Source organism: Benincasa hispida, chromosome 7, assembly GCF_027475165.1.
Source record: "Benincasa hispida cultivar pf3 chromosome 7, pf3_genome.v1.1, whole genome shotgun sequence".
In the NCBI taxonomy this organism is placed as follows: Eukaryota; Viridiplantae; Streptophyta; class Magnoliopsida; order Cucurbitales; family Cucurbitaceae; genus Benincasa; species Benincasa hispida.
In genome coordinates this window covers 23,190,007-23,262,095 of record NC_143484.1, presented here as the reverse complement: position 1 = coordinate 23,262,095, position 72,089 = coordinate 23,190,007, and the positions used below count along the sequence as shown (strand labels likewise).

Below are 72,089 nucleotides of genomic sequence, written 5' to 3'. Positions count from 1 at the left end.
TGGATCGAGTTAATGCAAACTAAATATAAAATGAAATGACACTTTATTTTATTAAATAAATATTTCGTATACAAAACTTACAAACTATGAAACGCACGAGATTTGAGGCCAACACCAATAGGTTCATCAAAATCCAGTAACTAAAAAAAAAAAATATAATAATCAAGATTACATACGTTCAAGAAGTAATCAAGGCTTGAAAACATCAAGCCATTTACAATCCCAAAGATTCAGCCTAAAACTAAAAAGATAAAGAAAACTAAAGAGAACCTTCATAGCTCATGGATGGATCTTCCTCTCCTCCTTGCATGTTAAAAACCCTAAAAATCGACTCATATTTATAGTGGGCCATAGAGGTGTGGCCCTTATCCACCGCGTTGCGGAAAGTGCATCAGAGATGTCATGGCACTGCCCCTCGTCATCGACTTATTTTGGTGTAGTTTGCTTTGTTTTACTTGTTTTGCATTCGTAACATCTCGATGACCTCCTATGCTCGATTCGCCGTCTAAGAACACAATTAATCATTAATATCTGATGACCTCTTTTTTACATTTTACTTTTTTGCATTTTAGTTTATCATGTGAAAATCCCCTCTTTTTTATTGCTTTCCAAGAATAAATTTACCTTAGAGACATTTTATCTTAGGCTCCATGTGCTTCAATTTGGTCTTACTACTCATAGTACCAAGTAGTGAAAGTTCATGATAAAAAATTATAAATGCTATTTGATTGATTGAAGGTCTCTCCATTCATTGATATACCAAATATAAAGTATGTCATTGATTGAAGGTCTTGCCATTCATTGATATACCAAATATAAAGTATGTCACTTAAATTATACTATAACAAAAAGTATATCAAATATACTACTGATATATATGTTGATACATCAAAGAGGGTGAAATTGAAATAATAAAAAACAAAAATGAAATCTAGTATTTTTTTTTTGCTATATTTGTAAATTGAAAAAAACTATTGCTAAATTTACCATTTTAATATTCCTTTTTCACATTATTGTAAATGGCCTGTTTTTAATTTTGTCTCATCATGTCACTATCACTTTGAAAATAAAGTTTCAAGACTCACACCATCCATAACTATGAATTATTAATACCAAATCTTCACGATTTTTCAATTCTAATTACCCATTAACATCATTTCAAAATAATTATATAATATAATTTTTAGAAATCATTTGTTAACAAGTTTAATTTTTTAAATACGCGACCACAGTGGGAGTCAAACCCACGACCTTTTGATCCGAAGTCAAACGCGCTAATCCACTGCGCTATGCGATCATTGGATGAGGTAATAATTGTATTTTTTTAGTTTTCTATTTATGTTTCTTTCCTACTTTCTCATATTTCTAGAAGAAGCACTTGAATTATTAATTAAGTTCTTAAAACAAAATAAGTTTTCAAAAACTACTTTTTCTTACTTTTCAAAATTGGTTTAGTTTCTGAAAACTTTAGTAGAAAGTAATTAACAAAACAAAGAAACTTAAATGTGGAAGTAGTGTTCATATACCTCATATTCAAAAAATAAAAATAAAAAATCAAATGGTTACCAGACAGAATCTTAGTTTATCATAATGAATATATGCAAATTAAAACAAATAGTAAAAAAATTATGCCAATCTGAACATAGCTCAACTTGTTTAAATATATACTCAAGACCTAGATTATAAATGTTATAGTATAAGGGTGTATGGAAGCATGTATACTTAGTTCATTGCCAAATATATAAGAGTTGTATATAGTAATGAATGGACATTGTATGAAGCATGAAACATAGGTTAAATTTATAAGAGTTATAGATATCTAGTTTTGCTTAGCAATGGAAATGGTTTTGGTTGTTTCTTTTATAAGAGTTATCATAGAAATTAGAACTAAAATCAATAAGAAAGACATGTATGCGATCTTAGGCTTGAATCATGTTTAAAAGAGTTTTAAATTTTGATGGAGATAAACCTAAGATCATGGTTCTAATGAGATTAGAAACCTAAGGTTTAACTTTTAATCAGTTTAATAGGATTAAATTGACTAATAAAAGATTAAATATGTAGCAAATCTATCTATAATGGACCTTTTATCTAAGGTAGGTTTTGTCTAGGCTGGGGTACTTAAGCTGATAGAAACGAAACACCCCTACCTGGGAACCTACCTGGAAAAGTGAATTAGATAGATTTGATGCATGCATGGAAATTTAAGGATAGTCCGTTAAAGAGTTTAATGGACTTGACTTGAACTTGTTTAATATCAAAGACAAGAGTTGTTTTTTATCAAATTAAACACACTTAAATAAAATCAGTAGTTGGGTTGTCTAAGTTAATGAACCCCTAAGTAGAACATTCAGTGGGAGGTACTTGGGGTATATAATACTTCATTTAAACTTCTTCACGTTTCTCCCTTTATGTTCACACTGTGAGATCTATCGTCGGCCTCGAAGGACCCTGGTGGTGTCCTTCTAAAGGATGGTGTTTGGGTAGATCAATACCATGGTGAAGGGAGAAAATGTTCATAGTAAGTAGGAGCAGGACGTGTGACAACATATCCCACATTCTCTCTCATTTGGTTGGATAACGTTTCTGTGCATCGTTTCAAGGTACCTTCAGAGTGTCCCCCTATAAGATGGTAGTTTTGCACGACTATTTATCTGATCTCTTGTATAGGATAAAGTCGCTTTAGTCTCTTATCCTAATATGCTTTTTCCCTACGGCGGGTGCATTAGGGCGGGACTCTATGACCGAAGATGAAGGGTTACACTTATGCGGAATTGTTAAAAATTCATAATTATGGACCGAAAAATGATGAATGTTAGAGTCAGTTACAAGAGTTGTTTCTGTCTAATGGTCGAGAATGTCTCATTGTACTGAAAGGGAATTTGATCACCCCACCAGTGACTTTTGTCCTACCTCACTAGGGCATCATTGCGAAATAGATATCTTTTCATTTCGGGTACATGGAAACTATTTTTCTAAAACTAAAATTGGTGTTAAAAGTGGTAATGCATAGACGCATTAAGTCTGTTCATGTTTTTTCAGTAACATAAAAATGGCTATAGCCACATTAGCTCTTTTAAGTGTTGATAAGTTGACTGGCGAGAATTACGCTAGTTGGAAAAACACGATAACTACAATTTTAATCATCGATGTCTTAAGATTCGTCCTTACGGAGAAGTGTCCTCATATGCCGTCTTGGAACACCACTCGAAATGTTTGGGAGGCTTATGAGAGATGGACACGGGCAAACGAGAAGGCCCGAGCTTACATATTGGCCAGTATAAACAACGTTTTGGCCAAAAATCATGAGCTTATGGTCTCGGCGCCTGAGATCATGGAGTCCCTGCAGGGAATGTTTGGACAACCGTTTGGATAGCTCAAGCATGAAGCTCTCAAATGCATCTTCAACTCTAAAATGGAGGAGGGTACATCTGTTCGTGAACACGTTCTGAACATGATGGTCCACTTTAACGTGGCGGAGATGAAAGAGTCGCGCATCGATGAGGGCAGCCAAGTTAGCATCATTCTACACTCGTTGCCAGATAGCTTCCTGCACTTTGTCAATAATGCTATACTGAACAAAATTGACTATATCCTTACCGCTCTCCTCAACGAGTTGCAGACATTCCAATCCTTGCTGAAAAGTAAGGAGAAGATTGTTTGTGAGGTAAATGTTGCTTCATCATCAAAGAAGTTCCATCGAGGTTCGACCTCAGGAACAAAGTCTACACTTTCCACTTGTAACACATTCAAGTGGAATAAGAAGAAGGGTGGTAAGGGGAAGGGGAAAGTGCCTGCTAACTCACATCCTGTCGTTCAGCGGGGAAGGCAACCCGTGTTGGTTGACAAAGTAAAGTGTTTTTGTTGCAACCAGGATAGGCACTGGAAGCGGAACTGTCCTTGCTAGTTGAAGGAGAAGAAGAAGTCTAAGGCCAAGGCAAAACAAAGTAAATATGATTTATTAGTTTTGAAAACTTGTTAATGGAGAATGATGATTCTACCTAGATTATTGACTCTAGGACCACTAATCATGTTTGTTCTTATTTTTAGGGGGATTAGATCCTGGTGGTAACTTGAGGCTGAAGAGATGATGATGCGAGTAGGCACCAGACACGTTATCTTCATTGTGGCGGTGGGAGGACTCCAGTTTATTTTACAGAAGAAAATTATCCTTTTGAATGATGTCTATGTTGTTCCCGAGTTAAAGCTGAACTTAATTTCTGTAAAGTGTCTGATTGAATGTAAATATACTCTTCACTTTTCATTGAATAAAGTGTTTATTTTGAAAGTTGGTGTAGAGATTTGTTCAGCAAAACTGGAAAATAATTAGTATGTGCTAAGGTCATTAGCAACAAATTACCTCCATAACATAGAGATGTTAAAAACTGTCATAACTCAACATGAATGACTTAAGGTTTCTCCTAAGGAAAATGCCCACCTTTGGCACATTCGATTATGACACATCAATCTCAATAGGATTAAGTGGTTGGTGAAGAATGGACTTCTAAGTGAGTTAGAGGAAAATTCTTTACCTATGTGCAAGTCATGCCTTGAAGCCAAAATGACTAAAAGACCTTTTACTAGAAAAGGTTATCAAGCTAAAGAGCCTGAGTTAGTGCATTCCGACCTTTGTGGTCTGATGAATGTGCGAGCTAGGGGAGGCTATGAGTATTTCACTTTTATTGATGATTACTCCCGGTATGGGTATGTTCATTTGAGACAACGAAAGTCAAGATCCTTTGAAAAGTTCAAAGAGTTCAAGACTGAAGTTTAACGCATTCGATAGACGGATTAAAACATTTCGATCAGATCGGGATGGAGAGTTTTTTTATTCTGAGTTCCAGAACTGTAGGATAGAACATGGAATCATTTCCCAACTCTCAGTGCCTGGTACACCTTAGTAAAATGGTGTATAGGAGATGATGAGTTACGCTTCCTTATCGGACTCATTTTGGAGTTTTGCAGTAGAGACTCCAGCTTATATCGTCAACTGCGTTCCTTCCAAGAGTGTTGCCAAAACACCTTTGGAGTTTTGGAACGAGCGTAAAGTTAGTTTGCGTCACTTCCGCATATGGGGTTGCCTAGCACATGTGCTTGTGGCTAATCCAAAGATACTGGAAGCACTTCGAGGTTGTGCCTATTTATAGGCTACCCCAAAGGTACACGAGGGGGTTTATTTTATTATCCTAAGGAAAACAAGGTGTTTATGTCGATAAACGCTACTTTCCTGGAGGAGAATCATGTGAGGGAGCATAGTCCTCGTAGTAAGATCGTGCTGCGTGAACTTTCCAACGAAACTACTGAAACTTCAACATGAGTTGTTAAAAGGCCTACTCCATCAGCAAGAGTTGTTGATGGAACTTCATCCGTAGGTCCGATCCACCTCAAGAGTTGGGGGAAATTTGACGTAGTGGGAGGGTTGCGAACCCGCTTATACGCTATATGGATTTCCCTGAAATCCTGGCTATGGTAGCCGATGGCGAGGTTGAGGATCTGTTATCTTATCAGAAGGAAATGGAGGATGTTGATCGGAATGAATGGGTCAAAGCCATGGATCTCAAGATGAAGTCTATGTATTCCAACTCAATATGGGATCTTGTAGATCATCTTGATGGGGTAAAACCTATCAGTTGTAAATGGATCTACAAGAGGAAACGAGGTGCTGATGGGAATGTACAAACCTTCAAGGCTAGACTTGTAGCAAAGGATTATACCTAGGTGAAGGAAGTCGACTATGAGGAGACTTTCTCGCCTGTTGCCATGTTGAAGTCTATCCGCATCCTCCTGTCCATTGCCTCATATTATGACTATGAGATATGGCAAATGGATGTCAAGACTACCTTTCTTAATAGTAATCTTGAGGAGACCATTTATATGGTGCAGCCTGAGGGATTCATAGCCCAATGTCAAGAACAAAGAGTTTGCAAACTGAACTGTTCCATTTATGGGCTGAAATAGGCATCTCAATCTTGGAACATTCGGTTTGATACTGCGATCAAATGGTACAGCTTTGACCAAAACGTTAATGATCCTTGTGTCTACAAGAAAATCATCAACAGTTCAGTAGTTTTCCTAGTGTTGTATGTAGACGATATCCTACTCATAGGGAATGATGTAGGTTTATTGACTTCAGTTAAGAACTGGCTAGCGACCCAATTCCAAATGAAAGATTTGGTAGAGGCTCAGTTTGTTCTTGGTATTCAGATCTTTAAGGATCGAAAGAACAAAGTGCTCGCGCTGTCTCAAGCATCGTACATTAACAAGATGTTGCTCAAGTAATCGATGCAGAACTCCAAAAAGGGCCTACTGTCTTTTTGGCATGGAGTTACATTGTCTAAGAAAATATGTCCTAAGACACCTCAAGAGGTTGAGAAAATGAGACGAGTCACCTATGCATCTGTCGTTGACAGTTTGATGTATGCGATGATGTGTACTCGACTGGACATCTGCTACGCTGTAGGGATAGTCAGTAGATATCAGTCTAATCTAGGACAGGGTCACTAGACCACCGTCAAGAACATCTTTAAGTATCTTCGAAGACCGAGGGACTACATGCTCGTGTATGGATCTAAGGATTTGATCCTTACTAGATACACGAAGTCTGACTTTCAGATTGATAAGGATTCTCAGAAATCCACTTCCGGCTCAGTGTTCACTCTTAATGGAGGAGCTTTAGTATAGCGAAGCACTAAGCAGGAGTACATCACAGACTCGATGATGGAGGCCGAGTATGTAGCGGCTTGTGAAGCTGTTAAAGAGGTCGTTTGGCTCAGGAAGTTCCTGAGTGATCAGGAAATTGTTCCAGACATGTCAGGCCCATCACTTTTTATTGTGATAATGGTAGTACTGTGGCGAACTCTAGGGAGCGTAGGAGTCACAAGCACGACAAATATGTTGAGCAAAAGTATCATCTCATCTGCGAGATAGTGCATCGAGAGGACATGATAGTCAGAAGATCGCTTTAGAGCACAACGTTGCTCACTCGTTTACGAAGGCTCTCACGGCTATAGTTTTTTAAGGTCACCTTCAAAGCTTGGGTTTATAGGATCGCCCGCAGCTGGGCTAGGGCAAGTGGGAGATTTTTTTGTACTGGGTCTTAGTGACCTAGTTTATTGTTTTTTACTTGTTTTTATCTTGTACACCCACTCACTTTAGGACAAGTGGGAGATTTTTGGGGTTGATGCCCTAAACTCTCGTAGGATCCTGTAGCTTGTAAACACCTGTATGAACAAATGCTTGCGATATAATAATATGAGATATTTTATTCACTGTTATCTATGAAATATGAGATATTTTATTTGCATTTACCACAAACAAATAAACTAAGATCCCTGGTTTTCATTGTAACTTAAGCGTGTATGTGGAGACATACAAGTGGATCATGCCTTAAGTGATAACCTAAATGGTCTGTAGTATATGGATAAAGGAACGAAACCTTATCCTGGTGAAACTATGGATACGGCTTGCTTTGTAAATGTTACAAATCTTAAAAAGTACTATAGATGGTCTGATCCTGATCATTCATGTGGAGACATGCGAGCAGAGGTGTTCTATACAAAAGAGTTTGTATAAGACCGGACCACGAAGTGTTTAGTCTCGTTATATAACACCATTCATGACAGAGATTTTCATTTCACTAGGATGACCATAAGTAACATGACCTTAATCCTGAGTGAGTTGAGAACTCTTACCTATGAGGGCGATCCTTTGATTTGAATGGGTGTGAGTAGCTAGATTGCCGACTCAAGCCTACTATTTTGGGGTTTCGTCTAATTGGGGAGCTGGGAACTCAATTACATAAGATGAAATTTACTCATTCTTGAAGCAGGGGTAAATAGCTAGATTGCTCCCTTAAGGGCTGATTCCGAGGCTTGAACGACGTGGCGCCACACACCTTCTCATGGCCCGAGAGGTGTCCACTCATAGTAAGACTATGATGTATTGTTTATTAGAGAAATCAGTGGTACTTAAGGAGATAGATGTAATTACAAGGACAAAAAGGTAAATTGGCCCAACTATACTTACGAGCGATCTGTGAAGGGCTATCGTACTATTGATTGGTTATATTCGATGGACACAGAAATATATCTGTAGTAAGAAGAGTGCAGCTGTAGATCTTTAGTGGAGTGCCCGATAGTTAACAGATGGTGGATCTCGTGATTAAAGAGTTTAGTCAGCTATTCATGTACCGTTGGAGCTTCAAGCTACAAGTCCATAAGATCCTCTTGGTAGCTCAATGGACTCAAATTGAGAACCAATTTTTGGGTCAGTTTCAAGTGTTCAAATTGACAAGAGGGAGTTTGATTATATATGATATAATTAAACAGGTTCAATTATATGTGATATAATTGATATGATGTATGAGATACATTAGTTGGAGGATTGTAATATAAATATGATTTATATTGAATAAAGGAGAAAAGAACTATGGTTTAAATGTTACATATGATGTGATATTAAAACTATAGGTTATAAATATATTATGATAAGTTAGTTATTATTATATGATAATTGTGGGTAATTTTCTCTTTTAACCGTGCATGAAAATGGGAGGTTATGATCAATTTTCATAACAGAAGGATAAAATGAAATATGTTTTTCATTTTGTGAATAATCGCTTCATTAGTAATCTATTTGATCGTTTACTCATGAGAGCGTATACGATACGCCTCACGAGAGACTAAACGACAACGACAGATTTACTAACCGATTGTGTATAGCGAGATTTCTAAACGATTGTGTATAGCGAGAGACTAAATGACAACGAGAGATTTATTAAACAATCGTTTAGAGTGAGATTTACTAAACGATCATGTAAACAATCTGAGCGAGAGACTAAGCGATCATGTAGATGATTCTCAGGAGAGCAAGATTTACTGAACGATCAAGTATCTTCTGTGTCTATATGATAGACCTTCTCCTACTTACTTAATCATTTAGTTCGGTTGTTGCCTTCTTCCATCCCACTACCAAATCTAATAGAGCCCATATCTCCTGGATTCTCACTTCGAGAATACCAAGGTTGTCGAGTGGTTATGTCGAAAGGATCGTGTTCGAGGAGAAATTTTTTCGTGATCTAAGTGACAACGAAAGATTGGCTAGATGATCTGAGCGACAGTGAGAGGTTGTTGTTCCAGTGATCACGAGAGCGAGAGATTCACAGACAAAGGTTGCTTCAAAGGTATATCTCTCGTTCCTTTTGTTTTTAACGAAGAAAGCATGTTGTAATTATTCTAAGGTACATAACTATTCTGTATGTTTGTGAATGCTTTTAATTCTGTCACAATAGACTTGGAAAGATCTTGTTTCCGCTCATGGGTTCTCTTTGTTTAGAGTTCCTTCGCTCCTTTCTACATTTTAATTTTATGCATTTTAGTTTATCAGGTCAAAATCCCTTCTTTTTTATTGCTTTCCAAAAATAAATTTGCCTTAGAGAGATTTTATCTTAGGCTCTGTGTGCTTCAATTTGGTCTTACTACTGATACTATATAGTAGTGAAAGTTCATGATAAAAAATTATGAATGCTTTTTGATCGATTGAAGATCTCTCCATTCACTGATATACAAAATAAAAAGTATGTTACTTAAATTATACTCTAAGCAAAAAGTATATCAAATATACTACTGATATATATGCTAATATATCAAAGAGGGTAAAATTGAAATAATAAAAAACAAAAATAAAATGTAGTATTTTTTTTGCTATATTTGTAAATTGAAAAAAAAAAACTATTGGTAATTTTACCATTTTAATATTCTTTTTTTAGATTATTGCAAATGGCCCATTCTTAATTTTGTCTCATCATGTCATTATCACTTTGAAAATAATGTTTTGAGATTACGTATAAATAATTCATAATTAGAGGAAATACAATCGATAGTGCCTTAACTATGAAGGGAAGTCGTGTGAACTGACTCTCTCCGTTGGCACCCAAGAGCGTTATATATCTTGAGCACAAACTGTGAGATCATCTTTGTTTAGTTGGAGTTCAATGCATTAAAAAATAAAAAGAAAAAAACATAATTATGGGAAAAAAAAATGTCACGAGATTTGGTATAAGCAAATGACAGAGTCGTATTTTCATTGTCCCCTCTGTCCTTGACCAAATATTAATTGCAATTTTAATTCACTTGGTTATGACTTATCAATAATAGACCTATGAATTATTAATACAAGTATTCATGATTTTTCAAGTCTAATTACCCATTAACATCAATTCAAAATTATATAATATAGTTTTTTAGTCCTCATTTTTAACAATTTTAACTTTTTAATAAGCGACTACAGTGGAAGTGGAATCCACGACCTATTGATTTGAAGTCAAACGTGCTAATCTAATGCACTATGCGGTCATTTGATGAGGTAATAATTTTATTTTTTTATTTTTTATTTATCTTTATTTTCTTCTTTCATGATTCTCATATTTCTTGAAAAAACACTTGAATTATTAATTAAGTTCTTAAAACAGAAAAAGTTTTCGAAAACTACTTTTTCTTAATTTTCAAAATTGGTTAGTTTTTGAAAACTTTAGTAGAAATTAATTAACAAAACAAATAAACTTATATATAGAAGTAGTATTTATACACGTTACTTTAAAAAAACAAAAAATAAAATAAAATGACTACCGGATAGAATCTTAATTTATCATAATGACTATACTCAAATGAGAACAAATAATAAAAACAATTGTGCCAATCTGAACATAATTCAACTTGTTTAAACATATACTCAAGACCAAGATATTAGGGTTATGAATCCACTGCGATGGTTTGTTGATCTAAATTGGCACCCATTTTGATACTCCACATTTAATAAAAGTCCTATGTGGTAATTGAAGTATAAGAACTTATATTATCTTTCTTGAAGTATAAGAACTTATATTTCAAACCAAGACAATGTCTCTCCATGATTTGAGCTTGGTTGGTCCACGGGTCCGGTCCTTGGGTCTGATTAGTTGGACTTGGACTTGGTTAGTTCATAGCCTGACCTTTGGGCCCAATTAGTTGGATTTGGGCTTGATTTGACATCCGGGTCAAACCCATTTCTGGGCTTAGTTGGACTTTAACCCAAATAATTATATAAATTGGGTCAAATTAATCTTATTTGATTCAATTGTCATGATGAAACTACGTGGCGTCATTGGAATTTATCTTCACCTTCAATTTGGGACACATATCAACTCCTAATTGGTCCAAAATTTGAAGATTTGAAATTTCGTCATTAATTTAGTAAACGACGTGGCAATTTTTTATTGGTCTAAAATTTCTTATTCAACAAATGCCCAATTTTCGAGATTTATGCACATATATGAGTGGATGAATCTTAAAAAATATAAAGTTGGAATCAAAATTAAAAAATATTTGTTCTTGAATTTGATCTCAACTTATTTTGTCAAACTATGAATTTAGTGCATAAGCTTAACTCGAATTTAGGATAAAATTTGGAATATGGCCAAATTTTAATATGAGATTTTACCCCAATTTGATTTGAAAATAGTGATAAGAACCTAAAATCGGATGAATTTGATATAAAATTTGGAAGATGCCAAAATTTAAATTTTACATCAATTTGAGAATTTATCCTTAATTTACATTGACTTGAGGAAAAAAGTCTAAATTTTGATGATTTAGATTTGGGATAAAATTTGGAATTTGTCCGAATTTTAATTTGAGATTTTATATACAATTTAATCTCAAAGTTGAACAATTTGTTTTTTTTAATAAAATTTGGAATATGACCAAATTTTAATTTAGGATTTTATCACAATTTGATTTGGAAATAGGATAAAAGTTAAACTTGATTTGAATTTGCAATAAAACTTGGAATATGAAAAAAAATTTGCTTCAAGGATAAAAGACTAAATTTGAATGATTTGAACTTGGGACAAAATTTGGAATATGATCAAATTTTAACTTGACATTTTATTCGAAATTTAATATAAAATTTAAACAACTTCAATTTGGATAAAATTTGGAATATGACCAAATTTTAATTTAAAATAAATTTGAGATTTTACCCTCAATTTAATTTGGATTGAGGATAAAAGCTAAATTTGATTTGAATATGAGATAAAATTTGGAATATGCTCAAATTTAAAATTGATGTAAATGGATTTTGATATCATTTGATGTTAGGCTAATATATTCAAACCCATCAAGAATCTTAAATTCAAATTTAAAAGATAAGATATTTTGATTCAAATCTTATGAAAATCTTTTAGAAAGATAAGATTTTTGTAGGAAACCCAACTTATATTAGGAATTTGAGCCCATCTTGATCTCTAAAAATAGGGCTCACCACATACATCTTTCTTTTTTCCCCTTCTTTTTGTTGCTTTTTTTTTTTTTCCTGCTTTCTTTTCCTTTTCTTGTTTTTTCTTGTTTTTTTCCTCATATACTTTCCCCACCCCCCCGATTTCCTTTTTTGGTTTATAGGAGCTACACTTACTCAATCGAGGGAGTAATCCTTTTCTTTTTTGCCATTCATCAGTATTTTTTTTTGCAAAAGATGAGTTTTTTTATCACTATTATTTATTTTTGTTTACAGCAATGGCCCATTGCATGACCATCTCCTTGACACACATAGGGATGACCCCGAAAATGTCTAGATAACCCTATTATACAACCACTTCTTGATCAACCTGGAGATGACCTCAGAAAAGTCTAACAACCCCCATTTGATCAACATAAGGATGACCTTGGAAAGGTCTGCTGTATTATATCGCCCCTTCTCGATCAACATGCGAATGACCTCAGAAAGGTTTAACAACCCTCATTTGATCAACATAGGGATGACTTCGAAAAGGCCTGCCCTATTATATCTCGATCAACATGGAGATGACCCCAGAAAGGTCTAACAATCCCCATTTAATTCACATAGGGATGACCCTGGAAAGGTATACCCTATTATATTGTCATTTCTTGATCAACATAAGGAAGAGCCCAGAACGGTCTGAACAACCCTATTACATCGTGCTTCTTGATCAACATAGAGATGACTTCGAAAAGGTCTAAACAACCCTACATCACTTCTCGATCAACATAGGGATGGCCCTAAAAAGATCTAAAAAATCCTATTACATCATCACTTCTCGATCAACATATGGATGACCTCAGAAAGGCCTAACAACCCTATTTGATCAACATAAAGATGACCTCGAAAAGGTCTAAACAACCCTATTACATCACTTCTTGCTTAAAATAGGAATGACCCCAAAAAGGTTTAACGACCCTATTTAATCAACATAGGGATGACCCCGGAAAAGTCTAAACAACTTTAATCGTCATTTCTTGACCAACATAGGGATGAACCTGGAAAGGTCTAACAACCCTATTTGATCAATATAGGGATGACCCTGAAAAGGTCTAAACAACCCTATTACATCACTTCTTCATCCGACAGTGAAGATAAGGCAAATATGCCATTGAGCTTTGAAGAAGAGGTTGATATGCCATCAAGCTTTGAAGATGGGGAGAATATGCCATCAAGCTTTTGAGTGGAGTCGAGTGGACCAGATCGTATATGAGGCGAAGCTAGGAGGATTAGAGTTTTTCTAGCATATGAGGCAGAGCCATACCAACATTTTTTAAGAGGAGGTGAAGCTGCACCAACATTTTGTAGAAGAAGTGAAGTTACACTAACATTTTTAGGGAGGAAGCAAAATCGCACCAATATTTTGGAGAATGAGAAAAGTTGCACCAACATTTTGGAGAAGGAAAAAAGTTGCACTAATTTTTTGAAGAAGGAGTGAAGCATCCAAACCTAACTTCGAAGAGGAAATGGTGAAGCCTTCGGACTTGAAGATGGGAGAGCATCGACGAGGCCTCTGAACTTGAAGATGGAAGAGCATCGATGAAGCCTCTAAACTTGAAGATAGAGGATCATCAACAAAGCCTTCGAACTTGAAAATGGAAGAGTGTCGATGAAACCACTGAAATTGAAGATGAAAAGCATTGACGAAGCCTCTAAACTTGAAAATGGAGGAGTATCGACGAAGCCTCTGAATTTGAAGATAGAGGAGCACCGAAGAAGCTATTGAACTTGAAGATTGAGAAGTATCGATGAAGCCTTTGAACTTGAAGATGGAGGGGCATCGAAGAAACCTCTGAACGTTAACATGGAAAAGCATCGATGAAGCCTCTAAACTTGAAAATGGAGAAGCATCGATGAAGCCTCTGAGCTTGAAGATAGAGAAGCATCGACGGAGCCTCTAAACTTGAAGATGGAGAAGCATCAACGGAGCCTCTAAACTTGAAGATGGGGAAGCATCAGATGAAGCCTCTTAACTAGAAGATGGAGAAGCATCGGCGAAGCCTCTGAACTTAAAGATTGAAGAGCACGGACAAAGCCTCTGAACTTGAAGATGGAGAAGCACCAACGAAGCCTCTGAACTTAAAGATAGAGGGCACCGATAAAACCTCTGAACTTGAAGAAGAAACACCAACAAAGCCTCTGAACTTAAAGATGGAGGGCACCGATAAAACCTCTGAACTTGAAGATAGAGAAGCACCAATGAAGCCTCTGAGCTTTAAATTTGATGAAGCATTGAAAAATCCTTAAAACTTGAATTTGAAGAAGCATTGGTCAAGCATTCGAACTTGAATTTAAAGAAACATCATAATAACTTCTAAACTTGATATTGAAGAACATCTATAGCTAAAGATAAAGAGTCTAACACTGCTTCTTTGTTTAAGTGAGCGAAAAGATGATTGAATTTTCTAGCATAACCTTATTATACACATCCAACCACTGTAGTATCATGCAAACAACATACATCTTCAATTTGTTGTGTTATCCCTAGTAGGGATGAACATCTTCAATTTGTTGTGTTGTCCCCAGTAGGGATGAACATCTTCAAGTTGTTGTGTTTTCCCAGTGGAGATGAACAACATCAATTTTTTCCCTTTTATATCGCCACACATAGGGTGATTATGCCACTTCTTCATGGATTGAACTTAAATTTCTTTAAGTTGCCTATGTACCCTTGAAGAAAGAGATCAAGCCATAAAGTTGGGGAGGGATATTTTTTTTGCTTTTTCTTCTTTTTGTCTGAACAGAACTCAAAGTTTCCTTCAAGTTGCCTATGTATCCTTTAAAATGATAGGGATCAAGTCATAGCATAGTTAAATAACTTTTTTGGTCGTTCACCTTTTAAACTCACGCGAGCTAGAAGCAACATGCAGTTTAGCCCCTTGCGATGAGAACCTTCTACATTTAAACTTCAGAAGCTCTTATTTTATCATGGCTTTGATCATCTTCTTCATTTGTAGGATTCGACAATATGATGAGCTTTGGTTTCTCCACTAATGAACCTTTTGTATTTATATCAATAGACAACTTCCTCTTCATGTGTGAAATGACACGACTGTGAATTTTCTCTTCGTTGTTTTTTTTTCATGAAATGATCTTACCTTCAAGGTTTCATCTTTCTTTTATGTTGATCGCTTGTCATCTTAAGACGATCAAATGCAGATGTTGAAGGTTGATCTTTATTTGATGTGAAGATACTTAGCCTCTTGAAAGCTAAAGTTCGAGTTGCAATAGACATTGCGCATTGACTTTCTTCTTCTATCGTGGCCATACTCAATCTTTGGAAGACTGAAGATCGAGTAGTTGAAGGCTTGATATGATTAAAGACAGAAATTCTTTGCTCAATTTCTTTTGAATCATCGACTTCTTTTGTAGTTATACGATTGTTGTCAACTTCCACTATACTGATAGCATGACATGCAATAACTTCTGATACTTCATCTGGATGATTATCGAGGAAGTTTCTTTTGAGAAATTCTGTCAAAGTTACTGGCCATTGAAGTTTAGAGAAGCCATTGTCTTCTTCTTTAGTAGGCTTAGGCTTCCATGAGATTTTTTTGCCTTTCTTTTGATGAGTCTTGTTCCTCCTTCTATAGCTTGAATAGAAGCACAAATATTTTTTAGTGGAATTTGGCTGTCTTCTCTTTCGATGAGTCATGAGAATCCATTTTTTGTCGTTATATTCAACAGGCTCATCTTTCTTTTAAGAGCCCGTCGTTTCAATCTCTTGCTAGAATGAAAAAACTATAGGCTCGAAGGTTCCAAACTGGCATGATTTGTTTGAGCTACTTCATCCATATCTAGCTCAATATTCTTTTCACGAGCCAATGAGCCAACACGAAGTACAATTCCACTAGGTGGTTAATGACCCGATGATACTTGTAGTAGTTAGGATCATCTACTTTTTCTATCTGTTTCGATCGCTTGCATTTCGATAGCCGAATAAGTTTATTCTCTAGCCGTTGCTCTAGCATGTCCGCAATATCAAAATCAGAGAATGGATAAACCTTCTTCTATCTTTCTTTAAGAGTTGGGTGACGCTTCTTGCCCTAATTGTGTTTTCTTTCAAATTTTGTTTGTTTTCCTTTAGAGGAAAATTTCATTGGGGTTTCATGAATAACCATATATTCTTTAGTGGCATTATCCACGATCTTTTCAGTGCCTTTGGTTTCATTTTTGTGCTTTCACCCATCACATACTAGAAAATCTTTAGCTCCCCTATTGGCGATGCTCAGCTCTATGTCACGAGTACATGTTGCCAACTTCTCAAACGTATGAAGTTTTATCTTTATAGGATGTAGAGAAGCTCCCTGTGCATGCCTTGGGTGCACATCTCCACTACGAATAACTCTGTAAGCCTATCTTTGCAAACCAGACTTAGAGCTCTCCATCGGTTGATGTAGTCGATGATTGAATCTTCCTTTCATTGTTTGTTGCTTGTCAGCTTCATCATGCTGACGATACGCCTAGTGCTATAAAAGCAGTTGAGGAAGTCTCTTTCCAATTGTTCCCAACTGTCAATCGCTTCCGGCTTTAGATAAGTTTACTAATCGAAAGCATTTCCTTTCAAGGTACGAATGAACTGCATGACTAGCAGATCTCCTCTGGTTCCTCCATTTGTACAGGTTTCGATGAAGTGAGCAATATTTTGTTTTGGATTACCTTTTCCATTAAACTGTTGGAACTTTGGAGGTTGGTACCTAACAGGCATTCTCAGGTTATCGATTCTCTTAGTGTACGACTTAGTACATAGAAGAAGTCTGAGACAGGCCTCTATACTGAGCTCTGATGGAGTTGGTGATTGATAACTGGCAGAAATGCCATTATTATAAGCCTTTTATTTAGAATTATGAGGGCTAATAAGTAGAAAATGCAGTGATAATACTTAGAATTTGCGAAAAATTGAGCCTTGCATCGATCAGCACCTAAATCCTCACTGACCCCAATATTATGCATTACTCCATGCCAAAGTGTCTATTTTTGTAGCTATCGCAAGAATTAAACGCATGCGTTGGAAATAAGCAATCGCAGACAAACGCATACGCTGAAGCTAGGCGACCGCAAAGACAAACGCATGGCTAAAAACCGAGCTATCGTATGTGCCCATCGCATGGAAGTTACGGTGATCGCGTGTGCCCATCGCATGGAAGTTGCGGTGGTCGCATGTGCCCATCGCATGGAAGTTACGGTAATTGAATACGTCCATCGCATGGAAGTTGCAGTGATCAAGTGAATGCGATCATCAATTAGAGATTGCGGCCACGGAATGACAACCATAATAGAAGGACGATCGCAAGATGGGTAGAACACATTGATACTTCAGCTGAATCAAGCTCGGACCCATACCTTAGGAGTATCAACAAGATAAGACGATGTGACATTGCCCATACCGAGACAAAGCCAGCAATGAAACATAACGCAATCATGATAGTTGTCGGCGTTTAAACCCTATAAATAGCAGCTTGGACCTTCATTTCAAAGCATCTGAACATCTGCCTCAAGGCAGAGGTTTGCGATCACAGGAGAGCTTGAGCAAGATTTTCAGTGAGAATTCTTCACCTCCACAAACCAGACGGAGCGACGACCGGAGCTTTCGCTGACAATAAAGCTTGAGAGAGACATCTCCACAATTCATCCATGGCAACACTGGCAGCCTTGACGCAGAGTCCTTCATTTCTCTTCTAACCTCTATATTGTAATACATTTTAGCTTAAGATATTAAGACATTTTGTAATCAATGTATCTCTTGATTCCTTCAATGCCATATTCTTCATCATCTATATCTTTATCATCATTTACCTTCATCGTTTATTTATCAAAGACGATCGCATAATTAATCGTGTAGCCTAGAGAAAGGACGCATGTAGCAATCCACCGAGAGGTGTCTGTTGTGCGAGTATAGTGAGCTAATCCTCTTTGCTTGGTGAAAGGCTATAGCAATGCTTGTCTATGGGTTGTTGCATTGCTTGTCTATAAGTTAAAAAGTCACGTCTAACTGCCTGAGAAGGTAAGAGATGGAACGCACTAAAGCAAAGTATGCATTGTTCTTAGAGATAAGCACAATCTTATGCTCGACGCAACTATGCACTATAGAGATATAGTCATGCGGCTGACCACCGAGAGGTGTGTGATGCATTAGTATGACGAGCTGGGATTACTCAAGCGATTTAAGATAATAAACATTACTATGCGTTAATGGTTGTTGTGTATCTATCTATTCTCATCGTAAGTCTTCTATTGCTCAATTTGAGTTAGGAGGAGGAGTAGTGTGTAAATCCATTAGATTTTTTTTTTAATTTTTTTTTTCATCGCCTCAAACGCATTGCTTCACAAGCATTATTGAGTGACAAGTCTCTGTGTTCGACCTTGGATTACTTGAGAAACTTTCGTTTGCGTTATACTTGGCGCGAGCGTAAGGAAACTTGTGATAGGAACGCGTGGTCATTGCATACTAGATTAAAGCATTTTCATTCCAACATATGACCTTAGACGCATGGGCATAAACGCATAGCTTAAGCCATGTCTAATGCATAATTTCGTGCACAACCCCATCCCTAATTTCCTTCCAACGGTGATCATATCCTACAGTTGCTGGACCGAAAAGGAGGTAACAAAAGTTGATTGTTGCTATTTGTTTTCTTGCAACCCATTTTCCCTTTGTTATTGGCTTTATAGTAGTAGTTTGACTGGACTAAGCAGCTTCATGATCCTGCATCTATTCTTTTAAGGCAGTGATTTCACGATATCGTTTTTCTATAGCTTTCATAGGAATTTTATCTACCTCTTCATCTCTGTCATGACCGACTCAGTCGTTACATCAGTCATCATGATAGACACTATATGAAAGTGTGATTCTTTCTCTGATCAATTAGAAACAGGAGTAGAGTTGTCAAACAAGGGATTTTCTCTAATGGCAATCCCACCTTTAGGAAATTCCATCAACTGTTCCCAAATTTTCTCTGTGGTGACAAAGCGTTATTCTTGCTCATGTAGAATCTTCTTTAAGTGACTGTGGGTGATAGGCCCTCATGTAAGAGTCACTTGTATCAGTAGCTTTGGATTGTGCCTTTGTTGATTTGTTGACTTGGATGATGAGAGAGAGATTATAGGTAGAGATACCCCACTGGACGTGCCAATTTGTTCACACTAGGTTTTCAGAGAAACTTATCTTGTGGCATGTGAACTTTGTATTTGTATTAATTTTAGTATAGCAAGTACAATATCTAAAACAATAATTCTATGATGCGTTGAAAATAAACTTTAATATTTAAACTAGCTGATTTTCTTACATGATTGACTTTTGGGCTTGTTGACCTTCTTAGATGATCGACTTTTGAGCTTGTTGATCTTCTTGGATGATTGACTTGAGCTTATTGATCTTCTTGGATGATCTACCTTTGGGCTTGTTGATCTTTTTGGATGATCAACCTTTGAATTATTGATCTTCTTAGATGATTGGCCTTGAAGTTGATGATCTTCTTGGAGGATTAGTGTTCAAACGAGTCTTCTGGAGAAACTTGTTTTGTGGAGTTGAACTTGAGTTGGTGTTGATGTTTATGTTGATGCTATGTTGTTCGATCTCTAGTACTTGATCCTCTTATTCTCTCTCGGTTGAATTTGTACGCTGGACGTACAAAAGTGGAGTGTGTGGAGGTTATTGAACTTGGAGTCTTGGAAGAATGCTTGTATCTTTAAAGGACTTTAGTTTTCAAGTGCGATCAGCTTTAGGACTTGGGGCGTCTTTTGATTGTTAGGAGAATTCTCTCTAGGTCCTCTATAATGTAGAGTTGCTAACCTAACAAATGAGGAGAGCTCCTCTATTTATAGAGTTGTCTGGTGAACCTCAAGGGCCTTGGCTTGGTTGGTCCATGGCCCGACCCTTGGGGCTGATTAGTTGGACTTGGGTTTTGTTGGTCCATGGGTCTGGCCTTTAGAACCAATTAGTTTAATTTGGGCTTGATTTGACATCTGGGTCAAATTCAACCCATTTTTGGGCTTTGTTACCCAAATAATAATATCAAATTGGGTCAAATTAATCTTATCTAATTCAATAGTCATGATGAAACCATGTGGTGTCATCGAAAATTGTCTATAATTTCAATTTCGGACACATGTCAACTTCTAATTGGTCCCAAATTTGATGATTTGGAATTTTGTCATTAATTTAGTAAATGACGAGACAATTTGTGATTGTTCAAAAAATTTCTCATTCAACAACTACCATTTATGAAAAATTTAAAACAAAACTTTGAACAAATCTAAAGTAAACAAATTGACTAAACTAAATAATCACCAATAAAATAAATATCCAAAATAAGATAAAACCTACTAAAAATATACTAAAATAAATAATCACCAACAAATTTTCATATTGAAATCTACTTAAAATTCTTATGTTTAACATATTAAATGACTAGCACAATTCATGAAACTTAGTTGAAGCTTTCAATCTGGTCTCATGACACTATCATAGATCCCCTTGTCACGCGCCAATGCATTACTAACTTTGTCTAAAAACGAATTAAGAAAAGGGTGAGTAGTTAAAAAAAAAACTTAGTAACTAACCCTACTATGGAGCAGGCCACACACATGAAAATATGAACTGAAAACTCGATGCTAGTTGGACCTTGAATTTCTCATTCCAAACTCATTTTTTTTTCCTTTCCTTTAACGTGCATCAATGTCATACATATCATTTCCAATGTATATCACTTTCATATATATAGGACCCTTTGGGCATGCATATAGTCTATTAGTGATACCCCATATCACAGATAGAGTCTATTAGTGATGCCTCATATCACTGATAGAGTATATCATTTTGAAACCTCCTACCACTCGTAGAGTCTAGGCATAATAGAGTGCCAATAATACACGCTATCGTTGATACAAGTTTATCAATGATATACTTCTATCAGTGATAGATATTGAGTTTTTCACTGTTAGATTTTGGAACCTGTGATAGAAGTCTATCATTGATATGAATTTATCATTGATAGAAGTCTATTATTATCGATAGTAAAATATATCATTGATAGAATCTATTGATAGAATCTATCGCCTATAGATTTATGTTACCTATACACTCTATCACTAGTAGACTCTGGGAGAAAGATCTAAATTTTATTATATTTACAAATTCTTTTAGATGATGCTATATATGTTAATACTTTAGGCTGATTACTACGTTTGCAACTACCCCTAAATTTTACGAAGTCGAAACAATATTTATATATTAAAAATTTAATATAATTAGTAACAATTAACTAATATTAATTTGTGAATTAATTAAGTTATATTTTTCTTATTCATGTCCCAGTTATAAAATCTCACCAATATATGGAGGCTATCACAAAAATCATGTTGGATAGATTTTTATTTTCCTTGGATAATAAAATCTTTGATTTTAAGAAGGAAAATCTTGAAATTAAGGTTATTTTTGTATAACGATGTCACACAATGTACTAGCAATTGTAAGAACAAACAGAAAAACAAATAGATAAATTTTGAAAGACAAGACATAAAGTTTAGTAACTCAATTTAACAATTCCACCTATGTCTGGGAGATAGTATGCTCATGAAAGATACTTTTACTAATATGAAGTCAAACAATTAAAGCATTGTACATATCTGTAAATAGACGGAAAATATAATAATACACGAAAAGCTCAACTCAATGAATGATCACTTTAGGCTCCTCTAAGTGTGAGACCTTCTCTCAAGTAAACTTAGGTTCCTCTAAGTATGAGACTTTCTCTCAAGTAAACTTAGGTTCCCCCTAATATGTGAACATTAGTAAGTAATTACTTAGGTTCCCCCTCAATATAAGACTCCCTTTCAACCGTAATATTTCCATCTTTGAGTGAAAATCACTTTACTTGATGAACTTAACCGCTCCCTAAATTTGAAGATCCCTTCTCACTACAACAAATATAAGTTGTAATAGATTTTGGATATGTCCTTTTGAAAATTGGCTATGGATTCTCACCCCAAAAAAAGGTTAAAAAATGTTAAAATTGAAATTTGGGGACGTGCAAAAAATTTTTAGAAGTATCCACGTGTGCCACTAGCCTCATCCCATCCAAAACGTGCAAAAAACGTAAATTTCTTTTTTCTCTGTCTTTTATTTCCTTTTCTTCGTCCCTGCACGCCAAAAAACCCAAATATTCTCTCTCGTATCTCAGCCCTCATTTCTCTCAAATCCTAACTTTCAAAAATTGAAACCCACTCATCTTCTTTTAGAACCTACCCACTCATCTTCTCTTAGAACCTAACCTTAAACATTGATGAGAAGGTTAGGTTCTCATGAGTTCTGTTCGCCGCGATGTGCTCATGAGGGGAATGAAAGTGAAAGGCAATGCGGCAGCGAGGATGGGAATCATTGATCAGCACAGGACAACAAGGACGACATCATGGAGGCTACCACATCTTTTCTATTTAATAAGGCTCCACAAATTTTTGTTCAACAAGCCCCACTTTCCTCTTCCCTCCCTATTTCCCATTTCTAGGTCTATGCTTCTCTCCCATGGCTATTCTGTTGAAACGTTTGTCATTATTAAACTTTATTTGTGGTATTTAGTGTGACTTTTGGGTTTTGTAACTTTTAGTTTTTTCTAACCAATAGTGATTTTTAAATTATAGGAGTTATGTGAGTTATGAGCATTTGATGACATTTTTAAGTTATAGGAATTATGTGAGTTATGAGGTTTTTGTCATTGGCATTCCTATGCTTATGTTTGTAAACCTATATAAAGGCATGCTTAGTTAAATGGAAAATATATCTCTTATTTTTCATATTTGTCCTCCACGTTTTTTTTTCATATTTGTCCTCCACGTTTTTTTTCTGACATAGTGGTATCAGAGCTAGTAGAAAATATTGAGAGAAAAATGGCCAACGGTGGGATAGTTTCACTTCAACTACCAATGCTTACCAAACTCAACTATGACAATTGGACCATCAAGATAAAAGCGTTACTAGGAGCACAAGACGTGTTGGAGATCGTGGAGAACGGTTTCCAAGAGGCAGAAGCTGGAGCCAATCAAGCGCAAAGAGATACGTTAAAGGAGACAAGAAAGAAGGACAAGAAGGCCCTTTATATCTTGTATCAATTGGTGGACGAAGATACGTTTGAGACCATCGCTAATGCGGAGACGTCCAATGCGGCATGGGACAAGCTCCAATCGACTCATAGAGGAGCTGATTGTGTGAAAAGGTACGGTTGCAAACCTTACGTGGTGAGTTTGAATCTTTACAAATGAAGGAGACGGAGGTGATAGCGGAATATCATACAAAAGTAATGGCTGTCGTCAACCAATTGAGACGAAATGGTGAAGAAATCACCGATGTTCGTGTAATGGAGAAGGTTCTACGAAGTCTAAATATAAAGTTCGAGATTACCATCACGACGATCGAGGAGACACAGGATCTCGAGAACATGACAATTGAACAATTTATAGGCTCATTACAAGCCTATGAGGAGAAAAAGAAAAGAAGGATGGAGCAAACAGAGATTGTTGAACAACTTCTCCAACTCAAAGTCAAGGAGGAGAATAGTCGTGGACGTGGAACAGGTCGTGGTGGTCGAGGCCATGGTGAAAGAGGTGAAGCCAACACCGATGTTTCTCAAAACTCGTCTGAATTCTCAAGAGGAAGAGGAGGTCGAGGTCGTAGAAGACGTGGTGGAAGGACCGGGAGAGATAAATCTTAGGTAAAATGTTATAATTGTAACAAATATGGACATTATGCGAATGAGTGTTACTCATCTCAAACAGAGTCGATTGATCGAAAGCATCAGGACCGATCAACCGCTAGCACATCAAAAGTCCATCAAGGGCAATCCAATTATATCGAGGAGAATGGAACCTTATTTATGGTTTCAAAGGGAGAAGAAGAGAGTCAAGATAGTATGTGGTATCTTGACATAGGAGCCTCAAATCATATGTGTGGAAAACGCGAGATATTTGTAGAATTGAACGAGATGGAGAAAGGTAATATTGCCTTTGGAGACAATTCTTTGGCCACCATCAAAGGAATAGGTAAAATTCTCATTCGGTTAAAAAATGGAGAAAATCAATATATCACAAATGTTTATTACATTCCCAATGTAAAAAATAATATATTGAGTGTAGGACAATTGTTTGTATTTGAGGGATAATCATGAGAGACTTATTACTAAAGTATCATGATGTTCCAAATTGCTTGAAGACGTGTTATGAAGATCTCTCTTGGTTATGGCATCTACGATTCAGGTACCTCAATTTTGGAAGTCTAGAAGATTTGTCGAAGAAGAAGATGCTGCGAGGTTTACCACACATTCACAAGCTAAACCAAGTGTGTGAAGGGTGTTTGCTTGGCAAACATCATCGAAGTAGTTTTCCGAGTCTATGACAAGAGTAAAGAAGCCTTTAGAACTCATCCATGCCTATGTGTGTGGAATGATCAAACCAGAGTCTCATGGTAAAAGTAAATATTTCTTTCTCTTTATTGATGATTTTTCTAGAAAAACATGGATGTATTTTTTGAAGGAAAAATCAGAAGTATTTGAAATCTTCAAGAGATTTAAGGCACGTGTGGAGAATGAAAGCAACCTTACAGTCAAGGTCATGAGAACCGATCGAGGTGGTGAATTCACATCAAACGAGTTCAAACAATTTTGTGATGAAAAAGGCATCCAACGTCCGTTAACAGTCCCAAGGACGCCGCAACAAAATGGCGTGGTGGGGAGAAAGAATCGGACAATCTTGAACATGGTAAGAAGCATGCTAAAGACAAAGAAGATGCCGAGGGAATTTTGGGCGGAGGCCGTAGCTTGTTTGGTTTATTTGACAAATCGAGCACCAACCAAAAATGTGCTTGACAAGATGCCTTAAGAAGCATGGAATGGAAGAAAGCCCGGGATTGGTCACTTCAAGGTGTTTGGGAGTATTGCATGTGCTCATGTGTCAGAAGAAAAAAGGACCAAGCTCGATGATCGAAGCAAGAAACTCATCTTCATCGGCTATGATGCAAGTTCAAAGGGTTATCGTCTTTACAATCCTTTGAATGGTAAGGTAATTATTAGTCGTGATGTTGTTTTTGATGAGGAAGCCTCTTGAGATTGGAATATACAAGAGGAGGAGTATGATTTCCTTCCATATTTTGAAGAAGACGATGAAAAAGAGCCGACCAGGGATGAAATGGGTGAAGATTTGCCCATTCCAGTGCCACCTCATTCAACCGATCGATCATCATCTAAAGGTTCATCCAACGATTCGGAGAACGAAATTGGCCCAAGAGGAACTCAAAGTCTACGGGAACTTAATGGGGTAAATGAAAATCAAAATGACATAATTCTCTATTGTCTTTTTGGTGATAGTGAGCCCATTAGTTTCCAAGAAACCATTACAAGCAAGAAATGGAAGGATACAATAGATGAAGAAATTCGAGCGATAGAGAAAAATGACACATGGGAGTTGACCAAGCTTCCAAAAGGGCACAAACCGATCGGAGTGAAGTGGGTATACAAGACAAAGAGAAAAGTCAATGGCGATGTTGAGAGGCACAAGGCGAGACTAGTGGTGAAAGGGTATAGCCAACGACATGGCATCGACTATGTTGAGGTATTTGCCCCTGTTGTTCGCCTTGAAACTATTCGTTTGATTATTGCTTTGGCAGCCCATAATCATTGGAAGATACATCAAATAGATGTCAAATCGGAATTCTTGAACGGAATTCTTGAGGGAGAGGTCTATGTGGAACAACCATTGGGTTATGAAGTCAAGGGTGAAGAAGATAAAGTGCTTCGATTGAAGAAGGCATTTTATGGTTTAAAGCAAGCACCAAGAGCATGGAATTCAAAGATTGACAAGTACTTTCAAGAGAAGAAGTATATGAAGTGTCCTTATGAGCATACCCTCTACATCAAAATGCAAGGTGAAAGCATACTAATCATTTGTTTATATGTTGATGATTTAGTATTTACTGGAAACAATCCTAGCATGTTTGATGAGTTCAAAAGAGAGGTGGCAAAGGAGTTTGAAATGACGGACATTGGTCTCATGAGTTACTATCTTGGGATCGACGTCAAATAAGGTGAAGATAGGATTTTTATATCCCAAGAGGGCTATGCTAAAGAAGTGCTCAAGAAGTTTAATATGAATGATGCTAATCCAGTTGGAACACTGATGGAATGTGGAGTTAAAATCACCAAGCAAGATGGAGGAGAGAAGGTAAATTCTACATATTTCAAAAGCTTGATTGGAAGTTTGAGATACTTGACATGTACAAGACCAAATATTCTTTATTCGGTTAGAATTCTTAGTCGATTTATGGAGCAACCGACAGCAACACATTGCAAAATGGCAAAAAGGATACTTCGTATCAAAAGGACGATTGGGTATGGTCTTTCCTTTGTCTCTTCTAGCAATTTTGATATTGTTGGTTATTGTGATCGTGATTGGAGTAGTGATTTGGATGATTGAAAGAGCACTACGGGGTTTGTATTTTTTATTGGTGAAACGGCGTTCACATGGATGTCAAAAAGCAACCCATAGTCACATTATCAACATGCGAGACAGAGTACGTCGCAGCAACTTCATGTGTATGTCATGCAATTTGGCTAAGAAACTTAGTGAAGGAGCTGAAGTTTCAAATGGAAGGTCCAATGAAGATTTTTGTTGACAACAAATCGGCCACTGCCATAGCCAAAAATCCGGTATTTCATGGGAGGAGCAAGCACATTGATATTCGATTTCACTACATTCGGAATTGCATTACGAAGAAAGAAGTGGAACTCAAATATGTCAAGTCACAAGACCAAGCGGCGGACATTTTCACAAAGCCCCTCAAGTTGGAGACTTTTATCAAAATGAGGAGTTTACTTGGTGTAACAAATCAAGTTTTAGGAGGAGTGTTGAAACGTTTGTCATTATTAAACTTTATTTGTGGTAGTGTGACTTTTGAGTTTTGTAACTTTAGTTTTTTGTAACCAATAGTGATTTTTAAGTTATAGGAGTTATGTGAGTTATGAGCATTTGATGATATTTTTAAGTTATAGGAGTTATGTGAATTATGAGATTTTTGTAACCATTGGCATTCCTATAGTTACGTTTGTAAGCCTATATAAAGACATGCTTAGTTGAATGGAAAATATATCTCTCATTTTTCATATTTGTCCTCCACGTTTTTTTCTAATATATTCAACCCATTTTTTTCAGTTCCAGATAGATTCCTTTTGGTTAAATTGATTACATAGTCATCCTTGACCAAAGATTCATTTTTTTCAGCTTCCCATTTTTTTAAATCCATTTGGATTAAGAGAACATAAATTCATAGACGTAGGTTTTCATCTTTCAACCTAGCGAGGTTCGAGAGGTTGACTACCTTTTATGTTTTGGTTCATAACCATGAAATTGATTGAGGTAAATCTTCCAATCTCTTTACCCTGTATTTTCCAATTTTCTGCTTTATTTATTTTCTTGTAGATTCTTCCTCTCTTCTCCTCTACTGCTAACAATATTCAAGTCCGAGCTTCTCTATTTTTCTTCTCCATTTGTATTATTCGTTCATGGTTTAAGGGCTTTTCTTATTCCTTCTTATTTTTCTCCTTCTATTGTTGTCAATCCGCCATGAAATCACATTTCTCCATTTAGGGCTTTTATTTTGGCCAAAGGATTTCACCATCAATTTATCCCTAACCCCTCTCTTTATCATCTTCTCTGTGTTGCGAGATGGTTGTGCAATGATACTTTAGATATCTCTATGGCACTCAAGGAAGACTAGTCAAAAAGATAGATGTATGTTTGTACTTCTATGATGCTTTTAGATGTTTTTATTATGTGATATGTTTTCTCTTTCGGGTTTTATATCTTAAAATAAGAAATTTGGAAGTGGGATATTTGCATAATTTTATTTCTTTTAGCAGTGGTGGTTTTGTTTTCTATATGTTCATCCAAATGCTCAACATTCCATTTAGATCCAAGATAAGCTTGCATCCAGTATGACCATAAAAATTCTCAATAATGCATATAGAAATCATGTGTTCAATATGCTTGTGCTTGGTGCCTGTAGAATTTTTTCTGTTGGATTAAACATTATGAATGTTATCTAATGGAATAAATACATACAATATGACCAACTAGTTTTGTATTATTTGGCGAATTCGTTTGACCATATATAACTTGTTTTTTAGGTTTAAACGAGATCATTTTGTAAGATTATGTATCAAATATTTAATTATACATTAGAATTTTCTTAAAGGGTTTCAAACCTACATTCCACATGTTTCTTTTAACTGAAAAAAATAGTTGCAGTTAATTGCAATTATTCTTCTAGGTCTAGGTGTAATATATTTTAACTGGAGACCTTGAAGTTAGATATTGTATTAGTATCACATTCTTGCCCACTATCAAAACTTGTCTCAATCTCCTTAGACCTTTTAATTCCTAAAGTTTAGATATATCATCCAAGAACCTACTTGGAATATTTGTTATCTGGGAATAGTTCTTTAGTGTTCGTATTTGAATATCAAAGTTTATGTAAGCCATACCTTCGTTTTGTGTGACAAGTGTGCAACCTGGCGGGTTCTCCCAAAACCATGTTCTCCTAAAACCAAATAATAGTCTGAATATATCCAACTATGTCTAAGGTTCGATGATTTTCTGTCCCCTCTCTCAACCATGATCATATTATTCCATTTCTCCCCGTCTAATTTAATATATGCTCTTATGCACTTGACAACATTGACTGTTTAGTAATTAATCTTCTCTCTTTTGGTTATATTTAAAATTTTAATGGTGAATGTTGATTTTCCAAAGGTTACTCTCGTTTGACTTGTATTGTATCTTATCTGAAATAATCTTGAGTTGGTTCCTAATCTAGAGTGAGTTGGCTATTAATTTGGAGTTGGTTGTTGATTCACGATCGAACTATTTATGCTTTAATACTTTCTGATTAATCTAGAGTGAGTTGGCTTTTACTTCACAACTGAAATATTTGACTTGAATTAGTAATCATGTGTTTTTACTCTGCTTGCTAACAGTATATTTCCTTACCAAAATAACATTAGGTTAAAAACCTTTTCAAGATACTTTTGGTGTGCTTTTTCACTCCTTTAAGATTGTGGTTTTAATTTTTATTAATGCCATTTCTATCCTAATTAATGAGAATAGATTGAAGCTAACTGATGCAAAAACACTTTCCACTACAAGTAGTTACTAGTCAACTTTGCAACATCATTCAAACGAATTCTTATTCTGCAATTTCCTTCTATCCACAAAATTCTTGTTCCACTGCTGCTTTTGTACAAGTTAATATACAATTATTATTAATGTCCCTTGCTTCTGTATTTTTTTGTGGTATAATCTTTTTGTTGCCTTGCTTTCCTCTTCTTGATTACAATGGATTGTAATCTGGTCTTCACCAATTTTTTTTTAGTATTCGGTTCTTTTGATTAAGTTGATATTTAATCGAATGCCCTTGCTTTTGAGAACTTTCCAAGAAAGGCATATTTGTCACACTTTTCTTCATTCTCGACTTATTCATGTTGAACTGAAACAAGAAGGTTGTTGATAGTGCATAGAGAGGAATGACAAATATCCAAGTGGATGGAAATTGTGCACAAGAATATGGAAAATAGCACATGTACATTCATAACCACCACTTATGAGATTGATCGTAGTGTTATAGGTACCTGAGATTGATCATAGTGTTATAGGTACCAACATTAAGGTTCATAATTTGTGAGAATGATTCCATCTTTTTTTTTTTTTTTTTCCTTTTTCCTTAATTGAATTGGAGAGATTTTTTTTGTGCATTGTGAGATATATGATTTTTTTGTTTGTTTATTAGGAAGAAATGTACATATGTTTCACTTTGCATCATGAAAGTGCAATTATGTATTAATATCTTTAACTAAACTACTAATTAGTAGGTTTCTTTTTACGATCATGATATATAATTCTAGTTGTACTATTATATCTTTTTGTATATCACTACTAGAGTGCCATTCAAATGGGATAATATATCTAGTGTTCTGTCTTGGGAATAAGGAAAACAAATCTTGTCTAAGGTACCTATTTCTTCATGCCAATTTTGCTTTGAATTACAGTTAATGGTCATTTCATTTCTCTAAGTTATATTACACTTATGAGGTTTCGAGAGTGAAAATGTCATTTAGGCATTGCTTAGGATCTATGTGATATTGATTGTAATTTAAGAAATTTAAGTTTTTCAATGGTTTTAGGTGATCTACATCCCCCTCTCTCACATCTCTAGTTGAAAGTGTTATGTTATATTGAATCATGCCTTCTGATTGGGGATATATATGTATAGCTCTTTGCCTTTATGTACTTGTAGCTAGTGAAGCAAGTTGTGTGCATTTGAACTCTTATACTTCATTGGATATTATCATGTTGGTTTATGAATGATGTTTTATTTTCAATTGAAAGTTTATGTGTTTTCTTATACTATTGAGATCTTATAAATTAGAGAGGTTACTATGTTATTTTTTCTATTAGGTGGAGTTTGAATGAAATGAGTGAGAACTTATCTTAAGATTGTGCATTGTTGTGTAAACAATAGGTGGATTAGTTTGTGAACGAAATTGGTGTCAACTTACTTGAAGTGTGTAGGTGCGCTCTTTAAAATTTGGTCATTTCATTGTTTTATTTAGAAGGTTTTGGTTTGCCTCGGAAGAGTTGTGTATCTGTGTATCATTTAGGTACTTTTTTAGGAACTTTTTACATGGTTTCCAAGGTAAAAATGAGGTTAAAATTATTTTAAAGAACATTTTAGATGGTTTATTCATGGCTTTCTTTCGTTGTTTTAGATACAAATTAAATGTACATTTAATTTGTGTCTAAGGTAAGCAAGATACACAATGACAAATATCTTGGATGCTAATTTTTAGGTCTTTTTTTTTTTTTTTTATTTCTTCTTTTCATATGGGTTAAATTTAATTGTTTGTTATGTTTCATTTTCAAAAAAGACACTATTAAAGAAGACCAAATTATTTTCTTTTCAAGCAGTAAGAAGTTACACTTGCAAAAAAAAATGATGCATTTTATGGAGGCCAAACTTAGAAATGAAGATGCAATTGGTGAAGGACTCAATAATGCAGGTATTGTCTAGACTACTAATACAACTAAGTTGGAGTTATTTGGAATTTTGATATCAATATATTTTGTAATTTATAGAGTATGTTTGGTTTCATTTCCAAATATTTGATACTCAAACTATATCTCTTTTTTGTTGGTCAATATGAATCTTGTATGAATGCTTGTTTAAATATATACATTTTGATTATGTGGATTATACATATATTTTTATTTGACTTTTTGTGTATAGCGAAGTATAAAACACAATAATATTAATATGAACATATGTATGATAAGCTATAAAAGATGAAAGTTTAATTGTTCATTAAAGCTATAAAATTTTATAAAAACTATGAAAAGAAAAAAAAAATTAACATTTGACACGAATAATTTTATAGCTTTTTCAAAATGCCATCTTTCTTTTTACAAAGATCAAATTAGCTATTTAAAACTTGTCTTTATAGCTTCTACAAAATGCTATAAAAAGTCTAGCATTTCATAGAACTAATCAAGCTCTATAAAAGAATAATTTTTATAGCATTTAACAAAATGCTAAAAAAAGGTTGGACTTTTTATAGCAATTAAAAAATGCTATAAAAAGCCCAAGACTTTTATTAACATGGGTTGTTACGACTTCGCATGAAATGATATCAAGACCTATGATAGAATTTTTTCGAAGCTATCGTAGGCCTTTTTTCCTATAGTGTCTCAAGTAGTTATGTATTAGGCTTCCCAAAGATCAACTTAACCTTCTCATGAAGCAAGCATTGACGTTGATTGATAGCTTGTAGAAATACAAGCTATTGTAGTCTTACTTATAATTATAAGGGTTGATGAGCAAAATATGCGTCAATATGATTAAAGATTCATGTGGAAAAATGAGCTTGCACTGTCAGCACTGAAAATTCCCGTTAACATCTTATCATGCATTATCTTGCGTCAAAATGTCTATTTTGTTGTTATCGCAGAGTCGATCGAATGCGCTGATTCCATTTCAAGGGTAGGACCGGGTAGATAGCTGGGGACATAGGGTGCAAGAAGGAATTCACTCTTACCCGCTTTTAGGAATAGTAGAGAGGTTATTCTCTTAAGTGCTGACTCCGGGTCTTGAACAAGGGGTCCCACTCTCTCATTTGCCCGAGAGGGACTCGATTTGTTGATCGGATAACAAATCAATTGTTCATTATAGGATCAGTGGGACTTAAGGAATAAGAGGTTATCTCGGGAGTAAAACAGACATTTGATCCAACCATTATTACGAACAACCTATGAAGGGTTAATTTACTAATCATGGTTATATCGAGGGGACATAATATATCTATAGTGATGGCAGTGCAACTATGAGCTTTAGTGTAGTGACCCATTAGTTAACTAATGGGGGTTAATTCGGTGTAATGAGTTTAGCCAATTAATCTCGGATCGTTGGAGCCCATGATCTATAGGTTCGCGAGGTCCCTCTACTAGCTCGTACATGGATTAATTTTAGAGTGTCGTGATAAGTTAAATCGAAACATTCAAATTAGAATTAAGGGAATTAGTAATTATATGTGTTATAATTACACGTTTAATTTTAGAATTAAACGAAATTGGAAAATTAATTAATATTTAAATATGATTTAAATATTAAATTCATGAATATGGAATTTGTGTAAAATTAATCTAATATTAGATATTAAATTAATTAGAATTAATTAAATTATTTATTGATTTTTTTCAGAAAAATTAACTCATGAAATTAATTTTTGTAAAATTAATAAAGTTTTCAGTTCTCAAATTAAAATGAATTTTGGAAATCAATTTGATATTGGAACATTTGGAAACAACACAAATTTGAAAAATGGGATTTCTCCACTATCATGAACTAGCTCACACTAAACCCACTTAAGTTTGGCCTCAATATTCCAAGCATGAAAGTTCTAGAATAAATAGAGAAGATGGAAGTTGAATTAAGGCATGGATCAATAGAGTTTTTGCTGAAAAATTCGAGTCGAAGAAGTTGTTCTTCAAGTGGGTTGCTGCAATTAGTTCTTCTTCAAGTTCCTTCATTCAAGCCTATTTTGATTCCCACAACTCAATTTAATGCTACAAGAGAATAGTAGGGAAGATCTTGAGGTGGTTTACAACGAGATTTGGAGAAGTTGCAGCTGAGTATCGAGATTCTAAAGGTTCTACAAAGGTATTTCTTCAAACCCTCTTGTTATTGTATGAGCATACTTTAGTTATAGCCAAAATGAATGAATTAGAATGTTTTTTAATCATTGTTGCTTCCACTGTATACTGATATACTCCTAAAAAAACATCTCCAAATCTTCTCCTTTAGGAATAGGAAAGCAAATTCTTCTTACACGTACAGTGAAGCCTCGAAATGCTCTACATGTCTATTCCCTTGGTAAGAATCGACTTGGGAGAGCCTTTTCTTTTGAAAGAGTAGAAAGAGGAGGGAGTTTTGGGAGAAGATGGTTTTTTTTTTTTTTTTTTTTTTTTACAAATAAGATTTTTTCTAAGGAAATTCATGAGAGTTTTTTCTGTCTTATAGAGAGCAACCAACAAAATTAATTAGTTATAGAGTTTTAATAACTTCCCCTTTCCTTCTCTCTCACCCCCCGGTAGGGAGTTTATCAATTTAATTTAATTAAAGTAAATTAATTAAATTAAATTTAAATTAAATATCATATATTTAATGAAACATTTGAATCATATCCAAATGCACATTTTCCTCATAACCCATAGTTTTAATACGAATATAATTTATTTTAACTCTTAACCTATAGTTTTAGTACACATCCTACTTATATTAATCTAATATTTGAATCAAATTCAAATATATTGGTTCTCCCATAATATATCGTTTTTCATTATAAATCATATTTATAGTTACTATATTTTAAAATGTATCGATATACATTATACTTTATATCAATATAATTCATATACAATTAATACATGTTTCCTTAAATTAATTTAAACAATACAAATTATTCTTTAAAATTTTTTGTCTTTGTTAATCAGTTGTGAGCTAGCAATGAGATCTTATGGACATACAGATTATAAGCTCCAATGATAAGAGATTAATTAATTAAAGTTTAACTAAACTAATCATTATTCATTAACTATGCAGCACACCACTACAGACCCATAATTGCACTCTTATGCTCTGTAGAACATGTTGCGTGCATAGATATAACCATCACACATAATCCAATCCTTCACGAGTTGTTCATAATTATAGGTGGGTCAAATGTCCATTTTACCCTATAATTACCTCTTTATCCTTAAGTATCTTTAATCCTCTATTGAACAATTTGTTTATGATCCAATCATAAACTAAGTCCCTATTGGGTTAGTGAGAAGGTGAGACCCCATTGTTCAAGACCTAGAGTCAGCACTTAAGGGAACTTACTCATTTACTTACTCATTAATGTTTTTTTTATACATTTACATCCAAAAGTAATAAAATCGTAGGACATTCCAGACAAGAAAAAAAATATAATATAGAGGATTAGCATTTTGAGATACATCTTGTAAGATAATTTTTGAGACACCCAATAAGACGACTCTTACAACAAAGACCAAATAAACTCAAATAAATATAGCCAATTCCAAACTTCTAACAAATATTTTAAAAGCGATCAAGATATTCAATGACTATCTAAAAATTTATGACAAAAGTAATGAAACTTATTATATTCATGAATTTACATGCTTAATTTTCTTTACATTCAATTAGTTGATTATGTATATTTCAAAGTATGTATCTACAAAGAACTGTACAGGAATATAAATATTGTATTAACAGCCTAAGAATAGAGCCTACAAAATCTCTAACCATATTCTAAAGACTCTCCAAATAAGACTAATTACAAGAAGACCTAATTTACATCCACACCCTCCTCAAACTCAAGGTGGTAAGGATGGAATCAACTTGAATTTGTTAAGTAGTTGGAGAAAACGACCAGGAGACAAAGCTTTGGTGAAAATGTCGGCGAGTTGCTCAGCGGTAGAAACAGAGCATAAAAGTAGAGTTTTGCTCAGGAGATGATGACGAACAAAGTGACAATTATTCTCAATATGTTTGGTGCGTTCATGAAAAATATCATTGTGAGCAATATTGATGGCACTACAATTGTCATATTGAAGTACGGTGACAGACGACTGAGGGACTCCAATATCAACAAGAATCCAACGAAGCCATAAGAGTTCTAACGTAGCATCAGCCAGAGCACGATATTCAGACTCCATACTAGAAACAGAAACAATACTCTATTTCTTACTGTGCCAAGAAATGAAAGAATCACCGAGGTAGAAACAATAATTGGAGGTAGAACGCCGGTCAGTAGGATCACCAGCAGAATCAGCATTAGAATAGCCTGATAAAACCAGGGAAGATTGGGAATAAAACTAAAGTCCATGTCCCAAAGTACTTTTGACATAACGAAGGATATGAAGAACAAAAGTAAAATGAATGGTCCGAGAGGAAGCCATGAACTGACTAACAATGTGAACAACATAAGTGATGTCACGACGACTGACTGCCAGATAAATAAGACTGCCAATAAGTTAACAATAGTGTGGCATTGAAGTTGTTGCAGAGTCAATAATATCGGAGCGCATCAAAAGATCTGAGGCATACTTTACTTGAGACAACGAATAACTAGCAGAGCTCAACAATACTTTAATGCCAAAAAAGTAACTAAGTGAACCCAAGTCCATCTCAAAATGTTCGCCAAGATAGTGTTGTACATAAGAAATAGTATGAGGATCATCACCAGTAGTAATCATATCATCAATATACAGGAGAAGAAGAACAATACCATGAGTTGTCTTGTGCGTAAATAGTGTCATGTCATGAGAATCAAGCGTATATCCAAGTTGAATGATAGTGCAATTAAAAGATGCAAACCAAGATGGAGGGACTTGCTTCAAACCATACAATGCTCGTAGGAGGTGGCATACCTTATGGGATGGAAAAGAGACACTTGGGGGCAGTTGCATGTATACTTCCTAGATAAGCCCCCATTAAGGAAGACATTCTTGACATCCATTTGAAAAAGTGGCCACTGTTTGGCTGTAGCAACTGCTAAGAGACACCGAACAAATGTCATTCGTGCCACAGGTGCAAAGATCTTTTCGTAATCGATTCCATACTCTTGAGAATATCCTTTTGCTACCAACCGAGCTTTATAATGCTCAATAGAACTGTTAGAATGAGTATTGATCTTGTAGACCCATTTTCAACCAATGGGTTTCTTTTTAGGGGGTAAGTCAACGTAGTCCCATGTGTGAAATGTAGTCCCAGCTCGTAGCTTGCTGCCATAGAGAATTAGTATTCGCCTCACGAAAAGAGGTAGGTTCAACCAAGGAACTGATAGTAGAAAAGAAATGAAAATCTCGAAGGTGAGTAGAAGTTGCCCTTACCCTAGCGGAGCGTCAAACAAAAGAAGCAGGGTCATGAACAGGTCCAGATTCCATAGGTGAGACAGAAGTCTGATCAAGGTCAATAGAGAAAGGCACAGACTCTTCAAGCTCAGAATCGTCAGAAGATGCAGAAGAAGGAAAATGATAAAAAGAATTGTTAGAAACATAGGGAAGAGGCTTAAGAGAGAATCATGAAATATCGAGAGACTAGAGAACATAGTATGCTTCCAAAAAGTGACATGGTAGGAGATGCATAATCTATTAGAAAGAGGGTCCCAACAACGAAAACCTTTGTGTTTAGTTCTATAGCCAAGAAAGCTACAGAGACGCGCACGTGGTTCTAATTTGGTATGTTCATAAGGGTAATGAAGTACAAAACATGCACAACCAAAGACCTTGAGGTTAGAGTAATCAAGAGAAGTACCATATAAGCATTGTAATGGAAGGCGATTGATTGTGTAGAAAAAGGTAAAAGCGACTTCACCTCAAAACTTTGCAGGGCAAAAGGCAGACAGAAGTTGAGCCCGTATGGAGTCTAGGATGTGAGATGTGTACGCTCCGTTCACCCATTATGTTGAGAGGTATGAGGACAAGAGCGCTGAACAAGAGTGCCTTGTTCGTTGAGAAAGTAAAGGAGCCTGAAGTCCTTATATTTCAAGGCGTTATCTGTATCCAAAACCTTGATTGTGCGAGAAAACTGAGTGTAAACCATGACTGGGAAGAGCAGTGTTTAAGAAAATATATCCGAAGGAACTCTAAATGAGGAGAAATTCGTGAGGAAAGTAAGATCGACCCAAATTTCCATTTTTTTTATGGAATATAAGTTTTACAATAAAATAAGAATAAGATATGCATTTACATAAATTATAGTATGCAATAAATAAAGAAAAACATAGGGTTTTAGAAGCCCTTACCTTTGAAGTCTACTCTTCAAGAATCCCTCGAACAAGTCACGAACAGATCTCCTTCTCCAAAAGGGACACCACCACTTGAGAACCCTCCATTTTCGCTTGGGACAAAAGATTCAAGCAAGAGTTGTGGGCTTTGCTTGAATCCTTAGAAAATGGAAGGAGATGTAGAGGAAGAGAAGGCTGAGAAGAACTTTTCTTGGCTGAGAAGAACTTTTCTTCTCTATGCCTTTCTTTCAAAGAGAACCTTTCTCTTAGTAATCCAAGGAGGAAGATGAATCCAACACCTTCATTTCACTAACTCCCTCATCACGTATTTGGCTTAGAGAAAAAATAGGGGAAGAAAGTTGTAACTCCCACCATTTAATTAATTAATATTAATTTAATAAAATAAAATGAATAATACTTATACATATAATAAAAACCATATTATATGTATATAAAATATATGTTATATCCCATATAACACATAATCTATAGTTACATATTGTATCAAATACAATATAAGCTATAGATGTATTTTCTCTCAACCATACATGGCATTTAATATAAATCACATTTACATTAAATTCACTTATATGAATCTCATTCATATAAATAATATTTGAATCATATTCAAATATTTGATTCTTCTCAACTTATTTATGGTATTTAATATAAATCATATTTATATTAAAATTAGGGCTATTTTTAAATATAGAAAAATAAACCAAAATATTTACAAAATATGGCAAAATTTGAGAACTATCAATGATAAACACTGATAGACACTGATAGACTTCTATCAATGTCTATCACTGATATTGATAGACACTGATAGAAGTCTATGAGTGTCTATCAGCATCTATCATTGATAATTCGAAAAATTTGCTATATTTTGTGAATATTTCAACAGTCTTACTATTTAAAATAATTTCCCTTAAAATTAATTACATGAATGTCATTCATATAATTAGTATTTGAATTATATTCAAATTCCTCTCATATTACCTTATAATATAATGTATAAAATACATTATATTAATTATATCATATATAATTAATTCCCTCAATTAATTTAAACACTTCAAATTAATCTAAAATTAATTCTCAGTTAAATCCCTGTTGAACTACAAAGGAGACCTTATGGACCTGTATATTAAAGCTTCAACGAAACTCAGATTAATAATTAAACTCTTTAATTAAATTACCCAATATTCGTTAACTGCCGGTCATTCCACTAAAGACCGACAGTTGCACTCTTTGCACTATAGATAAATTTATGTGTTCATTGGATATAACCAATCGACAAAGCGATGACCCTTCACAAATTGCTCATAAGTACAACTGGGCCAAAATATCGTTTTTCCCATGTAGTTACATCTAACTCCTTAAGTACCATTGATCTCTCTAATGAACAATAAGTCATAGTCCAACTATGATCAAGTCCCTCTCAGGCTAGGAGAGGATATAGTCACTATGTTCAAGACTCGGAATCAACCCTTATGGGAGTAATTTATCTACTTGCTCATGCACTGGGGAAGAAGTGAATTCCGTTTCGTGTAGTTGTGTTCCCAGCTCCCTAGTCAAATAAAACACCAAAATGGCAGGCTTGTTGAGTTGGCAATCTAGTCACTCTCACTCATACAAATCAAAGGATCGCCTTCATGAGCAGAAGTTTACAATTCACTTAGGATTCAGATCTTGTCACCTATGGTCATCATAGTGAAATCATCATAGTGAAATGTAAGACTCTATTATTAATGACATTATATAAAGAGACTAATCATTTCGTGGTCTGGTCTTATACAAACCCTTTGTATAGGATACCCCCGCTCACATGCCTCCACATGAATAATCAGGATCAGATTATTTGTAGCACTTTATAGCACTTGTAACACCTACAAAGCTGGTCGTATCCATAGTGTCATAAGAATAAGGTACCCAGTCTTATCTATCTACTACAGACCGTTTAGGTTATTATTTAAACAAGATCCACTTATATGTCTCTATATACTTGTTTAAATTCCAGAAAATAACCTCATATCTTAGTTTATTGGATTGAGTATATACTTATAAAATAACATTTATTTTATTGTTAATATTTTTATAAAAAGTTTACAAAACTACGAGATTAAAGATATTTAGGACACCAATCCCAACAATATCCTGGTAAACCGAGAGTAATCATCACTGAATAAAACAAAGTAGTGATACCCATTGACAGTGGAAATAGGAGTGGGTCCCAAATATCAGAATGAAATAAGTCAAAAGGACTATTGTTAGATCTGAACTAGGAAAAAGACAATGCAGGTTGCTTCGCAAGTTTTCAATTCAAACAGTTAAAAGACACAAACTTGGAGGAATTATTCAAATTATGACTAGAGATTAAATGACGAGGGTTTTCAGAATAAGAATGAACGAGATGAAGATGCCACTGATAGATAGCAAAGTCGATGACAGGGTAGAGAGAATAAACAGGAAGCTGATAGGATATGAGCTCAAACAATCTTCCAACTTTGTGGCCCGTATCAACCACCTGTCCCGTCCGTGGATCTTGAACCTAACATCCAGTAGAAGAAAAAGATATAGTTAAACAAAGTCAGACAATTGTCCGACGAAGACATGACTAAAGGATAGATTTGGAACACAATAAGTATTGGAAAGCTATAATAGGGAAATGTCAATGGAGCCAACATGGGATATGGTCATACAATTACTATCAGCATCATAATTGGGAGGAAGAGATTTGGCAGGAGTGGGTGCAGTCAAAAGAGGAAAATCAAATGTCATATAGTTGCAACAAGCAAAATGAAGAAACCATCTATTACCTAGGGAGACCACAGGCACGAAGGAATTGGATACCTGTTTAAGAAAGTCTTATAAGTCACTCATTAGAAAAGTCAACAAGGAAGGTTTAGAGTCAGCAAAAGACGCAGTAACAATAGTAGAGGCAGAGGCAGGACTAGGTTTAAAAGATCGAGGCTTGGAAGTATGTCTCGGTGGTCGTGGTGGTCGTGTAGAAGAGTTGTCTAGAATATGACCTCATTTGTGACAATATCTACACTCGACTTTTGGATAGTCAGCAAACTTTTGCCCAGTAAGATTACAATTTTTATAAAAGGAAGCTCTAGAAGTACCAGGCATATGAGTGCTGACGAGTACAACCTTAGATTATCGAGAAGAAGTAATGCCAAGACGTTTTTTTTTCAAACAGAATTTCTTGAATTGCTGCATCTAGAGACGAAAGAGGACTACGGTGGAGCAAAGCAACACGGATCGATTCATATTCTAGACAAAGCCCCATAAGAACTTTAATAAGACGAAGGTGATCAGTACTAATTTTAGCTTGATCCAATTGTGTCCAGACTAGCTGAAGCGTGACCAAGTAGTCATTAACAGATTGCCTCATCTCCCGATTAAGATTAATCAGAGTGTTATGTAGTTGATAGTAGTGAGCTAAGCCAACAGATTGAAACCGGGTAAATAGGAAATCTCATGAACTCTTGGCATCATCAAACACATCAAACTGAACGTGAATGGCCGATATAGATGTATTTTCGAGCCAAGTGATGATTTGATGGTTTTTGTTGTCCCATTCCTCTAATCGTTCAACAAATTTAGTATCGTCCTTAGTGGATATCTTGACTGGCTGGAGAATATTACCGGTGATAGTACACCATAATTTACGACCGATTAGGAAACTCCTCATTTGATGAGCCCAAGTAATATAATTTGTCCCATCAAGAATAGTACCAATAGGACGAAATACATGATTTTTTTCCATTTGGCTTGGCAGCTCGGAAGGAGAAGAAACGAACTCAAATGCTTGGCTTGACTGAAACCGGCTCAGCGGCTTCACTTGGATGGAATCGGCTCAGCCAGATAGGACCCACTTGACTTGGCTTGATAGGACCAGCTCAACTTATCTTGACAGGATCGGCTCAGCATGGTTTGACAGGACCGACTCGACTCGGCTTTACAAGATTGACTTGGCTTGTCTTGATGAAATCGGTATAGCTCGGCTTGGTTGAATTAGTAGACCAAATACGGAACTCACCGGATCTGCAACGAATGCCGGCTTAGACGCAATGGATTTGCTACGGACTGGCTAGACGACCTCCAAATACTGTACACGGGTATATTTCAAAGTATGTATCTACAAAGAACTATATAGGAGTATAAATACTGTACTAATAGCCTAATAATAGAGCCTACAAAAGCTCTTACCGTATCCTAAAGACTCTCCAAATAAGATTAAATACAAGAAGACGTAGTATGCATTCACACAATTAATTCATTCATAAACCCAATCGTGAGGTTCTTTCTCTACGACACTTTTTCCATTGCTTTTTTTTCTTCACCCATAGTGTATATCATTGCAGTTAAAATTATTTAAATATTTTATAAATACAACTCAACTAGCTAATGTACATACATCGATTGGAAAAATTTTCAATTTCAACATAATTTTTCTTTATTCGATTCATATTATTCCAGGTATACTTGAGAGAATTTATTACATAGCATATACACAAAGAGAACACATGCCATACAAGCATTTATTTAAACATATATAGTTGTTACATGGTATATATAATAAGATTCAATATACTTTCATAATGAGGAAGATCCTCCTAGAGAATTGGAGAAATCTTGATTTCAAGTTTCTTAATTGCCTTCCATGAGGTGTGCATCAATGTCTCTGGACAATTCAGCAGCAAACTCTAAGCTAGAATATGAATGTGGAATGTTTTCATGACGTTTCTCATAAAGCAAAGTCCAATGAACCACACTTCCTTTACCCTTCGGAGTAGCTTGCATTTTAAAATCGAATGTTTTATATTGCTCCAAAATGTCTCCTTCAATTGTCTTGAAAGCTATCAAATTCTTCTCCTCATCCACAGCTTCAATTACCGTCTTTGCTACTTTAGCCTTTCCTTCTGTGGTTTAGAAATACATCCAGTTACGAAAAGTTTAGTTTTTCAACTTTCAAGTTTGAATAAGAAAGTCCGTAAACTTTAAATATTTCTAAAAAGGTCTCTAAACTTTCAATTTTGTGTCTAATATAGGTCTTAAACTTTACGTGTCCAAAATGAATATCTCTAAAATTTGAATTTTGTATCTAATAATTAATTGGACTTTCAATTTTGTGTTTAATAGGTCGTCAACCTATATAACAAGTGTGGTATATTTTTTAAGTTAATAGAATGTAACACCCAAGTCTAAGATTTGGACCAGGATTTGAAATCTAGATTCGGCGTCTAATGGCTCAAACTTACTTATTTCTAGTTCTTAAAAATAGGAAATAAGAAACAAGAAACAGGAAACAGGAAACAGGAAACAGGAAATAGAAAATGAGAACGTTATCAAACGGACCTTAAGTATTTAAACAAGTATTTATAAGTATAGAAAAAAGTATTTATAAACACTTAGAAAGTCAATCCAAACGGACTCTTAAAAAGTCTAGAGATAAAATTTGTAAATTAATTTCAATTCTATTAAGATTAAAAAGAAAAAAGAAATTAAAGGTCATAGAAACAAACCATGAAAATAGTTCCAATAGATGATAGAACCAACTTTGCCCCATTCACCCTCATGTAGCTCACAGCCTTGTACTTTGTCTCCAGAAGCATTGTTTAGATGGTGTGGTTTCTTATGAAGCATTTCATGAAATTTAGAAGCAGGAGTTTTTATTTCAAAATCAGCCTCCAACTTTCCATAGAGACAAGACATTTTTGCTGCTTTTAAATTTGTGTTCTACTTTTAAAACTCAAAGAGAATGTTTTGCCAAACCATACAAACTTTGGTCCTATATATGTGTACAAATCAGGGCTTACTTTTTAAATGATCAGTCAATGTACGCCAAATTTTAGAGAGTGCATGTACAATTAAGCCCTAAATTTTAATAATTTAAGTGATTCCTTGAGTATTAGTCCATGTTCAGGAGTGATATTTTTAAATTATCAAAATCACCTTTGTCATGTCCAAAATACTTTGAAACACATATTTAATTAATCAAAATAAATTTGATATTTTGAAGGCAATTTTTATATCATTAAAATTAGTTTTGAATTGTTTAAAGTATATTTCAGATTTGAAAATAGCAAAAATAATTTTAACAATTTTATAATCATTCGCAAAAGGTTATGTGGCAAAAAAAAAAAAAAAAAGTAATTGTGAAAAATGAGTACACTTTTTAAAATCAAAACTAAAAATAATAAATAGCCAAATTGTTATGATACAAAATAAGAACATATTATTATTATTTTGTGTTATGATTTTTTTTAAATGAAATAATCTCGAGGTTAGTGGTAAATAATTCATAATTATTTTATGCTCATCATTTATTGATGATCTAGCTAGTACTTTTATACCTTTTTTTTTTATTGATGATCTAGCTACCATTAGTACTTTTTATACCTTTTTTTTTTTCGTTTTAAATAATTCATAGAAAGTAATAATAAATAACATAATTTAGGAGATAAGATGCCAATTATCTTATAAAATCAATAAGTTGATTTCTTTTATTGAAATTTGAAAGAAGGTTTATCTAACACACAATGTAACAAGAGCAACATGCAATGTTACAATAATCCCAATATAACAAGTTAGAAGATAAACAAATTGTGAAGATATAAGCAACATATACAAGATTTGGTAATCCAGTTCACTACAGTATCACTTACATCTAGGATAGGGATGGCAACGTAGTTGGGTTGGGACGGGACGAGAATGCACTTCTCATCTCCGTCCCCATGGGGGTCAGGGTCAGAGAATCTCAATTCGGGGATTTATTTCCCTGCAGGTAAAAATCTCTATTTTTTATTTTATTATTTTATTATTATTATTATTTAAAATTAAGTAAATTTATTATTGCAATTTAATATAAGAAGTTAGTAGTTTTATTAGATATGTTTGTTTGAATTAATAATTAAGTGCTTTTTATTATGATTTTAATAAAAATTCAATTTATTATATTTGGAAAGAAATGCTTCAGTAATTATATATATAGGTAGATATAAACGTCAACAATTAAAAAATTTCGAGTGGAGATGGGGTGGGGTTTGGGGTTGGCGATAGGGTGGGGATTCCCACCCATCTTTGTCCTATCCCTAATCAGGACCCAATTTAAATTGCCGGTTTGACCTCGTACCCGATTAAATCGGAGATTTAACATCAAAGCACTAATAAAGTAATATACAAAAAGGAAAAAGAAAATCACAAAGTAATATCATTATTTGAAAAATAATCTTGAGATTAGTTGTAAATAATTCATAATTATTTTATACTTGTGATTTATTGATAATCTAGCTAAGCTCAGCGGCTAATATAAATTTTAAAAGAAAATTTAGACCCTGCTATTCTTTTAATTTTATTTTAAATAAATTAAAGGTCTTTCAACATATAGGCTAAACAAATAAGTTAATCACACAATTTTTTTTTTTTTTTTTTTTTTAACATAAATGGTCTAATGAATTATTAATTTATATAAAAATCTAACTCAATTTACGTTTTCTAGACTTTACCCTTCAATATCTATTTACAATATATATAATAATATTAATAGCAACTCACAGTTATGAAATTCCCAAAAACTTACACAAGTAAAAATGTTCTCAAAAATCCAAAAATTGTTCACTCATCGAGTATTTTATAACCTAGGGTTTAGCTTACTTAGAAAAAACACGGCTAAGAATTTTAACTAAGTAACTTTTAGTTTTCCCAACAGTAGCATTTACCTTGGATAGTAAAACAACTTTTGATAATCATCCATTAAACACTTTAACGGAGTCTTTGACCAAATCATCGCATGCTTGTTAAAAATCTATCTAATTCATCATTCTAGGTAGGTTCCTAGGTAGGGGTGTTACATTTCCGTCAACTTAAGAACCCAAGCTTAGCCAGAACCCACCTTAGACAAAAGGTCCCTTATAGATAGGTTTACAACAAATTTAATCTTTTATTTCAACCAATTTAATCCTATTAAACCGATTTTAAAAGATTAATCTAGGTTACTAAACTCTTTAGAACAATTCAACTTAGGTCTATCTCATTCCAATTTTTAAAACCTTTTTAAAAACTTGAGTTCATCCTAAGTCCGCATGCAACTCTGAATTATTGATTTTAGGTCTAATTTCCTTTATAACAATTATAAACGAAAACAACCACAATGCTAAGCTAACACATTCAAGGCATTCATAACGATTATAAACAACCTAAGTGTCATGCTCAATGCATTGTCCATTCATTTCTACTTTTTTTATATAACACTTATACAAAACAACAATGAAACAAGCAAAACAAGCTTCCATTCACCCTTAGACTATAACAGTTATAATAAAAAGATGATACATGATAATGCTCAATGCATGCAAAATATAACTCTTATATTTCATGATGCATGCGCATGCTTTCAAGTAATTTCTTCATGCAATATTATAACATTTATAATACATGATGCACGATAATTGCACAACCTAAGGTGGGTTTTAACTATATGACAAATACTTTGATATATAAGCACCATACATCACATGTATAGGCAATAAGAGTTGATGAATCGGATAAAATTGCCTTAAAATACAAAAGGAAAAGCTAACTGTTACAAAGATACGGAGTCTCCGGTTCAAACAGGCGAACCAGGTCTTGTACCGCTCGGCAAAGCATCGCTTCTCCAACGATCTACACCTCTCTTTTGCTTAAAGAACAACTTACACCCAATAGGTATTACCCCATCAAGTGGATTAACAAGCTTTCAGACATTATTGAAGTACATAGACTCCATTTCCTAGTTCATGGCATAACCCATTCATCTTTGTTAACATCCTACATTGCTTTCTTAAAAGACAATGGATCCTCGACCCCATCATTCGTAATAATGTTTTGGGCATCAGTCAAACCCATATAGCGATCCGATGGGTTCATAACCCTCCCACTATGTCGAGGCAGTCTCAACTCTTGAGATAGTTGACTAGATGTTCCGACCTCAACAACTCTTGTTGATCTATTGGCCTGTTCAACAACTCTTATTGAACCCTCAGCAGTCTTAGTCTCACTAGAGATCTCACGTAAAACGAGCTTACTTCGTGGCTTATGATCCCTCATGTGATCTTCTTCCAAGAAAATGACATTAGTGGAAACAAACACTTTATTCTCACTCAAATCATAGAAGTATCCTCCTCTCGTTTCCTTGGGGTAGCGCACAAAGAGGCAAAATTTTGAATGCGGTTTCAACTTTTTTGGGTTAGTTGCTAGCACATGTGTCGGATAGCCCCAAATCCTGAAGTGGCGTAAACTACCTTTAAAGCCTCTCCATAACTCAAAAGGTGTTTCAGAAATACTTTTCGAGGGAACGTTGTTCAAGATATAACATGCAGTCTACACTACATAACCTCAAAATGAGTCTGGAAGAAGATCATAACTCATCATAGACCGAACCATGTCCAATAAAGCCCTATTTCTCCTGTCTGATACACCATTTTGTTGAGGTGTACCAGGGGTCGAGAGTTGGGACGTAATCCCATGTTCTATTATATAGTTCTGGAATTGGAGGTTCATATACTCTCCACCACGATCAGATTGTAGTGTTTTTCTCTTCTTACCTAACAAGTTTTCAACTTTAGCCTTATACTCCTTGAACTTGTCAAGGGCTTTAGACTTACGTTGCATTAGGAAGAGATACCCAAACCTTGAATAATCATCTATGAAAGAGATGAAATATTCATACCTACCTCGAGCTCTAACATTCATCAGACCACAGAGGTATGAATGTATAAGCTCCAAGGCTTCCCTGGCTCTGTAACCTTTTCCAGTAAAAGGTGATTTGGTCATCTTGCCTTCGAGGCATGATTCACATACCGACAAGGAGTTTTCTTCTAAACTCTTTAGAATTCCACTTTTCACAAACTTCTCAATCCTATTGAGGTTGATGTGACCTAACCTTAGATGCCAAAGATGGGCATTTTTCATTGGAAAAACCTTTGCTCTTTCAGCTGTTGCTGCCCAACTGAACATTTCAGTGTTAAACAAGGCTTTTATGACTAACGACCTTAGTACATATAAGTTATTTTTCATTGAACCATAACCAATCTCCATTCCATTCTTGAAAATAAAAACTTTATTCTCAGAAAAAAAGATGGTGTAGCCTTGTTCAATGAGACAAAAAACTGAGATTAAGTTTTTCTTAATATGAGGAACTACAAAAACAACTGAGATTAAGTTTTTCTTAATATGAGGAACTACAAAAACAACTGAGATTAATTTTTTCTTAATATGAGGAACTACAAAAACATTATCTAGTAACAGATAATGTTTCTTGTCAACAAATAACTTCAGTCTGCCTACAACAACAGCTGAAACAACCTCACCAGTACCGACTCGAAGAGTCATCTCTCCTTGTGGCAATGTTTGCCAGGAACTAAATCCTTGTTAAGAGGAATTGACATGATTGGTAGCATCTGAATCAAGGATCCAGGCAGAATCATCATTCTCTACCAGACATGTCTTCAAGACCAATAAATCGTATTTACTGTCTTGTCTCCTCTTTTGGAGAGTAGTGGGATAGAGGTTGTTTGCCACGAAATTCATTTCACACGATTCTTTCCACTATAAATAATCGGTCATTTTTAAAAACTTTAAACAGAAATACTAACAAGTAGCTGAAAATAAAAACATATTCACCTACGTTAGTATTTAAGCAAATACCCATTGTAAAATAAAACAACATCCAATAAGGTTTTAGTAAAACTAACATGAACCCCATGTGACATCTAGTTTCACAATAACGCTTCAAAGGTTTAAGACAAAAGCCGCCGAAGGACGGTCAGTTATCCCTCCTCTGAATTGAGATTGGGCCAAAACCTAAAGCGACCCTATCCATTATGAACTACGAGGGCATACAGAATGATCTCACGGTGTGAACCAATGACAGAGACCATAGGACGTGTTGACACACACCCTTCACCCACTTGCTATAAATATTCTCTCCGTCCACCTTGATATTGACTCATGCAAACACCATCCGAAGGGGGATGCATCCTGGCCATCTTGAGGTGTGAACATACAAGGAGAAACGTGAGTGGAATCATAGACATATCTAATATGCCTCTTCCTCCCACTAAGTATTTTATAACCTAGGGTTTAGCTTACTTAGAAAAAACACGGCTAAGCATTTTAACTAAGTGACTTTTAGGTTTTCCGAAGAGTAACATTTACCTTGGATAGTCAAACAACTTTTGTTCATCATCCATTAAACTCTTTAACGGAGTCTTTGACCAAATCGTTGAATGCTTGTTGAAAATTTAACTAATTCACCTTTCCAAGTAGGTTCCCTGGTAGGGGTGTTACGTTTCGATCAACTTAAGAATCCCATCCTAGCCAGAACCCACCTTAGACAAAAGGTCCCTTATATATAAGTTTACAATAAATTTAATCTTTTATTTCAACCAATTTAATCCTATTAAACCAATTTTAAAAGATTAATCTAGGTTACTAAACTCTTTAGAACCAATTGAACTTAGGTCTATCTCATTCCAATTTTTAAAACCCTTTTAAAAACTTGAGTTCACCCTAAGTCCGCATGCAACTTTGAATTATTGATTTTAGGTCTAATTTCCTTTGTAACACTTATAAACGGAAACAACCACAATACTAAGCTAACACATGCAAGGCATTCATAACGATTATAAACAGCGTAAGTGTCATGCTCAATGCATTGTCCATTCATTGCTACTTCTTTTATATAACACTTATACAAAACAATAATGAAACAAGCAAAACAAACTTCTATTCACCCTTAGACTATAACAATTATAATGAAAGGATGATGAATGATAATGCTGAATGCATGCAAAATATAACTCTTATATTTCACGATGCATGCGCATGCTTTCAAGTAATTTCTTCATGCAATATTATAACATTTATAATACATGATGCACGATAATTGCACAACCTATGGTGGGTTTTAACTATATGACAAATACTTTGATGTATAAGCACCATACATCACATGTATAAGCAATAAAAGTTGATGAACCGGGTAAAATTGCCTTAAAATACAAAAAGAAAAGCTAACTATTACAAAAATATGGAGTTTCCGGTTCAAACAGGCAAACCAGGTCTTGTACTGCTCGACAAAGCATCGCTTCTCCAACCATCGTGTACTAAGCACCCCACGATCGTCTACACGATAAAACATACGCTTTGCTCTATCGCTTACCTATGCTCCCAGAGTTAAACGATCGTTTAGCATTCACTATACGATCGTCTAGAAAAATCCAAATGATCGATTAGTTATTACTACACAATCGTGTACCTTTACGAAGTGATGAAGCTTGAAGTACATGATCGCTTAGCGCGCTCTGCAAAATGCCGACATTCCGCAATTGCTTAGCTAGCATTTTCGTATCGCATAAGTAGCAACTAAGCAATGAAGCTTGCTAACTACACGATCATCTAGCGCGTGCCTTCTACTAAATGAGGAGCATCGCATGCTCCCACTACGATCGTCTACCTCCAGCGCCTACGAGATATCCAACCAACGCTACGCGATATGGTAAACGATTTACCCCATCGCTTAGCATTAGCTAAACGATCGATTAGAAAATACTACACGATTGTCTACAAAAAATATCTAAACGATCGTTTACTTGAGGCTACACGATCCGACCAACACTTGATCTTCTTCTTCGTTGAGAACTGCATTGCCATGCGCCGAAGCTTCATCACGAACGACTCGACGAACTCGTACTTTTCGAATTACAGACTCAATTGAAAAGTTAATTTCGCCCAAAAACACAGCGGCCCTTACAATGAACACATTGTAATACTGAAAACTTTAACAAAAAAGCAACTTAAACCCGAAACGTTCATCAAATTCATCCATAAATGCAGAAAATGGTTAATCACAAATGCAGAATCCCACCACGAATGAAAAATGCGTTCGATTCAGATCTGTAATTTGGAATATCAGAGAACCTGGCTCTGATACCAATTGAAGGAAATCAGATTATGAGATTTCCTTGAGCAGCGGAACAAGATTATTCCAAATTACAATCATGAATGAATAATACATTTACAATCGACTTCAATACAAACAGTTATACAATTCAAATAGAGAAATTACAGCATGAATAAACTAAAATGAACAGAGATCAAACTCTATGCACATATGAGGATGCGTCTCCACGCTCCGTTTCATGACTCTGATCGAACAACAGCAACCACGAGCGCTCGATCTACACGACCGCAACACCGCAACAAACACAGCACGATACTTCACGCTCTTCCTTAACGATCTCCTCGGTCACGAACTCCTCAGCAACACAAATGGCCTCCACAATACCACGAATGGCCTCGAGAAAACCTCGACGGTGACGAATTGAGTCAGACACCACCAATAAAGTGACCTTGGAATTCTCGGTGTGAGAATCCAGAGAGTAGGCTCTGTTCGAAATTGGTATAAGGCAGACGAAGGAGGAAACACTGATCGCGTACACGACTGGGCAAGTAGGAGATGGCAAAGACCTATCGTATAGTCGATGCTCAATTGTTTAGATAAAGCTATGCGATCGTCTAACAAAAGCTATGCGTGTTTAGCTCATCCTTTAGCTCGGTCTGTCGCCTACAGACACTACGCGATCGTTTACCTTGGGCCAGCGATCGTCTAGCAAAACTATGCGATCGTTTAGTAAATATTACACGATCGTTTAGCTAGCCCAGCCGTCGTTTAGTAAATCCGTAATTACTTGACGACTTCATGAGTTTCTTTTGCGTGGAGAGAAAACTCAAAAAAAATTTCAAACTTTTGTAAAAAAACTTCTTCTTGAAAATAGGAAAACCATTTTCCTTTTAAACTCACGGTTACCATGATCAACAACCACCCACTATTTTGGTTATTCAAAAGAAAAATAATTAATTATCCAATAATTAATATTATTATAAACATAAATGATAACCAACTTATCATTCTATATTTATAACCCATAGTTTTAATATTTCATCTCATGAAACATATAAACCATAGTTCTTTTTCTTTTCCATGGTACTTAATGTAAATCTCATTTACATCAATCCTCCACTAGATGTATCTCATACATCAACCCGATTATATCATATATAATCAAAATACCTCTTATCAATTTGAAAATTTCAAATCAATAGCAAGAACTGATCCTCAACTGAATCCATTGAACCACCAAGGGGACCTCATGGACCTGTAGCTCGAAGCTCCAACGGTACGTAAATAACTGATTAAACTCTTTAGTCATGGGATCCACCATCCGTTAACTGCCAGGCACTTCACTAAAGACCGACAGCTGAAATCTCCTTACCACAGATATATTATGTGTCTATCTTAACCAATGAGCAGTGCGACAACCCTTCACAGATCGCTCGTAAGTACAGTTGGGCCAATAACCGTTATGTCCCTGTAGTTATATTTGTCTCCTCAAGTACTACTAATCCCTCTAATGAACATCAGTCATAGTCCTACTATGACTGAGTCTTCTCTTCCAAAGAGAAGCTCTGGCCACTATGTTTAAGCCCCAGAATCAGCTCTTAAGGGAGCAGTATCTCTACTTATCCCTGCTTCGGGAAAGGAGTGAATTCCATCTTATGGATTGAGTTCCCAGCTCCCAGATCAAACAAGTCCCCAAAAAGGTAGTCATGTTGAGTTGGCAATCTGGCCACTCTCACCCATACTAATCAAAGGACTGCCCTCAAAGACAGGAGTTCTCAAAACAATTAGGATTGAGGTCGTGTCACCTATGGCCGTTTAGATGAGATGCAAGTCTCTAGTATCAACAGCGTTATATACAGAGTCTAGCCATCTCGTGGTCCAAGTTTTATACAAACTCCTTGTATAGGACACCTCCGCTCCACGTCTCTACATGAATGGTCAAAATCTACCATCTATAGTAGTTTACAACACTTGCGAACCTCTACAATGCAGATCGTATCCGTAGTGTCACTAGGATCAGGAATCCCACCTTCATCCTTATACTACAGACCTATTTAGGTTATCACTTAAGGCATGATCCACTTGTATATCACATATACATGCTTAAGTTCACGTAAGATAACCAAGGAACTTTGTTTATTGGATATGAATACATGCCAGAATTAAATAACAATTATTTTATTCATTGAATAATGTGCATCTTTACAAAACACCGAGAATCCGGAAGAATTAGGACACCAATCCCAACAGGTACACTACAAGAAATCACACCTTTCCCGATGCTTAAAATCACTAGAAAATGGTGGAAAACGCGTCTATAGATACTCTCCCAATGACGTACTGCTCGTCGGGAGAAATCTGTTGTGAGTTGTTCAGTAACTCCCGAGGACTAATGTACAGGATCAGGAGTTATAAGAACTACTGATGGGTAATATATGTCATTGATGTTCTGACAACTTCCGATGGTTCTTTCCCCACGTCAGAAGTTCCTATAACTTCTGACGGTCCCTACATCGCTGGAGTTCATGTAAATCCCGATGGTCCTTTTTCTGCATTGGGAATTCCAGTAACTCTCGACGATCCCTTCCCTGCATCAAGAGTTCCAATAACTCCCGACGATCCCTTCCTTACGTCAGTAGTTCCTATAACTCCCGACGGTTGGGTTCAATTTCAACTGTTAAATATTTAATTTCTTTTTAATTTGATCTTAATAACCTATAAAATATCATTAGTTAACTCAAACATATTCACTCCAAATAAAACAAACAAACGAAATTCATACTATTCTTTATTAGCTAAAATAGAGAAAAGTTACATAAAAGAAAAATATGTTTTCACAAATACATGAAAGAAACAATATGAAAACAATTCAAGAAATATGTCTTCAGAAATACACAAAAGAAAAACATGAAAACAACGTCTAGAACATAACATCTCCAACATAACATAGCATCTCTAACAATTGTCCAACCTTATCTCCGAACAGTATCCTACAACAAAACAAAAACATTCAAATGTTATACACTTCCATAAACAAACAAAAAACTCCATGTTTAACTCCAAAACGAGTATCACGAATCTTAACCCTCACCCCCCCTCACCCCCCCCCCCCCTCCCCCCCATAATATTCAAACTTCATAAACATCCACAAATACACAAAAACTCCAAGTTCAATGGCAAAACCAGTATAACCAAACTCTACCCACCCCCCACGACATTCCCGACACTCATAAACATCCAAAAACACACTAAAACCTCCAAGTTCAACTCCAAAATGATTATAATCAAACTCTAACCACCCCCACAACATTCAAACTTCATAAACATCAACGAACACACAAAAAACTTCAACTTCCCCCCAAAACAATCTAAATCAAACTCAACCCACCCCCCACAATATCAAACTTCATAAACATCCATAAACACACAAAAACTCCAAGTTTAATGACAAATGAGTATAACCAAACTCTACCCACCCTTCACGACATTCTCGACGCTCATAAACATAAAAAAACACACAAAAACCTCCAAGTTTAACTCCAAAACGATTCTAACCAAACTCTACCCACCCCCACAACATTCAAACTTCATAAACATCAACGAGCACACAAAAAAACTCCAACTTTCCCCTTAAAACAATCTAAACCAAACTTCATAAACATCCATAAACACACAAAAACATCCAAAAACACCAATAATGACAAAAAAACACATCAAAATTCACTTGTTTGGCTACCATAACTGCAGGATAGCCAACAATTCTTTATCATAAAGCTACTAGTAAGATATAACTACATTGCTATCATAACTACAGGATAGCAACATATTAGACAACTAAATAATGAAATAATAATACCTAATTCGATAGTCCTCCTCTCTGTGATCGTATCATGTCTTCAACCTTTTTTTTCATTTCTTCCATTTGTCTTGCATGTTCCTCATTTATTTTTTAAAGTCTTCAAGTTCCTTAATCCTCGATTGAAATTGTTCAAAATTGGCTTTCAATTCCCTCACCTCCTTACTTTCCGTTCCTTGAGTAGATGACGAACTCGATGAGATGCTACCCTTTCTTGACTTAGGTTTAGGGCCCCAACCTAGGCCTTTTACAAATTTAGGTCGTCTACCCAAAACCATCTCACTGATATCTTCCTCTGTTAGTGGTTGGGAACCTCCTCGAATGGGGTTGGATTGTAATTCTACCATTTGATTCTGCACATATTAATTAAGTGTGTCAGTATGAGCGAGTGAATATAGAAATGAAAAACAAGACGAAAATAAAAAAAAAAATTGATTACATGTGCATCTTCAGCTGTCTGATTCACAAATTTGCCACTTTTAGAGTGTGCTTCCCGGAATAGGTCAATACGTCTTATTTCTCAACATTCCTTTTCTTGCAGCTCTAATTGAATTTGCAGAAACGACTTCAATCTGCCTACATAGTTGAATGATAATTTCTCTCTATTCTTCCTATTCGTCTCCAAAATTTCCTACATTCGAACAAAAAAAAAGATATTCTATAATAGTAAAGGAAGTAAATGATACATGCCCTAAACTATTCTAACCTAAAACACTTCACTCTCGAAGTGGTCACACAAAAAGTAACAATCTTCTGTTCCATTTTTAAGCCGGCTAGACAAGTTGGCAGATGCTTGCTGAGGGTTACTACATTTTCTGTAATGTTTGTGAAAATCTGCTCTGAATTCTTTGAAGGAGTTTTGCATTTTATGTCCTATAAAATGATTAAGTGGTTGACTGGATAAATCAAGCACGAAATGAGGCTATAAATATTTCAATTAAGTGATTGACTCAGGCTACATAAGCTTATTTGTTATAAATCAAGCTATGTGCTAGCACTGGATTAAAAAGTTATCAAATTTATTTGAAACGGGAAAAAAAAGAACAAGAAGAAGAAATTATAGTGGATTATTGCAACACCTTAAACCTTTATCTCGAACACATACAATTTCACTAATTTGGTTATTAATATATATTACCATATAGGATTTTAGGGTGGCATAATGATATCATCTATCTATAGCAATCTTCACCTCATTATATATTCTTTCCTTTCTCCGTGGTTAAAAACTTACATCTTAAAAAACAAGAGAACAAAAAGCATAATTAACAAATGAGAAATTTATTAGAGGACAAAGGACAACGACTACTCATAAATCTTGGAGGACGCTTAAATTAATTAACAACAAAATAATGAAATGTCTTCTCAACTCTCTCTCTTCATCCACAACATTTCATTGTGTCTTCAATTCTCTCCTACTACTAATCAACAGAAATGCATCATAAAATAGCCATATAACTATTAACATTCATGTTCCGTAATGACTTATATACTCTGATTTCATAAAGATTTTGAAGAAAAAAGAATTAAGCTTTCATAAACGTAAAAATTATATAAAGCGGCGAAACTAAATGAAAAAAAAGGGCGAAAGAAGACATGATACGTAAATTTTAAATGATTTGTTAAAAGGTTAAGAACTTATTATATACAAAATGTAAAATTTTAGAGATCTATTGAACACAAAATTAAATGTTTAAAATCTATTAGATACGTTTTAAAGTTTAGAAATTTAATTAACATAAAATAGAAAATTTAAGAATCTATTAGACACTTTTTAATATTCAAGGACCTATTTGACATAAAATTGAAAGTTCAAAAACTTATTATACAGTATTAAAAATGTATTAGGGAGCGTTTGAAGCAATGAGCTAGTTATTATATTCCTAGGTTTTTATAGTTGGGTTATGATAGTTTGCATTTGGGGTGTAGATTATTTTAGTTTGAGTTATAATAGTATATGTTTCAAGTGAAAACTATTTTAGTTTGAGAAGAAAATAGTAAACATTGTAGCAAATAATAAAAAATAGTAAAAATTGTAGTAAATAGTGAAAACTGTAGCAAATTAGGGTTTTGAAATAGTGGTGACGGTAGGTAATTGGAGATTTTGAAATAGTTTTTATTGTAGCAAAAAGTGGTTATTATATTTTAATGATAATCCTAGCCTCAAATGCCAAAATCAAATAGATACAAATTTGAAAGTTGGTTTCGTGACTATACATATAATTTAATTAGTTTTTCTTTTGTGAATATACTTATTATTTAATTAATTTTCTTTTAAAGAAACAATGACTTCCTCCTTTCTGAGCAAGGCATATCTATTAACACAGTATATACTTTATCCCTATCATCTCAAGTAAAATATCAATTGCTTTTTAAAATATCTCTTTTTCATAAAAAAAAAGTTTTCAACTACTATATAATTTTGTTAAAGAAAATGCACATGTTCTCAACAATAAATTAAACTCCTAGTTTTATATTCAAGATTGAATAATTATATGATAATTTTACATAATGTTTAATGACAAAATATTGGAGAGGTATTTTTCTTTTTAAATTTACAATATTAAGTAAAAATGGTTTATGTCTACTATGCAACAACTCATTCATGTGTTTGTAAGCTTAATATTTTTTTTATCAAATGTTCAATATTCTTTTGATTTAAGTTTTAACTCGAAGAGCGGAATTTAAATTAGAATGAAAATACATGACTATTAGTAGAATCGTGCACAAGATGTAAACTATTAGAGAAAATTTTATATCTTTCATATATGTAAAAACTATCCAAAATAGCGAAACTAAATCAACAGCGAAACTAAACGACGAAAGAAGACATTACCGATGGCAATGGAGTTGATTGAATGGACGGTGGAGCTAGTCCAACAAGCGAAAAAGCTGGTCAATGATCTCCCTCTCAATAGCGGTGGCGAAGGACGACCTCTCTCTCAACAATGACTGCGGCGGACGACGCCTCTCTCTCTCAATAGCGGCAATGAAGGATGATCTCTCTCTCTCTCAACAGTGGCGACGAACGAATCATCTCTCTCTCTCAACAGCGGCGGCGAAAGAACAACCTCTCTCTCTCAAGTTTGCCTGGGGTTCGGGATTTGGGGAAGAAGAAGGCAGATGATCTTCCTTCTGCGTGATCTGGGTTTTATACCAAATCTCCCGACGACCATCGAGGGCTGTCGGGAGATCCTAGGAACTCCCGAAGAATAAATAACTCGTCGAACTTATAACTCCTGATGGGTAACGTCCCACAGTCGAGATTATAATTCCCGACGGGTAACGTCCAACCGTCGGGAGATAGTTCCAATCTCCCGACGACTAGTATACATCGCCAGGAGTTGTTTCTAATTCTTGACGCATCTCTTACGTCGTCGGGAGAGTCCCTATCTTCCGACGACAGATTTTTCGACGAAGGTTTAGGCATCAGAAGAGTCTTTTTTACTCATATATTTACATTTTCGAGCATATTACCAATTTATTCCTCATATATTTGAGATCTTATGGAGAGTCAGCCGATTTTTAGTTAGGAATGTGGAAAAAGTTAAACAAAATCTTCTAAAATAGAAGAAACATTAATTTGAAATATTATTCTTTAAATGAATATCAACTAAAATTAATAAATAAAAAAGATAAAAGTCAAAATTATATTAGTAAAGAAAGAATTAAATATTTTAAAAATTATGAACTAATGATGAAAAAGTTAAATTGATTAAAATTAAAGCTAAAAACTCTTAACGAAATAATTTAAAATTTGAGACATTTATAAGTTGTACGAAAGATCTTTTGCATAAAAATCTCTAATTAAACTTGTCATCGATTGTTCATCGAACAAAGTGATACAACCCATTTGAAACAACACATTAAATGGTACACCATGACATACTATAAAGGAAAAATTAAAAGGGGAGAGAGATTGAGAAATAGGACTTAAGTTACATTTTCTTTTATTCATTATTAAATAAGTGCTCTTTATCTAGAAAAAAAAAAAAAAAAAGAACACTTCTTACCTACATTACAAATCATAAATGAAAGGAGGTTAAAGTAGAACTATGGTTCATATACTTTAAGGATTTGTATAAATTTAGTCTATGTATTTTGAAATATTCAATTTTAGTCCCTTTATTTTTAATAAAACTTAAATTTAGTTCATGATGATAAAAGTTGTTTGAAAAAATTATCAACAATATGAATTAACTTTAGGATTTATTGACAATATATACGAAGATAAGAATTGGACATTTAAAAATATAGAGACTAAAATAATAAGTCTCAAATTTGGAATAGAATGGTATTTTAACCCTAAATCACAATTTTATCACTTTCGGGATTTAGATTTATAAAATTGCATAACAAGTTTTAAAAATTATAAATAAAACATGATTTTTTTCAATATCTATTTAAAAAATTTATTGGTGAAAAAATTCTAAACTTTATCGAAGGTTAGGGTCATTTTAATATATGTTCTACTTTTTCTTTTTTGAAAAGGGAAGAAATAAATAAAATTTAAAAAATATAATAAATAAACAAACAAATTCAATGTCATCAAATTATATTCTATCCAGTTCTATTTCGAAAACAGCGCTCCTCAATGAAAGGACAAGCTTTCTGAGTGTGTGTTTGATGACCTATAATGAAATTAAATTGTAATATAATATAATAAAAAATCCTTATTTGGATTGAGCGTTTTGGATCGATTTGTAATACATAACTCATTTCATTTCGACAGTTTTTAATCTCATCCTCTTTCTCATTGTTTTCATGTTTCACAATCTCATTTTCATTTTGTTTTCGATTAATCAAGTTTTTCGACACTCCTCTTATTTCCAGTACTCCGGATTACATTTCGACTCTCAAAACCAACATAAAATTCTTTCTAAAGTAAGCCAAATAGACATTTTTGTGTAAAAAAAAGTATGAAACATAGAAAATAATTATAAATAATTTTTATTTGGAAAAATATATTTCCTTGAGTTAAACTTAGACTTACGGTAGTTTGTGCAAGTGTGGTTCAATCTCTGACACTCAATTCTCTGATTCTCTCTCTTTAATGTGAACACTTCACTTAATAAATGGGATACATTGTAATGATGATCTAACAAAAGGGGTGTCGAACCCTTTTAATTAAATAAAATAAGGTTTTATGCCTACAGTTACTCAGTAGTATTAGTGTCGTCTGTTGTTTAACAAAAGGGGTCTCGATCGATTTCTCAATTAATTGCTTATAGTTATGGTAACCCGAGGGGCGGGTTTGTTGTTTAATATTTGCAAATTACAATGTAAAAGCATGAAAATGAGAGTGCACCAAGTGAAAATTGAATGCTTGGGGGATGATTGCACGGAGTGAAATATCAAATGGATGAAGCACCTTGCTTGGGTATTAAGGTCTTTCCCAATCTTTGTCACTTAATCATCAATCAGTCCCTTAAAGGAAAACATGAAACATTCTAATTTAAGCTTAGCCAATTGTGATACACACAAAAGGAATGTTATTTGTCTTAGATTTAAGACCGTTTTTAATGTATTTTTATGAGATTTGGCGTGTTTGCTAGTGATTTTCAGAGTTTATGATCGAGAATTCAAATATAGTCAAAATGAGCTAAAAAGAATCAAAACTACGGTAAAAAAGTCAAATCTGAGTAATGGATCAAAGAGATTGAAGAAAAGAGTTGAAAAACAGAGAAGTGTAAAGCATAGTGTAGCTATGCTTTCTCGTTATACTAAAGATCCGAGAGCATGATTCTTGAGAACGTTGCAGTGTTTCTTAGAGCATAGCATTACACTACGACAACATCAGCCCAACGTCACAATGGTGCTTCCAAGCGTAACCTTACGCTACGAAAAATCCAGACAGCGTTGCAATGTTGCACTAAAGCGTTGAAATGTTGCCTTTCCTAAAATAAAGATATGTATTTTTGGTAATATCTTGGGCTCCAAGTTTGCATCATCTATATATTTGGAAGCTCTTCAACACTCAAGAGACACAATTTATGACGAAAATTATCACAAAAGACCGTTCGAGTTTTCGAGGTGACGATTGAAGCGAACTTGGAGGATTCAAGATATCAAGAAAGTTTTCGAGAGGATTCTTTTTCAGTTCATTTTCTTTCTCTAATTCTTATGCTTGAAATCATGTATGAAAGTATGTTTGTGCAAGCTTTGAGTGGCTAAACTTGTTAGTTTTAGGGTATTGAGGGTGTTGTTGTGAATTTAGGTTAAATTTAGTCTTTTCATGGATGTTTGGTGAACTAATTGATTTTTAGTGATGTTGTGCTTAATTTTTATCTATTGGCCATTGATGTTTGTTTGATTGAACGTTTGATTGAGAAATTGAATGTTTAATTAGATCTACATCATTAAATCATTATTAATCTTTCATGAAAATAGTCTGGTTAAAGTGAAAGTTATTGATGACAATTCTTAATACCTTGTTTCTTAATTTGATTTCAAGAGATTAGTTATCATTTAAGTCACATGAGAATAGGTTATTTTTTAGAGGATGTAATATTGAGTTAAGATTCTAAACTTAGGCATAAGGTTTATACATGATTCCATGAATTGACTAGAGTATATCTAATGAACTAATAATGGATTTAATACCCTAGAACAGTTTTACTCTTGAATTTCCAAATCACTTTTATTGCTTTCTTTTATTGTTTTATTCACACATTCGAACTTGATTTTGATTCCTTAGCTAAAATTAACACTATTATGAGATAGTTAAACAACAATTTTTAGATGGATCCTTGAGAACGATACTTCGGCCTCTTAAGCTATTTTAATATATTATAACAAGTGTATAACATCAAATTTACCACATCAAATTTTTAGCTAACACAAATCTTATTTAGAATCCTAAATAGAAGTAAACCTCCTAAGCATGTGAATTAATAAGCATTAAGTTTTAGGGCAATACTAAGAGAAACAACTAATTTCCACCGTCTAATTAATTGCTCAATATGAATTTTAACCCAAATTGATTAAAAGAATGCTAGTGGAATGGAAATCCCTAATCAACACATAACCTAACTTAATCTTTTGCCTCTCGGCGATTAAAGACCTAATAATTATATATTTGGTAATAATTTTAGGCGATCAATAAAAAAATTCTTTGTTAATTTGTCAGATAATCCCAAGTATAATAAATTGAAGAATAAACTCAAGATGAAAAGTTTCTCAAACGCCAAAATTACAATGAAGATCAAAATAGAATCTCAAAAATTTACAAAAAGAAAGAATCCTCTACACCCAAACTAGATAATCTTAGCTTAGCCTATAATAATGCTAGAAAACCTAGAAAATGTGTTTGATGAAGTCCCAATTGATTAACAAGATGAAGAACAGAGGAAAATGGAAGTTGTACGTGTGCAAATATGGAAAAAATTCTGCCATCAATATGCAGACTGCTAGGGCTTTTTAACTAAAATCGCCACGGCCCTATGGGCCTAGGGAACAATGTCATGATGTTGTATAAAAAATGGCCCTCATGTTTGAGCACAGTGTCATAGCGTCTAGCGGTGTCCCGATGTTATTGGATTGTATATCCTAAAACTCACAGTTTGTAATACTAAACACATTCTATTATCAATAAAGATGTTATTGATGTTTATTCAATAAAACTGTTATTGAATATGTGAATTGTACTTGTAAAGTTTAAGTCCAATAAACTAAAGATCTATTGTTATTATATGAATACATGAACTTTTGTGGAGACAAGAGAGTGGATATATGTGGAGACATAAGAGTGGATCAAGTTCAGTAAATAGTCAAAATGATCTATAGTATATGAATAAGGTTGGGTGCCTTATTTTGGTAATTCTATTAGATACAGCCCACTCTGTAGTTGTTACAATTTGTTGTGAAGTGCTGCAAATGAAGTAATCCTGATTCGTTTATGTATTGACATGAGGAGGGGGTGCATCATATGCAATGAGTTTGCATAAGATTGGATCAAGAATTAAGTCACTCTTACTTTATAACGTTGTTTACTGTTTAAGACTGGCTATTTCAAAGTGATGACCTAGGTAACTATGATCTCCTATTTATTCAGGATTATCTTTAGATTTTCATGAGTGAGGGTTGGCTCAACAGCGCTGGCTCAATAAGACTCCTATTTCAAGGGTAAGACTGGGTAGATAGTTGGGGACATAGGATACAAGACGGAATTCACTCCTCCCATTCTTAAAAGATAGTAGAGAGATTTTACCCTTACGTGCTGACTCCGGGTCTTGAACAAGGGGCCACATCCTCTCATTGGCCCGAGAGAGACTCGGTATAGTGATTGGATCTCAAACCAATCGTTCATTAGAGGATCAATGGGACTTAAGAAGCAAGATGCAATCTCGGGGGTAAAACAGCTTTTGACCCAACTGTTATTATGAACAACCTGTGAAGGATTAACTTACTAATCATGGTTATATCAAAAGGACATAATATATCTATAGTGAGGGGAGTGCAACTACTGGGCTTTAGTGGAATGATCCGGTAGTTAATGAATGATAGTTAATTAGGTTAAAGAGTTTAGCTGGTTAATCGTAGATCGTTGGAGCCCATGATCTGTAGGTCCATGAGGTCCCCCTACTAGTTCATATCGGACTAAATCTTAAAAGAGCGTTACGGACGAATTTGAAGTGTTCAAATTCGGGTTTTGGAGCAAAGCGATAAATATATATGATATTTAACCTAATGTTTAATTGTGAACTAAACATAAAGAGAGAGAAATGTGAGTGGAAAATGCCAACTCTTGCATGGTTAAGTGTTGTTTTCATTTGAAAACACATATCCCACTAAATCCCACTTTGAGTTAGTGAATTTTTTAATGTCAAATTCTCATCAAACTCAAAGTTGCATGTTTTACATGTAATGGTCTTTAAAAGGGAGTGTTTAATGAATCTTAAAAACTCTTGGCCTTAGTGGAAAATGGTCTTTAAAAGGAAGTGTTTAATGAATTTTAAAAACTCTTGGCCTTGGTGGAAACTGATTAGATTATATGATAATCTCATCCCATTTCTCTCAAAGTTTTTAGCCTTTCCCATTCTACAAATTAGCCACTCACTGGATTCCACCATCCCGTTCTAAGGTCGAAGAATAGTAGACTCTTGTGGTGGTCTACGAATCGTTCGTAAGGAGATTGGAGCTAATTTGGAGAAGATTCAAAGTCTACAAATGTTGCATTCTTTTACCCCTTTTGTTTGTTTCAATTGCATGCTTATCTTTGTAATTAATCTAATTAGAGTACTTTATATCCGTTTTTCTTTCGCTGCACATGTGTTCGTTCCATCAGGTGTTGCACGTGTGCGCACATGTCCATCAAAGTCTGTAGCATTGTAGCGATCCTTCAATTTTCTGAATTAAAAAAAAAAAAAAGCATCAGTGCAGCTAGGCTTGGCTTCTAGGGGCATTTTTGTCATTTTGACTTCCTCATTCCTTGTTGATGCATTTGAGATCCGTTTTGGTTTGTTTTAGCACCAACCCGACTCTAATGTTCCATTCTATCTCCTAGATGCCTGAGACCTATAAAATCATCGAATAAACTCATTAAACTAAGGAACATTCCCGAGTTAAGCTAAGGGGCATAGCACATTTTAAGCACTATCAAACGACCCAACTTTTCGAGATCGCTAACTAGGGCCATTTCTTCAAAATCAAAACATTTAAATCGTAGAAAAAATTGTATTAAACAAATGATTAAAACAATGTATAAAGTAATTAAATAAATACATAGATAAAATTTTTGTTTGGAATCCCCTAAAAATATATTTATAAAAATAACATTCGTAACTTAAATATTTTTGTTTAACATCAACTCCTAAATCAAAAAATTAAATAACTTGAAAATATAAAACTGAGCGGAAGCGCTATTCTCATATGACACATTTAATAGATGTGCGTTATTTGTCTCTTATTTAGAGTCTCTTTTATTGAATTTAAATTTTTTACTATTGGTTTTCAGAGTGAATTATTATAAATACAAGCATTAGAAGTCAACTAAACCAAACTGAGCCACAACCGAATGAAAAAGTGAGAAAAATCAAGAAAACCTTAAAAACAGGGCAGCACTAGGAGAGCATTTCTGCGTAAGGAGAGCTACTCTTCGGCAATGCAGACAACGCATCAGGGTCATCAAGTGGAGAGCGCCGCTGTGCCAACTTTCAAAAAAAAAAAAAAGAGATCAATTTTGGCAAGTTCTTGGGATCCAAAGTTTCTCTCACTGTATATTTGGATGCTCTTTAGCACTCAAAGTATCACACTTACCACGAAATTCAGACCCAAAAAAAGTGAGTTTTTTGGCCCTACAATTTGAGAGAGTGATCCCGAGGTGACGATCGAGAAGAGATTGATGAATTTCATCAAAGGAGAAGCATCATGAGAGTACACTTTTCTTGTTCTCTACTTATCTTTATGGTTATGCTATCAAATTTGTATGCAGGTATGTATTCGAGAGCCACGAGTGGCTAAATTCTCTAGTTTTAGGGTGTTGGTGAATTTACATATGAATTTAAGTTAGTATTTAAAATTTTTCATGGATATTGTAGAACTTTATGCTTTTCAATGTTATTGGGCTTTATTTATCTTGATTGGCATTTAATGAATATTAGACTAAAAGTTCAAACCGATAGATTGCATATTTAATCAGACTTATAACATTGAATTGATGTTAGCCTTTTATGCAAATAGTTAGGAGAATAGTAAAAGTTGTTGATGATGATGCTTAAAGCCATGAGTCTTAATTTGATTTCAAGATGTTAGTTATCATTTAAGATTGCATGAGAAAATATTGTTTTTTAAAGAAAATAATCAATATCTTAGTTTTGAGACTTAGGCATATGTTCATTCAAATTCTATGATTAATCTAAATATTACCTAATAAAGTTTGTAATGAAATCAACACCATAGAACACTATTACTCTGAAATGCACACTTTGTCAATTTTATTTTGTTTTCACAATCATTCAAAGTTTGGTTTTTGTTCCTTAGCTAAAATCGATTTGGTCCTAAAGTAGTTAAGGATAAACAATTAGTTTAATCTCTGAGGACGATACTCGACCTCTTTATGCAATTTTAATTACGATAACTTGACCACGTACACTTGCATGCATCACATCAAGTTTTTGGCACTGTTGCTAGGATTAAAAATAATAGTTTTGAGCCCAAATTGAACGTACTTTGGGGAGAATTCTTAGAAACAATCAAGAAGCAAGAGAAGAGATGGCCGAGGAAGCGCATAAGGAAATTAAGGATTCCTTCCAACCATTCCTCCCTATTTCTCAACTCGGAATCATGAATGCACCTACTAATGTTAATAATTTTGAGTTGTAACCGGGTTTGATTCAAATGGCTAGGGAGAATGCTGTTAAATGACACCCCACTAAAGATCCTCATAAGCATCTTAGATTTTTTCTTGAAATTTATGGAATAGTTAAGATTAATGAAGTCATTAATGATGCTATAAGACAAAGACGGTTTCCTTTTTCTTTGCAGGATAAGGCTAAAGATTGGCTATAGTCCATCCCATCGGAGAGTAATACTACTTGGGATAAGCTAGCCCAAGCATTCTTGAACAATATTTTCCTCCTACAAATTCTTCTAAATTGATGTAAGAAATTGTTACTTTTTCTCAACAACTGGATGAACAAGTATTTGAATAATGGGAAAGGTAGAAGAATCTTTTTAAAAGATGCCCACGACATGGATACGCAAGTTGGTTATAAATTCGATTCTTTTATGATAGATTGAACAACAACACTAAAGCTATTCTAGATGCCACTGCTGAGGGATCTATTTTCTCAAAATTTGCTACAGAGGTTTATACTATTTTAGAGGACATGGCCATACAAGCTACAATTGGCCAAGTGAAAGAGCTTAAACCAACAAAGTAGTAGGACTATATGAAGTTGATGAGGTAAGTGTTATCAAAGCTCAATTGATCACAATTACTAATTATTTCAATAAATTCGCTACAGATTGTCAAGCACATAATTCACTATCCATAGCCTCTCCAGTAGCTAAGGCAGCTAAAACTCAATACTTTGAGACACACATGATACTTAGACAACTAATCATGTTGATAGAGAAAATACAGAGGCCAACAGCAAGTTCGCACACATTACAACCAAGGTTTGAGAAATCATAGAAACTTTTCTTATGCAAAAACATCAACGTTTTGGCCCCTTCGTGTTTTCTCATGCTGACAATAAATCATCCTTAGAGGAGTTGATAATGTACATTATCAATGTAACCAAAGAGAAAACCACTACATTGGAGAATTCCATTCATATCATAATAGCTATTGTGCAAAGTCATGACAAATTCATTCAAAACTTGGAGATGCAAATGAATCAAGTGGCCTATACAGTGCACACAATGCAAAAAGGCATGTTCTCAAGTTGTCTTGAGAAAAATCCTAAAGAAGAATGCAAGGCAATAACTTTTAGGAGTGGCAAAGAATGGAACACATATATTGTTGTTAATGATGATGAGCCTACTTAAGAAGAGCACCATAGACCATGAGCTTGGAAAAAAAGAAACTTACATTTAAAGAAAATGATGAAAATCTACCTAATAAATAGGTAGTACTTCCAACTCTTTATTATTTGTCCCTAATACTCTTCCATATCTTCAAAGATTTCAGAAAAAGAAGGTAGATGGACAATTCTCTAAATTCTTAGATATCTTTAAGAAATCGCAAATTAATATCCCTGTTGGAGAGGCATTGGAGAAAATGCCAAAATATGCTAGATCCATGAAGGATGTTTTGTCTAGGAAGAAAAGATCTAGTGACTAGGAGATGGTGCCCTCGACGGAAGAATGTAGTGCGATGCTACAAAAGAAATTTTCTAAAATATTAAAGGATCTAGGGAGTTTTTTTATTTGTTGTCATTTAGGCAACATTGCAATTATTAAAACATTATGTGATCTTGGAGCTTAAATTAATATAATTGCAATTTACATTTTGAACTTTGTTCCAACCAAAAGTGTTTCTAAAACATCTTTGGAATTATGGAATGGTCGTAAAGGTAGTTTATGCCATTTCAGGTTCTAGGGTTGCCCAGCACACGTGCTTAAGGCAAATCCTAAGAAATTAGAACCTCGTCCAAAAATATGCCTATTTGTAGGCAATCCCGAAACGATGGGTGGTTACTTCTATGATCCTATAGATAACAAAGTATTTGTATTGACAAATGCTACATTTTTAGAAGAGAACCACATCTGAGAGCATAAGTCCCGTAATAAAATTGTGTCAAACGAGCTTTCTAATGAAACTATGAAAACATTAACAATAGTTGTTGAAGAGGCTAGTACATCGATAGGAGTTGTTGATATAGTTTCATTTAGTCGAACAAAATCCACCTCAATAGTTGAGAGAATCTCGACTTAGTGGGAAGGTTGCGAACCCACTTATTCATTATATAGGTTCAATAGAGACCCTGGTCATCATATCAGATGGCGACGTTAAGCATCCATTGTCTTATAAATAAGAAATTGAAGATATAGACAACAATGAATCAGTCAAAGCTATGGATCTTGAAATGGAGTCGATGTATTTCAATTCAATCTAGGATCTTGTCGATCAACCCAATGAAGTCAAACCTATAGGTTGCAAGTGGATCTACAGGTGAGAAAACGGGTGTTCATGGTAAAGTACATATCTTTAAGGCTAGACCAGTGGCAAAGGGTTATACTGATGTTGAGAGAGTGGATTATGAAGAAACTTCCTCATCTATTGCCATGTTAAAGTATATTTGAATACTCTTGTCCATTATCGTATATTATGACTATGAGATTTGAAAAATAAACATCAAGAGTACATTTTAATGGTAATCTTGAAGAGACAATCTTTATACAGAAATTAGAGGGGTCATTTCCTAATGTCAAGAGCAAATGGTTTCAAAGCATAATTGATCCATTTCTGGATTGAAGCAAGCATCACGGTCTTGGAATAGAAGATTTGATAGTGTGATCAAATCTCATGGCTTTGACTAGAATGTTGATGATCTTTGTGTCTACAAGAAAATCATCAACAGCTCAGTAGCTTTCTTAGTGTCGTACATGGACAATATTCTACTCATTAGGAATGATGTAGGTCTACTGTCTGATGTTAAACAGTGGTTAGTGGCCCAATTCCCAATGAAAAATTTGGGAGAGGCACAGTTTATTCTAGGCATCCATATCATCAGGTATTGTAAGAACAAAAGGCTAGCTTGGCTTCAGGCATCGTACATTGATAAGATACTTGTCAAATACTCAATGCAGAATTTCAAAGAAATGGGTTTGTTATCTTTCAAACATGGAGGTATTTTTTCTAACAAAAAGTGTCCCAAGACACCTTAAAAAGTTGAGAAAATGAGATAAATCACCTATGTATCGGCTATTGGTAGCCTAATATATGTAATGTTATATACTAGATCTGACATTTTCTATGCAATGGAGATTGCCAGTAGATATTTGTCTAATCCATGATTAGATCACTAGATAGTAATTCTCAATTATCTTTGGAGAACTTGGGACTACATGTTTGTGTATGGGTCTAAGAATTTGATCCTTACAAGATACACTGACTCTGATTTTCAAACTGATAAGGATTTAAGAAAATTCACATCAGGATTGATGCTCACTCTTAATGGAGTAGTTGTAGTTTGGTGAAGCACAAAGCAAGGTTGCATTGTTGACTCTACCATGGAGGTAGAGTATATAGCGACTTGTGAAGCTACTAAGGAAGCTGTATGGCTAAGTTTTTGACTGATCTAGAAGTTGTTCCAGTCATGTCAAAGCCCATCACCCTTTATTGTTATAATAGTGGTGCAAATATCACTATTATTGCAAATTCTAGGGAGCTTAGAAGACACAAGCAAGGAAAACACATAGATTGCAAATATCATCTTATACGGGAGATTTTGCATCAAGGGGACGTGATTGTCATGAAAATCTCTCAAACACAATGTTGTCGATCCATTTACGAAGGCTCTTACGACTAGTATTTTAGGATCACCTAGAGAGTATGGGTCTATGAGACATGTATCATCTAGTCTAGGGCAAGCGGGAGATTTTTATTGGGTGCATGGTGTATGCCCTAGCTTATTATTTTGTGTACTGTACTTTGTACATGTACATTCCACTAGCTTTAGGACAAATGGGGGATTGTTGGGGTTCATGCCCGAAATCTCGTGGTCTTGTAGTTTGTAAATTTTATTTGTACAAGTAGATTATTTATTTAACAAAATGAAGTGTTGTTTTATTTGACATTTAGTTGCATTAACCAAAACCAATAAATTAAGATACTAGGTAATTTCATGAAGCTTAAACATGTGTGTGGAGATATAAAGGTAGATCATGTTTAAGTAATAACCTTAATGGTTTGTAGTAAATGAATAAGGCTGGACACCTTATCTTGGTGAACTACGGATACAAAACATTTTGTAATTGTTACAATTGTTGTAAAGTGTTACAAATGATCGGATTCTGATCATTCACGTGGAAACATGTGAGCAAGGGTGTCCGATACAAAAAGTTTGTATAAGACCAGACCACAAAATGAATAATCTCTCTTTATAACACCACTTTTAGAAGAGACTTATATTTCACTAGGATGACCATAGATGATTTGACCTTAATTCCGAGTGAGTTGTGAACTCCTCTATAACATCTAGGCTTCCACAAGATCCCATGAGGTGAAGGATGAACTCATACTTGAAGCCTTGGAGGTAAATTTTGGCTAAATGTCTTAACTATGCTTCAAAGGATGCATTGGTGCTTGGAAAAATTCCTGAGTGTTGAAAGCATAGTAGGTTGAGAGCCAAATATTTTGGCTAAGTATTCAAACTATGCTTTGAGCCTAGAAGATCTTAGGGGCATGAGTTGACCTAAAAGGAGCAAAATTTAGCTATGTATTGGAAATGATGATTGGAAGCATAATTGAGCGTTTAGAAGGGACGAATGTGCTTAAATACTTAGGAGAAAAGGAGCCATGCGTCTGGGTCTTGAAAAAGGAAGTTTAATCTTATAACATGGTCTGAAAATTGGCTAAGTGTTAGAGGTAGGAGTTGGATGCATAGTTTAGTCCATGGAGGAAGTGAAGAGTAAACTAAGTATGAGAAGAGTAAGGGCCTAACCTTGGATGTGTTGTCCTAAAACTGGAAGCATAAATGAAATTGAAAAGAGCCTTAAACACATGCTAAAGTAAGAATGGACGCATAGCCTAGCAAGAGAAGTGGATTTTTGACCAAGTGTTGGAAATAAGAAGTTAAACTTGTAGCATAATTTAGAAAAACCCTAAAATTACTATGTTGGATGCATGCTAGGGCAAGAAGAACCACCTTGGACACATATTTAAGCCAACTTAAATAATTAGGGATGAGTTGGATGCAGGGTATGTTCAGGGGTGAGAATTTGACTAAGTGTTGGACAGCTCGTTGGACACACACCTTAGTGGGCCATGTTAGACGCATAGATGGTGGAAAATGGGGTAGTTTGATGCATGGCATGATGAATGAGCACAAATTGGATGCTTGGTGGACGAGCAAATTAGGTTATGCATGCACTAGTTAGGCCAAATTTCTAAGGAGGAGATGGATAACTCAGAGATGGACACCTTAGGAAATTAAGTAGCAGCATAGGATAAATTTGGCGAAGTATCAAAGCTGGAGGTGGACACCCAAGGTGGAATATGAAGCATGTAAAGTGTTGGGAGGACACCTTGAGGAGGAGTTAGGTGTTGGACATTACATGGTAAAGACACCTAAGTTTGAATACAAGTAGGTGATGGCAAAGACCATGTGTTGGCAATACAGGGAGAAGACACCTAAGTTTGTATGCAAGTAGGTGATGGCAAAAAACCATGCGGTTGCTCTACCTAGAGAAGACACTTGGGTTGCATGAAGGCTGGAGATGTAAACCAAAAGGAAGGGTTGAAGAGCATATAAATACCTTGAAGAAGCCCTACTTCACCTCACTATTCTAACAAACTCCCAAACAAACCTCAAGAGAGAGGAAATGAGAAAAATTTAGGGTGTTGAGTGGGCAAGACCAGACGTCCAACATAAGTCCAGGCATTGGAGGAGAGTTTCCTTGCGTTGGATAGAGTGCCCACGCGTTGGAAGGATTGTCCATGCATCCAATTGATTTTGCAAGAGATTAACTCTACGACAGCTGCTGTCGTAGGTTGTTCCAAGGCTTAAGTTTCATTTGGTTTGGTTGGCTCGAGATTTATGAGCTAAGAACCAGAAAAGGTCAGGAAGAAGGGAGATTCCATCAGTAAATAGTGAGTAGTATTTCCTTAAATGTTGTTAATTCCCATATATGTATTTTTAGTTTGTATGGTAATGGAAAAATACAATGCACGGGATGGTCACAGGTTCCTAGGGCCTAGTTTCTAAGTATGTGGTAAGATTCGTACAAATGGTCAGGTGGTTGTAAAGGCCCAGTTTCTAAACCTATGAGAAGAACCTCCAGTAACATGGTTAGAGGACCGACGGGTCTAGTTTCTGAGCCCACACGAGGTAGAGCTATGTGCACATAGGAAAATATCACTAATTGTCTACCATGTGTGTGGGGATATTAGGGAACAGATACGTGAAAGCCTGAG

General features: G+C 34.8%; 1 protein-coding gene, 1 long non-coding RNA gene and 1 other non-coding gene across 3 annotated transcripts; 1 reads left to right on the top strand and 2 right to left on the bottom strand.

The window, feature by feature from the left end:
* Positions 1 to 1,223: 1,223 nt before the first annotated feature.
* On the bottom strand, positions 1,224 to 1,297 carry TRNAR-UCG (transfer RNA arginine (anticodon UCG)). The gene has a single exon. It is a non-coding gene; the product is annotated as a tRNA-Arg (tRNA).
* A 26,281-nt stretch (positions 1,298 to 27,578) lies between these two features.
* On the top strand, positions 27,579 to 31,578 carry LOC150035046 (uncharacterized). The gene is made up of 2 exons (XR_016530827.1): positions 27,579 to 27,708; positions 31,315 to 31,578. It is a non-coding gene; the product is annotated as an uncharacterized LOC150035046 (long non-coding RNA).
* Positions 31,579 to 42,164: 10,586 nt separating this feature from the next.
* LOC120082002 (MLP-like protein 31) lies at positions 42,165 to 43,483 on the bottom strand. The gene is made up of 2 exons (XM_039037209.2): positions 43,232 to 43,483; positions 42,165 to 42,628 (listed from the first exon to the last, which is right to left on the bottom strand). Exons 1-2 carry the CDS (start codon positions 43,419 to 43,421, stop codon positions 42,357 to 42,359), a joined length of 462 nt encoding a protein of 153 aa, XP_038893137.1. The 5' UTR covers positions 43,422 to 43,483; the 3' UTR covers positions 42,165 to 42,356.
* Between the last annotated feature and the right edge of the window lie 28,606 nt (positions 43,484 to 72,089).

What these genes read in the sequence shown, in the direction of transcription:
- LOC120082002 (XM_039037209.2), bottom strand. Translation starts at nt 43,421, where the DNA reads ATGTCTTGTCTCTATGGAAAGTTGGAGGCTGATTTTGAAATAAAAACT. An exon ending in CTATTGGAACTATTTTCATG is followed by an intron (nt 42,629 to 43,231) that starts GTTTGTTTCTAT and finishes TCTAAACCACAG; the next exon opens with AAGGAAAGGCTAAAGTAGCA.